General features: G+C 39.1%; 1 protein-coding gene and 1 pseudogene across 1 annotated transcript; both read right to left on the bottom strand.

Annotated features, from left to right (window-relative positions):
* Positions 1-21,920: 21,920 nt before the first annotated feature.
* Positions 21,921-39,411, bottom strand: LOC116137814 (annotated as a pseudogene).
* A 28,466-nt stretch (positions 39,412-67,877) lies between these two features.
* Positions 67,878-68,522, bottom strand: LOC116137813 (zinc finger protein 8-like). Its single transcript, XM_031423513.1, has one exon. The coding sequence runs from the start codon at positions 68,520-68,522 to the stop codon at positions 67,878-67,880; it is 645 nt and encodes a 214-aa protein (XP_031279373.1).
* Positions 68,523-72,089: the final 3,567 nt, after the last annotated feature.

Genomic DNA, 72,089 nt, shown 5'->3' with positions numbered 1-72,089 from the left:
GTGGGAGCAATTTTTTATGAAAAATAAAACAAAACTGAAATTAAACAAAGAATTAAATCTTAACTAAGAAAGCAACTTGAAACACAGAATATCAATTCAAGTAAAACGGGTAGGGTTTGATCGTTTGGACTTTAGGGAAACCTAAGAGTTACACTATTTTCACATTCATGCGCGATGGTTGTAAATCGGATCACTAATATGTTAACATACCCTCTCGGGCTATGTTTTCCTATTCATTCTATTAACAATCGCACCCAACAAATTGAAGGTTAATAATTTAAATCATTAAGCAAAGAATCCTAATGATTTCATTAATTCTTGAATTATCCTCTAGCATCCAATACTATAATGGTGATTACCCAAGAAGCCTAACATGAATTATTTCTCAATCTCATCATGTTCATCACATACAGACACTTAATTTCAGAATAACACACAACCATAGCTTATCACATGGAAATAGAACAATCAAATACTTAACCCATATAAGATCACAACTACAATCAAAACCCTAACCCATAGAAGATTAGTTCAAGCTAAATTAATACTACAAAAACGAAAAATAGAATAAACAAGTTAAACATAATAGAACTGAGATGAAAGAAAAGAGATATCCCCAAAAGATGAATCTTCTAGCAAAAATCTGAATCTTCCCTTCAACAATCCGAAAAACTACAAGCTTTTCTCCAAGAAAAGTGTAAAAACGGCTAACCCTAAAAAGCTGAAACCTGGCCAAAAGTTAAGTTTTTCTTTTTATACTTAGTCTAAAAAACCCAGCCCAAAACACGCACACACGAAACTGTGCGTTTACAAAACTGAATATTTGACTGTCGCCGCGGCGAAGAACGAAAAATTCCAAATCGTCTCTGCTACTTCGCCGCGGCAAAGAAAATTCTTGGCCGAGGCGAAGCTCCTTCAAAAGTTCTGAAATTTACAGAACTGCCACTCTGCTTGCTTCTTTGTTCGATTCTTGATTTCGGCTCTCTTCCTTGGAAACAAGCTTCATCGTGCGTTGTCCTGCTCGGAACTCTCTATCTTCTGAAATCCGCTCAATTGAGTCAAAACTATCCAATTTTTTTTCTTATTCGCTCAAAAAGTCCATTTTAACCTGAAATACGAAAAGTAAAGAATAAGCACCAATTCAGGTAAAAATGCACTAGAAAGTACTGAAATTCGACAAAAAGATCAAATAAAAACTGTATAATTTACGGATTATCAACTACCCCAAACTAAAGAGATGCTCGTCCCGAGCATACAGTACAAAACTAACGAAAACAAGGAAACAACGAAAAACAAAAACATGAAAACATGCAAACACACTGAAAAACCAAAATCAACAAAACTCAAATGCCACATGAATGCCTAGAATTGCACAAATCTCACAAATTGTTGAAAGTTTATTATCAGGAAATGTTCGACATTCCAAGAAGTTATAAGCTACAGACTGTCTTCCTCAATCGGTCCACCAAGTAGGTAATCCCCACTTCAATCCACATTCCAACTTCCGGATCATTTTATGCAAAAATTGTAAAGTTTATCAAATGGTGGCAGACTCCATAAGCCTAAATATCGAACTACTCTCACTAATGAGGATAACACAGATGAGAATCAAAAGGTCTTTAAAAGCTTGTAACGTTAGGCTCGGGTCAGGGCTCCAATAAAAGGATAGGAGAAAAGCAAGAGACTCGTTTGTCCAAAGCAAAACTAACATCACATCGAAACCCACATTTCTCAACACCAATCGACATGTCCACTAGTTCACAGCCTTCAAACGCGTATCCTTAAAACTTTTGAATACCATAAATGCAAGGGAGACTCGTTTAAGGTGTACGTGGCATTGTTAAACCCGAGGTTGCCAAATACTGCTAGGCAGTTTTTAAGGCGGGTTCTGGTTTCCAGGTATACCCTTAAACTAGGCCGCATTGTGTTCAAACAAATTTTTTTTTTTTTTTTAGAACACACAATCAATAGAATAGAATTTAGGTGATACCTCCTTTGTTTTATTCTTTTCTCTCAATCCCCACATCATTCTTTTTGGTCTCTTCTTCATTCTTCTTCTCTTAACCCCCAAACTAATTTTTACTCATTTGTACACTCGTTTCGTTCTTTGTTTTGCACTAGGACCGAATTCTCCTAAGGGTACGATACAGTGTTTAGGGCAAAAAGGAATTTACAATTCTGTTGTTTTTTTTTTTTTTTTTTTTTTTTAAGAAAAATAAAGCAAAGTTAAAATGGCTCAAATGGGTGACTAGGGACGATTTATTCATAGGTTGGATAGAAAGGCTCAAACGTTCCGAAAAATGCCTAAATCATTTCCTCAACCATATCTACTCCTAGAATTTCGCCTCAAACATTTCTCAACTAGGTTCTAGAGTCACAAATTATCAGACTTTTCCTAATCGCATAAATGAATCTAAGCATGCCGAAAAATGAAAATGTGGTGAACCACTCAACAAACCTCAATCAAAATCAGTCAATAAACGTAAACTTGAAGCACGCTTAACATTTCTCAACAATAAAATTCAACAATCTTATTCTCATCATTGATTATACAACTCATCACGGCAAAACAAAACAACTAAACGAAAAATGCAACACAAAACAACTAAACGAAAAATGCACAAAAAAATACGTTTTTTTTTTTTTTTAATCTTTTTTTTTTTTTTTTGTTTCAATTTTAGGTGTACGCGGCGTTGTTAAACCCGAGGTCGCCAAGTACTGCTAGGCAGTTTTTAAGGCAGTTACTGGTTTCCAGCCAATATACCCTTAAAATAGATTTTACAGTTTAAGGTGTACGCGGCGTTGTTAAACCCGAGGTCGCCAAGTACTGCTAGGCGTTTTTAAGGCAGTTACTGGTTTCCAGCCCATATACCCTTAAACTCAAAATCTATTCCCTCCCCCAAACTAAATATGACATTGTCCCCAATGTTCCATTATGCATAAGTAGATAGAGAAAATAAAAATAAAAGAAAAACAAAAGAACAATATTAAGGTACGAGAATGCTCCTTTATAAGTCATGAATTGTGCTCCCCAATGTTCACCCCGTTCTCGGACTTTTCATCATCAAAATCTGTCAAAACAATAAACTGTGGTGTCCCTCATGTTAGAACGAATTCACAACTAAAATTGAAAGTATTACATCCTAATCTCGCCCTTTAACAACTACTAATTAAAAACATCAACTAACAACTAACAAAATAAACAAAATCCAAAACCAAAATAAATGAGTTTAATTTCAACTGGACAGAAAATTAAATGAAAGCAATTAAACCAAACATAAACAGGTGCCGGGTTCGTCTTGTTCTTCTTCTTCTTCCTCCTCATCTTCCTCGTCTTCCTCTGATTCCGGCCAATCATCTAGTTCCAGTCAACCCAGTGGTACGCGGAAGTTGTAGTAGTGTGCCTAGAGCCAATCATTATTGTAGAATTGACTCTTTGTAATAATGTTCATTAATCAATAAAAGCATTTTATTCTATATCGCGTAAATCATTATTATTGCAATATGTATTGATATATGTCCTTAGAATGGTAGAGCCGTGATGAGGGTATCAAGTGTTTCAAATCTGATAGTGAGAAACCCTATGAGCACATATGGTGGCCATTCTAGAAACGTCCGTAGCCCCAGTATTTCTTCGAACGAAGGGCACAGATAATACGGTAAGGCTATCATAGTGTTGAACGACCCTGTCGAAAGGCAGTGACTGATCTCACTTGGTGCAACACATGGGTGTTTGTTGTAGGCGATTACACCACAGCAAGTTCACTGGACTGACCCACCAGAGGATTCCATATGGATGGTAACCCCAGTGTCTATGGAACAAATCCTCTAACGAATGGTGGTGCATGTGATCCTTAGACTTGAGATCACCGGAGCGCCTTGTGCACCGATTGGTGTAGTTTGACACTAGCCTAAGCCGGTTCTTTTCAGAGCTGTCAATACGGTGGTGATGGTGCATCAAGGAGTGTATCAAGACTTGGTGGATTGACAGAGGATTCATCACTCCCGGGTATGGGAGAAAGTTATCTCACGGCGCAATTCAGTATATGGCAATGACACTAAAACTGTGGCCACAGTGGGATTGAGTTGGTTGCTATCAGTTTATAATACGCGTCATTAGTCCAGAAACTGAATAAATAATATCGAGAGTAACCGAAGGTTGACACTATTTCTATGCCTTCGTCTCGTCGAGATAAGTATGATGAAAGGATCGAATTGCACGGTAACCATATCGTTGACAGGTAGCTACTTTGCTGAATCCGAATCTATCGGGTGGCCATGATGCCTTGCTAGGGGCCAATCTTGGTCTGTGTATTAGTGAGACGATTAATGTGTGTTAATCGCAATACTATACACTGCCGATATGATGAGGAGCCTAAGGGTCACACACATAGAAGACAATTTAAGAGCAAGAAGAAAGAAGGGCATTTTCGTCTTTTAAGGCGAAAGGGTATTTTGGTAATTTCACAGTGCAATTAATTTGCTGAGGTCGTAGCCTTTATTTAATTTGTTAGAAAAAATAAATAAGTGAAATTACGTTTAAATGTGTGTTCGCACATATTTAAATATATTATCATTATTGTTAAATGTAATATATATTTAAATATATATATTATTGATTTTAATTGAGATAATGATGGAAATTAAAATAAATCAAATTGGGAGTGTTTGGCAACATGGGGCGTTGGGTTGGAGCCCAAGCCTATTCCGTATGGGATTAGGGCAAATTGTTTTTTAAGTATAAAAGAAAAGTGTAAATGATTTTCTTTGAAAAAACCAATACACACAGCAGCCCTTTGCTTCTCCCACGCGAGCAGTAACATCTTAAGCCTAAAAATCAATTCAATTGATTTTTGTTTTCTTCTTATCTTGAAGCCAAAGAGGATCTAGCAAATCCCTCTTTGGTTCTTTTAGGATTGTCTTGTGTGGACTACGCAGGTTCGATCCTACACTTGGATCGGTAGCAAACGTTTGTCGCAAATTTGGAGGAGCCTTCAACGTGCGTTTGTTTCTCTAACTCATGTTGTAATTTATACAGATTTATTTATAATAAATTGTTAAAATCATACCCTTGATCTTGGCTCTTGTAAACGATCCTGTATTTTATTTGTTTCCGCTGCGTATACGGGACCGTTTACTAACAGTGGTATCAGAGCCTAGGGTACTGAATTTTTCAATTTTTATGTGTATGGTTGATAACATGTATTTGATGATAATATGTTGCCATATTGAATCTGTGTAAATCTGTCTTGAAATATGTTTAAGAAAACTGATTAATCGATTAATTTAATTGTTGATGATTTGCTGGTTTGGTTAATGCATGATGGATTTTTGTTGAGATCAATGTGTTTGATTGATTGCAAAATCCAGTTAGAATGTTTTTGGTTGCTGTATGAACAGATCGGAGCTACAGATTCTGTGTACGCTCGCCGCGGCGATATAATCCATCGCCGCAGCGATCGTCGTCGCCGCGGCGATATAATCCATCGCCGCGGCGATCGTCGTCGCTGCGGCGATCTAACTCATCGCTGCAGCGAGCGCATTCCAAGTGTACAGGGGTAAAATGCAAAGTTTTAAAACTTTTGGACCAAACTGTAAATCTGCAAATTATCGGGGGTAAATGTAATTAACCCACAATTTCAGAAATTGATTGTTTTTGAAATGTATGCTTTGTACTTGTTTGTATATTGCATAGTACCCGGTCACTGAACCTTAGACCTAAGGGTGAATGTTTTAATTATTTTTGGGTATGTATGGTTGTATTTATTAAATAGGGCCTGCGTGTCCTGCCTTTCTCCTCTTCTCGATGTATATTCTCTTCTCATCTAATTCCCCTCGAATGTAAATCGAGTTTCTAAATTTATTGATGTAAAGAATTTGTATAATTATTTATTGAAATTTAGAAAGATATTTTTTGTAATGTACTTGAAGTCGGAGCAAAGGACGAGGAACCACACTTGAGACTCAAGATTTTTATTACAGGACCTAGGTGACCACCGATTCCTCTAGGCTCGAGGAAATCGGTTTTAGTTAGGCCATGTACCGGCACGTTTAATTTTTGTTTAGAATGCATGCTAAGGTTGAATGTTTGATAAAATGCCAACAATGTCATTCTAACAAAGATAATAATCTGATGAGACATTAATAAACAAACCCCTCAACTGAATTATATTAAGTCACGTAAGCCTTCCATCACCATGGTTTTAATCAAACCACTGTTCGTCGAAACCTTGTTCGCCAAAGCGAGGGTACACTTCTACAGTGGGAGGTTAAAATACATTGGAGTTTTCCTTAATGGTGATGGGTCGACTTAAAATGAGGTTTTGCTGTTCGCCAAAGCGAAGGTGATAAACGCGTCATAGGCATAGTAGAGCAGTACCCATATTATGTGTACGTGGTGACATGTAGTGTCCACTCTACTGATACTGAGAATCACACTTGAGGAAAATGGTTGGAGCCATTGGATTGTGTGATTGGCTTGTGGCTTTCTCACATTTGAGGTTGATAGTGGGAGCTATCAACTGGTGTGGATTAAGTTTGTTGGCTACCTAATCAACTCATTTTGGCTTGTTCGCCAAAGCGAAGGTTTGAAATGGGAAGGATGGGCTCCGGTCCACTAGGAAAGTCAACGGGCTTTCCCGAGTTAAAGTGAGGGCTATTGGCTTGGTAAATAGTGGGAGCATCGTTTAATAAAAGACCATATTAAACAACAATGAACTTTATATTAACTTATATTTTTCTGCAATTGTAGATTCACCAAAATGAGCATTATGAACCTGCGACCGATAATCGAGAAAGAAAACAGGTTGGATGGATCCAATTTCTCAGACTGGTATCGTAATCTTCGGATTATACTCAAGTCAGAAAGAAATTTATATCCTTGAAAAGCCATACATGGCTGAGCCTGATCCTGATGCCACTCAGGAAGTAAGGATACTTATCAAAGTTCCTTGATGATGCTGATAGCGTACAATGCTTGATGTTAGCATCGATGAACCTATGCTGCAAAAGCAGCATGAGAATATGGATGCTTCTTCCATTATTCTACATCTCAAGGAGCTTTATGAAACAAATGCTCGACATGAGAGGTACAAGGTGTCGAAAGCACTGTTTGGGAGTCTTGACTGAGGGAGCCCAAGTTGGTCCTCATGTGCTCAAGATGATCGAGCACATAGAGAGGCTTGAAACTTGGGATGTGGCTTGGTGCGAATTACAAAATGGATTTAATTCTGCAATCCTTGCCTGACTCTATGCTCCGTTCATAATGAATTTCAATAGAACACGATGGAGAAAACCCTGTCAGGCTTCTGAACATGCTTAGGACTGCAGAGCAGGACTTGAAAAAGTCCAAGCCTATTTTGCTGGTTGCGCCAGTAAACCAAAGGGTTACGGCAAGGGTAAGGCCAAGGCCAAACCCAAGCCAAGCCCAAAGGACAGGTTGCTCTTGGGCCTGAGAGTGGCATAGGGAGGTAAGGTAGTCTGCTTTTTTGTGGCAAGCCTGGCCACTGGAGGAAACACTGCAAGGCTTTCCTCGCAAGCAAGGAAGTTAGAGGCTACGACTTCAGGTATTTTATGATTGAGATTAACTTCTCTCCCTCAACATCTTGGGTCATTGACACAGGATGTGGTACTCACATTTGTACTGATGTGCAGGGTCTAAGGCAGATAGAGTGCTCGCCAAGGGAGAGGTGGACTACGAGTTGGAAATGGAGCACATGTGGCTGCATTGCTGTAGGGACTTATTGTTTTCTTTGCCTACGGGCTTATTATTGGAACTACAAATTGTTATCATGGACCTTCTATTTCTAGAAATATTATTTCAGTATCGCTTGGATAATATGGGGTATCATTTTGAGATATCTAATGGATTGTTGTCCTTTAGTTTGAATGGTATTCTATTTGGAATTGCAAGGTTATATAATGGATTATATGTTCTTGATTTAAACAATAAAGATATTCTCATATTGAAACCAAGAAAGCTAAACAGATCGATCAAAACCAAACTATCTCTGGCATTGTAGATTGTGTCATGTTAATAGACTCGCATTGCAAAACTTCAAAGGGATGGAGTTTTGGCCCTTTTGACTTCCAGTCATTGAGGTATGCGAGTCAGCCTTTTAGGCAAGATGACCAAGTCTCCTTTCACAGGACAAGTGAAAGGGTACTGAACTGTTAGGCATCATCCATAGTGAGTATGTGGTCCACTAACAGTTGAAGCCAGAGGTGGATATTCATACTTCATCACATTTACTGATGATTTCAGTAGATATGGTTATGTCTACCTATGAGACATAAATCTGAAGCCTTTGATAAATTCAAGGAAATCAGGAATGAAGTACAGAATATGTTGGGCAAAAGTATTAAAGCTCTTCGGTCGGATCGAGGAGGTGAATACTTAAGCTCAGGGTTTTCAGAGTACCTGAAGGAATGTGGGATAGTATCACAACTCACCCCTCCTTATACACCCCAACACAATGGAGTGTCAGAAAGGAGGAATAGGACCTACTGACATGGTTAGGTCCATGGTGATTTTAGTGATTTACCTGCATCGGTCTGGGGTTATGCCCTGAGACTGCGACTCACGTTTTGAACCGTGTGCCGTCAAAGTCTGTAGATAAGACTCCATATGAGCTATGGAGTGGGCGAAAGCCCAACTTGTCTTATTTAAGGATTGGGGTTGCGAAGCTTATGTTAAGAAATGACTTCGAAAAAGCTGGGCCCAAAATCCTGTAAATGTATATTTGTGGGGTATCCAAAGGAGACCAAAGGATACTATTTCTACCACCAGAAGAGTGCAAAATTTTTGTTGCTCGATCTGTGTCCTAGAAAGGAATATTTTCTAAGAAGTACTAGTGGGAGAAAAGTAGAACTCGATGAAGTTCTAGAACCACAAGGCATACCAGACGAAGGACGGGATGATGTGCCACAAGAAGTGGTTGAGTCATGAGGAGGTTACTCACAACTTGTGGATCAAAGTGAACTACCTCAAGTAGCACAGGAGCTACGTAGATCTGGGAGAGTACGCCATGAGCCCGAGAGATACGGTTATCTCGTGACTCAACATGGTGAGTAATGGTCTACCAAGAAGATGAACCTAGAACCTACGAAGACGCTATATCGGATCCAGATTCGTTAAATGGCTTGAAGCCATGAAATCTGAGATGGACTCCATGTACCAGAACCAAGTGTGGTCTCTGGTGGAACCACCTGAAGGGGTAAAACCCATAGGGTGTAAAGGGTCTTCAAGAAGAAGACTGACATGGATGGCAACGTGCATACTATAAAGCACGACTGGTTGCCAAAGGTTTCAAACAAATTCATGGCATTGACTATGAAGAAACCTTTCGCCGGTTGCCATGATTAAATCCATCCGGATTATGCTTGCAATTGCTGCATATCAGACTATGAGATTTGGCAAATGGATGTCAAAACTGCTTTCCGAACGGAAACCTTGAGGAGGATGTGTATATGACACAACTGATGGTTTCGTTCTTGATAGTCAAGCTAATAAGGTATGCAAGTTGCAGGATCCATTTATGGACTCAAGCAAGCTTCAGGAGCTGGAACATCGTTTTGATGAAGCCGTAAAGAATTCGGTTTTATTAAGAACGAAGATGAGCCGTGTTTACAAGAAAGTGAGTGGGACGCAGTAGCATTCCTAGTGTTGTATGTCGATGACATACTCTGATCGGGAATGATATAACCGAACTTGCAGTCGGTAAAGACTTGGTTATCCAAGTGCTCTCCATGAAAGACTTAGGGGAAGCAGCCTACATCCTTGGTATAAAGATCTATCGTGATAGACGGTAGGTTGCTTGGTCTAAGTCAGAGTGCATATATTGACAAAGTACTGAAACGATTCAGTATGGAAGAATCCAAGAAAGGATTTCTTCCGATGTCACATGGTGTTTATCTCTCTAAGGAATTGTGTCCTAAAACACAAGATGAGAGAGATAGGATGAAGAGGATCCCATATGCATCAGCAATTGGATCCATCATGTATGCCATGCTATGTACTCGGATTGATGTCTCATGTGCTTTGAGCACTTGTAGTAGATATCAATCGGATCCAGGTGAGCGTCACTGGATGGCTGTCAAGAATATTCTTAAGTACTTGAAGAGGACTAAGGATATGTTTTGGTTTATGGAGGGGAAGATGAGCTCACTGAAGAGGATACAGTGATGCTAGTCCAAACGGAAAAAGATGATTATCGATCGCAATCAGGGTTTGTATTTTGTCTCAATGGCGGTGCAGTGAGTGGAAGAGCTCCAAGCAAAGCACTGTAGCGGATTCTACAATGGAGGCTGAGTATATTGCATTGTCGGATGCGGCCAAGGAGGCAGTCTGGATAAGAAGTTCATTACTGAACTTGGTGTGGTTCCTACGATGTTGATCTATAGACATCTATTGTGACAACAATGGAGCAATTGCTCAAGCCAGGGAAACCAAGGTCTCATCAGAAATCCAGACACATACTCAGACGATTCCATCTCATCAGGAGTAGTTGAGAGGAAAGACGTGCCGATTATTAAAGTGCATACTGACGACAATCTCGCAGATCCACTAACAAAGCCTCTGTCGCAGTAGAAGCATGACAGGCACTTGAGATCATTTGGTATAATACATGAATGATTGGATAGTGCAGTGGGAGGTGTTAGAGTAGATGCCCTAGAGCCAATCAATTATTGTAGAATTGACTCTTTGAATAATGTTCATTAATCAATAAAAGGCATTTTATTCTATATCGCGTAAATCATTATTATTGCAATATGTATGATATTAGTTTAGAATGGTAGAGCCGTGATGAGGGATCAAGTGTTTCAAATCTTGATAGTGAGAACCCATGAGCACATATGGTGGCCATTCTAGAAACGTCCGTAGCCCCAGTATTATTTGAACGAAGGGCACAGATAATACGGTAAGGCTATCATAGTGTTGAACCCTGTCGAAAGGCAGTGACTGATCTCACTTGTCAAGGTGTTGGTGACAAACTGGTGCAAAACATGGGTGTTTGTTGTAGGCGATTACACCACAGCAAGTTCACTGGACTGACCCACCAGAGGATTCCATATGGATGGTAACCCCAGTGTCTATGGAACAAATCCCTAACGAATGGTGGTGCATGTGATCCTTAGACTTGAGATCACCGGAGCGCCTTGTGCACCGATTGGTGTAGTGTTGACACTAGCCTAACGCGGTTCTTTTCAGAGCTGTCAATACGGTGGTGATTGGCTGCATCAAGGAGTGTATCAAGACTATGGTGGATTGACAGAGGATTCATCACTCCCGGGTATGGGAGAAAGTTATCTCCGGCGCAATTCAGTATATGGCAATGACACTAAAACTGTGGCCACAGTGGGATTGAGTTGTTGCTCTATCCAGTTTAATACGCGTCATTAGTCCAGAAACTGAATAAATAATATCGAGAGTAACCGAAGGTTGAAACTATTTATGCCTTCGTCTCGTCGAGATAACGTATGATGAAAGGATCGAATTGCACGGTAACCATATCGTTGACAGGTAGGTACTTTGCTGAATCCGAATCTATGGGTGGCCATGATGCCTTGCTAGGGGCCACTCTGGTCTGTGTATTAGTGAGACGATAATTGTGTTAATCGCATACATACACTGCGATATGATGAGGAGCCTAAGGGTCACACACATAGAGACAATTTAAGATGCAAGAGAAAGAAGGGCATTTTCGTCTTTTAAGGCGAAAGGGTATTTTGGTATTTCACAGTGCAATTAAATTGCTGAGGTCGTAGCCTTTATTAATTTGTTAGAAAAAATAAATAAGTGAAATTACGTTTAAATGTGTGTTCGCACATATTTAAATTATATCATTATGTTAAATGTTAATATATATTTAATATATATATAATTGATTTAATTGAGATAATGATGGAAATTAAAATAAATCAAATTGGGAGTGTTTGGCAACATGGGGCGTTTGGGTTGGAGCCCAAGCCTATTCCGTATGGGATTAGGGCAAATTGTTTTTAAGTATAAAAGGAAAAGTGTAAATGATTTTTCTTTGAAAAACCAATACACACAGCAGCCCTTTGCTTCTCCCACGGCAGTAACCTCTTAAGCCTAAAAATCAATTCAATTGTTTTGTTTTCTTTAATCTTGAAGCCAAAGAGGATCTAGCAAATCCCTCTTTGGTTCTTTTAGGATTGTCTTTGTGTGGACTACGCAGGTTCGATCCTACACTGGATCGGTAGCAAAACGTTTGTCGACAAATTTGGAGGAGCCTTCAACGTGCGTTTGTTTCTCTTAACCATGTTGTAAATTTATACAGATTTTATTTAATAAATTGTTAAAATCATACCCTTGATCTTTCGTAAACGATCCTGTTATTTATTTTTTCGTTTCCGCTGCGGTAACGGGACCGTTTACTAACAGAAGTGTCAACCTTCAGCTCCTTGAAGCTGTCTGTCAGCAATTCATGAATGCTCTGTGTCCGCTCCATATCCAATCGTGTCTTCTCTTCATGTATTTCATCATGCCCATCATTTCTTGCATCATCTCTTTTGTGACCCTGTGGAGCTGGATGATGTGGCCATGCTCGTTCTCTGCTCTCTTGCCCCCGTCTTGGTTGGGCAGCTTCCGTTCGGTCAAGGTGTTTCTTGAAATAGTTGGCCTCGAGTTGGAGCTGGATGAATACGCGCGTCATCATCTTGAACCTTGACCCGCTTTAGGCACAGGCTGTGATGAGATGCGGGAAACAGTAACTTGAGCGCCCTTTTGGGATGCTATCCTGCACTGTCATAAATGATGTCTCCCACATCCATGCTTTTCCTGCGGCAATAGAGTAGAGCAATTCCGCCTCTCATGAGTCATTGTGCTGTAGTGCGTCTCCGGCATTAGTTTAGCACAGACAAAGTACTGCCACAGCCGAGCCATTGGTGTCAACTGTGTTCCTTTTAGTGTCTTTTTCTGTTTTTTAGATACTGTGTTCCTTTGAGTGTCTTTTTCTGTTTTTTAGATACTTCCCAGCTGCCCCAGGTTTCGTAATGACCGGCAAGATAATATCATCTTTATTGGTGATCTTTTGAACTCCACATACTCATCAACGAAACTGAAATGTTCGGGGATGTTATAGAATTTGTTGATATCCCTTGCTGAGAATGCACATCCTCCCCGTACAAACACAATCCCATCTGACTTTCGGGGAAGTTGGCATAGAACTCTCTCACCAACGGTTACATACCTGCACATCAGGAGCACGCATGAACATGTTCCAACGTCTACCCCTACTCAGTCCACAGATTGTGGTGCTGTCAATCCACGTTCAGGGATGAAACCCTTATCCTTCCTTTGATCACCTCCTCATAACGTTTACGGGCGGCTCGTTTACAAACCGGTTGTCAATGTTCTTCCCTTGCTCGTATGCTTAACTTTCGGAGCCATTGATTCAATGAAATTCAATCCACTGTTAACCCCAAGGAATTAGCCCTATAAAAACAAGGCCATGTCCAACCTGCAAAAACAATCCACACTTCCAAATTCGCAATTCAACCCCCAAACTACGATTTTTTCTATTTTAGGTGTACGCGGCGTTGTTATAACAGAGGGTTGCAAATACTGCTAGGCAGTTTTTAAGAAGGGTTGGTTTCCAGCCAATATACCCTTAAAAAAAATTCCACGTCAAAATTTCAAAAACAATCCACACTTCTAAACACTTCTAAAAATTCGCAATTCAACCCCCAAACTCGATTTTTCAATTCACACAAAACACTCCAAAAATAAAAACCACACTTCTAACAATCAATTTGTTCACAAAATTCTCAAAATGAATCACAATCAACAACTCAACAAGCCCAAAATTTCTTAAGTTAAAAGTTCACATAATTTTTAGATCTACGATTATAGACTAAAAATTTCCAAAAAAGAGCTTTGGGTTTTCGAGATCTTACCAATATGAAGGTTTGCCCCACCAATTGACCCGGATTTTTTTATCCAAAAATTTTTGTGAAATTTTTGTGAAATTTGTTGTTGAAAGGGTTGTTTTGGTGTTTAGGAATGTTGTAGAGTGATTATTTTGGTTGGAAAAGCAAAATAGAAGTGAAAGATTGAAAGTTGGAAAATTTTTCTTCAACTCAGATGCAAGGCGGCGTGAAAATGAGAGAAGAAAAGTTGGATATATAAAAAGAGACTTCGCCGCGCGGCGAAGTTCATCACGCATAAACCCTAAAAATTCCCAGGTTTTGCCGCGGCGAAGAACAATTTTTCGCCGGGGCGAAAACTTCACGAGTTCAAGGCTAACTCTCTCGGGAAGAAAATTTCTTCGCCGCGGCGAAATGCCTTAGCCAATTTTTCGCAAATTCTACCTTTCTTCGCCGCGGCGACAAAAATTACTTCGCGCGCGGTGAAATCTCCCAGTAGCAACCGGTATCTTATGTCTCTTCGCCGCGGAGAAGAATGTTTCTTCGCCCTAGCGAAGTTGGAAATTTTTTATACCTTCCTTTGCTCTAGACTTCACCTGAAACAACTGAAAACAAGAAAAACATCAATTTATACAAACTCATAATGAAAAAAGAAAATTCGAACAACAAAAATTAAAATCAAAAAGTTAAAAACACTTGGGTTGCCTCCCAAGAAGCGCTTGGTTATAGTCGAAGCTTGACTCCTCTCATCATTTAGGTTGGAATTTCAAGTTGGATTGGGGTGAACTTGCAACTCATACCCCCTCAATGTATGGCTTCAACTCTGTCATTAACCGTGAAAATGCCCTTTCCTCATGTGTGACTTCACCGCTCCGGATGCATGTATCTCGTAATAATGAATGGTCCGGACCATCTAGACTTAAGTTTCGGGGAAAAGCCGAAGTCAGAGTTGAACAACAATACCTTTGTCCAACTTCAAAAACCTTGATCGGATGTGCTTGTCGTGCCACCTTTTTGTCTTTTCTTTATAGTTCCGGGCACTTCATATGCTTCGAGACGAAACTCATCAAGCTCGTTCAAAGTCAGCATTCTATCCTCCCGCGGCTTTCAAGTCCATGTTCAATTGCTTGACGGCCCAATATGCCTTATGTTCAAGTTCTACCGGCAAGTGGCACGCCTCTTCATAGACCAATCTGAACGGAGACATAACAATTGGGGTTTTGAAAGCAGTGCGATAAGCCCATAAAGCATCGTCCAGCTTCTGTGACCACCTTCCTCGAGGCATTGACTGTCTTCTCTAAAATCCCCTTCAGTTCTCTATTCGACAGTTCCACTTGTCTGCTCGTTTGTGGATGATAGGGTGTTGCACTTATGTGTCACTCCATACTTACTCACGCAAGCATCCATTTGCCATGCAAAAGTGTGATCCTCCTACTAAGATTGCTCGGGGTACACCAAACCTTGAGAAAATATTCTTCCTCACGAAAGTAATCACCACCCTAGCATCATTAGTTGGCAATGCAACTGCCTCAACCCATTTCGACACATAATCACCGCTACTAAGATATACAGTTCCCAAAAGAACTTGGAAAGGACCCATGAAATCTATCCCCCCACGTCAAAAATTTCAACACCAGGATATGTTCAACGGCATTCATCTCTTTTTGAAATATTTCCCATCCGTTGACATTGGCACACTCCTGAATCATCCGGAAGGATCCTTAAAGAGGGTTGGCCAATAAAACAGATTGTAGCACTTCGCTGTTCTGTTCTGCCCCCAAAATGGCCACCTACTTCCTTTCATGACAATGTCTTAAAATGCTCCCATTTCTTCCTCCGGGGCACATCTCGTATCATTTGATCGTACAGTGCCTGTACAAGAACGGCTCTTCCCAAAAGTAGTATTTTAAATCAGAGAAAAATTTCCTCTTCTGTTGAAATGTCATACCACTTGGGAGCACCCTTGATGATAGATAATTTGCAAAGTCCGCATACCATGGTGCTTTTCCACTCTATCAGCTTCTCATCCGGAAATGTTTCTGAAATTGGCATTTCCAACTCATTTCCCTCTATTGGTCTCTCAATTCTCGACAAATGATCAGCTACCACATTTTTCGACCCCTTCTTGTCTCGAATCTCTAACTCAAACTCTTGAAGTAGTAGAATCCATCTTATCAACGAGGTTTTGCTTCTTGCTTCGCCAGTAGGTGTCTGAGTGCTGAATGGTCCGTGTAAACGATCACCTTCGCACCTAATAAGTAAGACAAAATTTGTCAAAAGCAAACACAACAGCCAATAATTCTTTTCAGTGGTGGTGTAATTCAGTTGTGCATCAACGAGTGTCTGTAGATACTGAATTACATGCAACACTTTATTTCTTTTCTGTCCTAAAAATCCCCTAAAGCAAAGTCACTAGCATCACACATTAGTTCAAAGGGCAGTCCCAATCGGGAACTGCAATAATAGGTGCAGACTAGTAATTTTTTCAGAGTTAGGAAAGCATGCATGCAATCATCATTAAAATCAAAAACAACATCTTGTTTAATAAATTGCAAAGGGGTTTAGAGATCTTTGAAAAATCCTTGATGAAGCGTCTGTAAAACCCGCATGCCCCAAGAAACTTCGGACGGCTTTGACATTTGATGGTGGTGGTAGTTCTAATCACCTCTGTCTGCCCGATCAACTTCAATCCCCTTGGAATCCTATGTCCGAGCACTCCTGGACCATGAAGTGACATTTTTCCCAATTCAGCACCAAATTTGTTCCTTACACCGCTGCAAAACAAGAGACAAATGTTAGACAGTTATCAAATGATGATCCGAAAACTAAGAGAACATCCATGAAAACTTCTATGAATTTTTCCACCATGTCTCCAAAGATTGACATCATGCTTTGGAATGTTGCTGGTGCATTGCATAACCCAAACGGCATTCTCGATAAGCAAAGGTGCCGTAGGGGCAAGTGAAGGTCGTTTTATCTTGATCCTCCGGAGCGATGGCAATTTGGTTATTCCTGAATAGCCATCCAGGAAACAATATATGCATGTCCTGCCAACCTCTCCAACATCTGATCGATGAAGGGCAATGGAAAATGATCCTTCCTTGTCGCCTCGTTCAGTTTACGGTAATCAATGCACATCTCCAACCCGTTACCGTTCTGTTGGAATCAACTCATTACTCTCATTTCTCACAATAGTGATCCTCCTTTCTTTGGAACAACTTGTACCGGGCTCACCCATGGACTATCGAAAATCGGATAGATGACCCCGCATCTAAGAGTTTCACCACCTCCTTCCTCACCACTTCCCTCATTGAGGATTCAATCTCCGTTGTGGTTGTACCCTCGGCTTAAAGTCATCCTCCATGAGAATTTATGCATGCAAAATAAGGGTGAGATACCTCTAATGTCTGTAATGGTCCATCCAATTGCTAGTCTATGTTCCTCAACACTCTAATCAACCTCTTTTCCTCTAAGGCATTTAATTTGCAACTAATTATCACCGGAAAAGTTTCAGAGTCTCCAGATAGACATATTTGAGGTGAGGTGGTAAGGGTTTCAGTTAAGCCTTGGAGCTTCTTTAATATTTTCCTTGCCCTCTCTTTGTCAAAATCAAACTCCTCAAATTCTGCATCTTGACTCTCCTCAATCGGTGGTTGAGTGCTTCTAACTTCTAGACAATCGTTCCTTGTTGATTCTTCTACCTCTACCGTTTTAGATTTGGCTATACACGCTTCTAGAGGTAATTCTGGGATGTTTTCTCCCAGGACTCCAAACAAGTTCATCCACCACGTCCATACTAAAACATGAATCCGCTTCCGATGGAAACTTCATTGCATCAAACACATTAAACGTTACTGTTTCATCCTGAACCCTTAATAGCAACTTTCCTCCTGCACGTCAATCAGTGCTCTCCCCGTGGCCAAGAATGGTCGGCCCAAAATGAGAGGAATCTCTTATCCTTTCCATGTCCAGCAATACACAAGTCCGCGGAAAAATAATCTTCCCCACCTTCACTAATACATCCTCAACTATCCCCTCGGGTGCTTTATCGACCGATCCGCTAGTTGCAACGACATTGTCGTTGGCTTCACTTCACCAATCCCTAATCTCTTGAAAACAGAAAAGGGCATCAAATTATACTAGCTCCTAAATCACAAAGCACACGATCAAACGTAATATCCCCTATAACACAAGGAATAGTAAAAATCCCTGGATCTTTGAGCTTCGGGGGTAATTTCTTCTGGAGGATTGCACTGCACTCTTCCGTTAGCATCACCGTTTCCTCATCTTCTAATTTCCTTTGTTCGAAAGGATTCCTTCAGGAACTTCGCATAATCGGCATTTGCTGTATTGCATCTGCAAAAGGAATGTTAATATGCAATTTTTTAAAAATTTCAATGAACTTCGAAATTGCTTATCGATTCTTTTTTCAATCTCTGAGGAAAAGGCACCGGGTGGGGTGTGATGTGCTAATTCTGGTGGTATCTCAGGGAATGGCAATTTTCTCTTCTTTTTGCCTTTCATCCTCTTTTTTTCTTTTCCCCAAAGGCACTTGAATTCTCTTCACAATTAATCTCTTTATCAATCCTCTCTTCAAACTCTTCCCTTCGGGTTGTCCCACCTCTTTGGTGTGGGCCTACCTCTTCCAAAACTGCCCACTTCTCAAAATTATGGCATTTGCTTGTTCACGTGGGTTGGTCACTGTGTTGCTTGGTAGTGAACCCTGTGGTCTATCATTCAGCTTCTCGGCCAATGGCCCATCGTACTCAAGATTCCAAATGGACGCTCCCTGGTTTCTAAGTTTGTCCTCGTCTCATTCATGAACCCTGTAGTCTCTTGCATAAATTTACCAACAATCCTCCAACTTCGACACTTTGATCCCCCGGTTGATTGGTCACCCTGGCGGGTTATTTGGAACTTGCTCTGGTTCCCATTGGACCTTGTTGGTTCTGATTTCCTCATGCCAGATTCGGATGATGTCTCCACCTTGGGTTGTATGTGTTGGAGAATGGGTTGTTCGGTTGTCTTGATTTCCTGCCAAGTAGTTCACTTGGTCCGTTGATAAAGTGACGGTGCAAATGTGTTCCAACTTGGCACTCGCTGCTCACCTGGTTTCCTGCACAAAAATCACATTAATTGAGGTGCTTGTATAGAATTTACCTGCATAGTTCCCAACTGTTTTTGGAGTGCAGTGAGTTGGGCTGAGATGGCTGTGAAAGCATCTACTTCATGAAGACCGAAGATTTCCTGCTCGTCGTTACTCTCTCATGGTCTTTGATAGTTGTTGCTTGCCAAAACCTCAAGCAACTCATATGCCCTTCAGGTGTCTTATTTTGTAAAGCCCTCCTGAAGCGCATCCACCATGGTTTGACGTTACCCATCAAACCATTATAGAATGTTTAGACTTGAAGCCAAACTGGCAAACCATGATGTGGGACTTCCTCATCAATTCCTTGTATCTCTCCAAAGCCTCGTACAACGAACTCGGCATCATCTTGTAGAAATGATGTGATATCATTTCTCAACTTCGCTGGAGGAAAGAACTTGGTCAAAAATTTTTGTGCCAGATCATTCCATGTGTTATCGTGCCCGGTGGTAATGCCATAACCACCCTTTTGCTTATATCTCCAATGAGAATGGGAATAAACGCAACCTAATAGCATCATCCGACACTCCATTTGACTTGAAGGTGTGCAAATTTCCAGGAAATTTGCAATGTGCTGATCTGGATCCTCCTTCAATCACCGTTGATCAACCGACTGCTGGATCATCTGAATGATTGCCGGCTTGATCTCGAAGTTGTTAGCTTGTACGTAGGTCTAGTAATACTTGACCCACTTCCGTGCACTGTGGGAACTGAAAATTCCTCAGTGTCCTTTTCTTGTTTAGCCATTTCAACAACAACTTCCTCTGCTTCTGCAGTAAGTGTATCTCTTTCTCTTCTCTCTCTGTTTAATCTTTCTACAGTCCTCTCAAGCCAAGGTCAACAGGAACCACTGGTTGACGTCTTGCTCTTCGCATAAACTGAAAAAAAACACAAGTGAAAGAAAAGGAAATTACAACTCTAACAAAAATTAAAAACAAAAATTAACACTTCAATCTAGTTAAACTCAAGGAGACTTGATGTTAACTTAAAACTGTCCCCGGCAACGGCGCCAAAAACTTGACGCGTGTTTTCTATAACATGCAAAACTAGCAAGTGCACTAGTCGCTCAAGTAATAAAGTGATGGGTAGGATATCGTTCCCACGAGGACTGTAGCAAATCACTAAGTTTTCTAATGTTATTAGTTGAAGTAATCGAATTCTTTGGATTGGTGGGAGCAATTTTTTATGAAAAATAAACAAAACTGAATAAACAAAGAATTAAATCTTAACTAAGAAAGCAACTTGAAACAGAATATCAATTCAAGTAAAACGGGTAGGGTTTTGACTTCGTTTGGACTTTTATGGGTTAAACCTAAGAGTTACACTATTTTCACATTCATGAGCGATGGTTGTAAATCGGATTCACTAATATGTTAACATACCCTCTCGGGCTATGTTTCCTATTCATTCTTATTAACAATCCGCACCAACAATTGAAGGTTAATAATTCTAAATTCATTAAGCAAAAGAATCCTAATTGATTTCATTAATTCTTGAATCTATCTCTAGCATCCAATACTATAATGGTGATTACCCAAGAAGCTAACATGAATTATTCTCAATCATCATGTTCATCACATACAGCACTTAATTTCAGAATAACACACAACCATAGCTTATTCACATGGAAATAGAACAATCAAATACTTAACCCATATAAGATCCAAACTACAATCAAAACCCTAACCCATAGAAGATTAGTTTATAGCAAATTAATACAAAAACGAAAATAGAAATAAACAAGTTAAACATAATAGAACTAAGTGAAAGAAAATAGATATCCCCAAAAGATGAATCTTCTTGCAAAAATCTGAATCTTCCCTTCAACAATCCGAAAAACTACAAGCTTTTCTCCAAGAAAAGTGTAAAAACGGTAACCCTAAAAGCTGAACCCTGGCCAAAAGTTAAGTTTTCTTTTTATACTTAGTCTAAAAAACCCAGCCCAAAACACGCACACACGAAACTGTGCGTTTACAAAAACTGAAATATTTGACTGTCGCAGCCGAACAAGACGAAAATTCCAATCGTTCTGCCTAACTTCGCCGCGCGAAGACAAATTCGCCGAGGCGAAGTTCCTTCAAAAGTTCTGAAATTTACAGAACTGCCACCTGCTGCTTCTTGTCGATTCTCGATTTTCGGCTCTCTTCCTTGGAACAAGCTTTCATCGTGCGTTGTCCTGCTCCGGAACTCTCCTATCTTCTGAAATCCGTCAATTCTGAGTCAAAACTATCCAATTTTTCTTTATTCGCTCAAAAAGTCCATTTTAACCTGAAATACGAAAAGTAAAGAATAAGCACCGATTCAGGTAAAAATGCACTAGAAAGTACCTGGAAATCCGACAAAAGATCAAATAAAAACTGTATAATTTATGGATTATCACACAGCTACAACCAAATACCTTAAGCATTGTATAGTCTGGTTCTTTATTAAACAGACATTAAAAAGGTGAGATAAAATCAATGGCAACTGAGGGGAATCTGTTTAAGAGGTAAGCAGCTGTGCATCAAAACTTCAAGGGTATTCCAGCATGTGCTAACAGAGACAATCCAAATTCAGTGATCATCCTATGTTTTCTTTCCACACGCCCATTTTGCTGATGAATGTACGCGCAAGGATGCCTAAATAATACTCCATGTTTCCTATAGATAATTAGCAAATGACCTGTATTCTCCACCCCAGTCTGTTTGCAAGCACTTAAGCTTAGTATTGAACTGATTTTCAACAAAATAGTGGAATTGGGTAAAGACATTAAAAGGCTCAGATTTAAGCTTTAACGGATAGATCCAAACATACCTACTAAAATTATCTACAAAGATGATATAGTATCTATACCCTTCAGTAGAATTTATAGGTGCACGCCCCCACAAATCAAAGTATACTAATTCTAAAAGGTGTTTTGCTCTTGACTGAGAACTTGGAAATCGACATTGCTGCAATTTGCCAAATTGGCAGCCTTCACAAAACAGTGGATTATTATTATCAACAGAGTGTCTTACATGCATTTTATTTAGAACTACACTAAGTACTTTAGTATTGGGATGTCCCAATCTAGCATGCCATAACATAGCATTTTTGGAGACAGACTGTGACTGATTACAAGTAGCAGAAAACACTGCAGTGCTAGCTAAAGGGATATCAGAATCTAGCTTATTAAATTCAGTAGTAGCTGGAGGAGAACAATTGAATGTAGACTGAGCAGTAACATCACAGATATTGGAAAAGATGCCAGCAGTAGGAGACTTATTAAATTCAGTAGCAGCTAGAGGAGAACCACTGAATGTAGACTGAGCAGTAACATCATAAATATTAGAGGAGATACCAGCAGTAGGAGAGTAAATTGCTGAAGAAGAGACTCATTTTGGCAGTCCCATAGAGAGGCACTTCTTGGCTGATCTTATCCTTTATCAGGCAATAATCAGCATGAAATTCAACTATTACATTATTCTCCTTGGTAATTTGAGAAATACTCAATAGATTCTTAGTGATATATGGAACACACAAACTGTTATGCATTTGTAAAGCTCTACAAAGCACAGTTGAGGGTAATGAAATTATACCTGTATGTGTGATTGAAATAGATTGACCATTCCCCACTTGCACTTGTGACCCTCCTTGATAATTTGTCTTCACCATCAGGTTGTTAGAGTAGATGCCCTAGAGCCAATCAATTATTGTAGAATTGACTCTTTGTAATAATGTTCATTAATCAATAAAAGGCATTTTATTCTATATCGCGTAAATCATTATTATTGCAATATGTATTGATATATGTCCTTACAATGGTAGAGCCGTGACGAGGGTATCAAGTGTTTCAAATCTTGATAGTGAGAACCCTATGAGCACATATGGTGGCCATTCTAGAAACGTCCGTAGCCCTAGTATTATTCTGAACTAAGGGCACAGATAATACGGTAAGGCTATCATAGTGTTGAACGACCCTGTCGAAAGGCAGTGACTGATCTCACTTGTCAAGGTTGTTTGGTGACAACCTGGTGCAACACATGGGTGTTTGTTGTAGGCGATTACACCACAGCAAGTTCACTGGACTGACCCACCAGAGGATTCCATATGGATGGTAACCCCAGTGTCTATGGAACAAATCCTCTAACGAATGGTGGTGCATGTGATCCTTAGACTTGAGATCACCGGAGCGCCTTGTGCACCGATTGGTGTAGTTTGACACTAGCCTAACGCAGTTCTTTTCAGAGCTGTCAATACGGTGGTGATTGGCTGCATCAAGGAGTGTATCAAGACTATGGTGGATTGACAGAGGATTCATCACTCCCGGGTACGGGAGAAAGTTATCTCACGGCGCAATTCAGTATATGGCAATGACACTAAAACTGTGGCCACAGTGGGATTGAGTTGTTGCTCTATCCAGTTTATAATACGGGTCATTGGTCCAGAAACTGAATAAATAATATCGAGAGTAACCGAAGGTTGACACTATTTCTATGCCTTCGTCTCGTCGAGATAACGTATGATGAAAGGATCGAATTGCACGGTAACCATATCGTTGACAGGTAGCTACTTTGCTGAATCCGAATCTATCGGGTGGCCATGATGCCTTGCTAGGGGCCAATCTTGGTCTGTGTATTAGTGAGACGATTAATTGGTGTTAATCGCAATACTATACACTGCCGATATGATGAGGAGCCTATGGGTCACACACATAGAAGATAATTTAAGAGCCAAGAAGAAAGAAGGGCGTTTTCGTCTTTTTAGGCGAAAGGGTATTTTGGTAATTTCACAGTGCAATTAAATTTGCTGAGGTCGTAGCCTTTATTTAATTTGTTAGAAAAATTAAATAAGTGAAATTACGTTTAAATGTGTGTTCGCACATATTTAAATATATTATCATTATTGTTAAATGTTAATATATATTTAAATATATATATTAATTGATTTTAATTGAGATAATGATGGAAATTAAAATAAATCAAATTGGGAGTGTTTGGCAACATGGGGCGTTTGGGTTGGAGCCCAAGCCTATTCCGTATGGGATTAGGGCAAATTGTTTTTAAATATAAAAGGAAAAGTGTGTGAGTTTTTAATTAAGAGTTTTTCTTTGTAAAACCAAAATACACACAGCAGCCCCTCTTTGATAATACACTCCCACGGCAGTAACTTTTGTGTGCCAAAAATCAATTCAATTGATTTTTCTTTTCTTCTTAATCTTGAAGCCAAAGAGGATCTAGCAAATCCCTCTTTGGTTCTTTTAAGATTGTCTTCGTGTGGACTACGCAGGTTCGATCCTACACTTGGATCGGTAGCAAAACATTCGTCGACAAATTTGGAGGAGCCTTCAACGTGCGTTTGTTTCTCTTAACTCATGTTGAATATTTATGCAGATTTTATTTAATATAAATTGTAAAATCATACCCTTGATCTTGGCTCATGTAAACGATCCTGTTATATTATATTTTTTGTTTCCGCTGCGTATACGGGACCGTTTACTAACAGTGGTATCAGAGCCTAGGGTACTGAATTTTACAATTTTTATGTGTATGGTTGATAACATGTATTTGATGATAATATGTTGCCATATTGAATCTGCGTAAATCTGTCTTGAAATATGTTTTTAAGAAACTGATTAATCGATTAATTTAATTTGTTGATGATCTGCTGGTTTGGTTTAATGCATGATGGATTTTTGTTGAGATCAATGTGTTTGATTGATTGCAAAATCCGGTTAGAGTGTTTTTGGTTGCTGTATGAACAGATCCGGAGCTACAGATCTGTGTACGCTCGCCGCGGCGATATAATCCATCGCCGCAGCGATCGTCGTCGCCGCGGCGATATAATCCATCGCCGCAGCGATCGTCGTCGCCGCGGCGATATAACTCATCGCCGCGGCGATCGTCCTTTGGACGAGCGCTGTATGAAAACAGCGCTCGCCGCGGCGATATAACCCATCGCCGCGGCGATCGTCCTTCGGACGTGCGCTGTACCAAAACCAATGCACGCCGCGGCGATCTAACTCATCGCTGCAGCGAGCGCACTTCCAAGTGTGCAGGGGGTAAAATGCAAAGTTTCAAAACTTTTGGACCAAACTGTAAATCTGCAAATTATCAGGGGGTAAATTGTAATTAACCCACAAATTTCAGAAATTGATTGTTTTTGAAATGTATGCTTTGTACTTGTTTGTATATTGCATGGTGCCCGGTACATGAGCCTTAGACCTAAGGGTGAATGTTTTAATTATTTTTGGGTATGTATGGTTGTATTTTATTAAATAGGGCCTGCGTGTCCTGCCTTTCTCCTCTTCTCGATGTATATTCTCTTCTCATCTAATTCCCCTCGAATGTAAATCGAGGTTTCTAAATTTATTGATGTAAAGAATTTGTATAATTATTTATTGTAAATTTAGAACGATATTTTTTGTAATGTACTTGAAGACGGAGCAAAGGACGAGGCAACCATACTTGAAGACTCAAGATGTTTATTACAGGACCCCTAGGTGACCCACCGATTCCTCTAGGCTCGAGGAAATCGGTTTTAGTTGGGCCATGTACCGGCACGTTTAATTTTTGTTTAGAATGCATGCTAAGGTTGAATGTTTGATAACATGTCAAACAATGTCATTCTAACAAAGATAATAATCTGATGAGACATTAAATAACAAACCCCTCAACTGAATTATATTAAGTCACGTAAGCCTTCCATCACCATGGTTTTAATCAAACCACTATTCGTCGAAACCTTGTTCGCCAAAACGAAGGGTAAACTTCTACCAGTGGGAGGTTAAAATGCATTGGAGTTTTCCTTAATGGTGATGGATCAAGTTAGTTCCTTGTTCGCTCCTCTTCTTAGGTCCGCGACCTCCCCTTGCCCCATTGGTAGACCCTTAGGGGCAATGGTGACGCCGATTGCGCCCGTAGGAGGCCCCTTTGAGCGAAAAGCCTGATAAGGCTATGACCTCCCTAACTGAACGCCCAAGCCCTCTAGCTCGGACTCTGACTCCTCGACCTGAAGCTGCTTCCTTTTTTTGGACTTCTAGGCCATAGTCTTCTACTTGGGATGAGCAGCCACAGGTTGGGGAGCAGCCACAGGTTGGGGAGCACCCACTAGTCGAATCGACGCTACCGCAGGCGTCCCTCCGACGGGGGGACCGCTAGGGGCTGCTCCTGCTGGTATTGTTATGCTGACCTGAGGAAAGGTGAACTCCATCGCTCTTAGCGACCTAGGTACCCTAGATGGCATGGTCGCTGCATACGAACGTCGTTAGTAAAACAGCTCACCCCATGCAAACATCAAGGTTGGCTAAGGTTGAGGATACTTACTTGGTAAGGTTTCCAAGGTCGGTTTGGGGTTGAAAAACACATATTTTCACAGGTAAGCGATTGTCAATAGTAGCTTGCATCGCGATTTTGTTTAGGCAGAAGACCGAAAGCAGTGATCCTATCAAAATTAGAGAGAGCCAATAACCTGGTCGTCTTGTTTACTGCGAAGAAACAAAGAAAGCTCGTTAGCAAAGGTAAAAAGAAAGAAAATCCGCCAAGAAAAAGAAAGGAAAACCTACTCGGCTCCCTAAATTAGCAAATGCCGTCATAGTGAAAAAAGAAAAATTTTGTCTCATACGCCCCAACGTTGTTGGGGTAATTATGTATTCCTCCCTTGATCGTAGATCGCTTCGAGAGGTAAAAAGACTCTTTGTCTTTACTCTTATTCAAATAATACAAGCAACCGAGCTCTAGCGTGGTTAGCTCGCCTAAGCCGTTCTCGCCGCATGCGATATACATAGCCATGGCTATCATATACGCGTTTGGCGTTAGTTGTAACGGTGTGACCCCGAAGTGATCGAGGATCGACCTTATGAGAGGGTAGAAGGGAATCAACGCTCCGCACTTAAAAATTTTCTCGGAGATCACAGCCATTCCTTCTGGTGAATTCCGAGCTGTGTACGTCCTATGTTGGTAGACATCTACGCCAAGTACGTATTGGTCTACCGTTTTTTGAATCTCCTCTGTTGTGGCTATTAATAGAATCTCCTGAGAGGGACCCCCTGGGGCATCCTGCACCGTCGAGCTCATTCCCTCATCTATCCTGGTCGTTGAAGGGTCCATTTCTTCTGCGGTATGAAAAAGAGCGACCTGCAGGAATTACTCAGTCATCGTACACAGTTTCGTATGATGACATGGAAGAAAAAGGTAAACACCATCTTCCTTAAACCCTAGAAAAACCCTAAAGAATCCTTGGGGGCCAGCCCTAAAGACTCAAAGCCTAAGAGAAAGCTTATTCTTCGATCAACCACCAGCAATCGTTCACCATTATCGCATGACTATCGTCAAAAAACAAAAAAAGAAAAAGCAATAAAAGAATCATCTTTACCTCTTGAATATGAAGATTGATCATCCTGCTTTAAATATCAAGTGCGCACAATCTAAAAGGTGGAAAATCAAGTCTCGCGAAAGCTTCTTGTTATTTCTGCAAAAGTGAGTATTGTGACATTACTTGAGGTGAGCCTGGGATTTTATAGGGAAGGAAGTGGCGCTTGATTTTCCTGAAATCAAGTGACTTTTGAGCGAAAATCACCTCTCACTGTTGATCGCAACCACATGTCATCAATCAACGGGAAGGAGTAACCGTCACACTTTGAGAAATCAAATCGTCCCTTCCCTCCATTGAAATAATCGAGCGACGGCTCGTTTCCCTCCTCCATATTAAATGCGTTCTCATCAGCATTTAATGCTCTGATAAGGAATGTCGTTTCAGCATGGCTTACATTCAATGCCCATGGCTAGCACTTATTGCGCAGATGACACATCTGACAGAGCAAAATGTACTTCATTAATATATTAGCTACCAAAGCACAACGGATAACATCTGAAAAGGTCGTTCGATAAAACACTCTCATCGTATGCCTATTGTGAAGCGATATGACTCCTTGCCTCCAACTAAAAAATACGCTAAGTATAACCAGGTTGTGAACCTCAGTCAAGATAAGAGCTCCATCAATATGGCACTGAATAAAGCCTAGTCCAGGTCATAAACCTAGCAGAAGAAGGCCATTTAGGTCGCCTATATGGAAATGCCTTGCGACCTCCTCGTAGCCAGGTCAGATCGACCAGGCGTCATTCAGCACATATCAAATCAAGGCATAATTGTGTAGTTCTCAAGGTTCGATTCTCAAACCTTAAAAATTTGGGGACTTTTGTTATGCCTGGAAAAGCAATGTTGACGCAGAGTCTTGTCAGCATGAGTGGTCAGAGCTTAAGAAGATTCTACGACTGTTCAGATGCGGCCACATCGTGTGATGACGTGAGCGGCATGCTCCTAACTGTGTAGTAGGTGTACGCCAGGTTGGCGAATGGTGGGAAACGATCCACGTGTCCAATCCCTGCATGAGTCAAGGAAATCACTCGGGCAGGTGAGCAATGGGACACAGAGATGGATTTGCACGGCATCTACCCCACTCGCAGATTTGGTAATCATTACCTTGGTTCATCCCACTATAAATAGAGGAGTTTCCTCCCATTTGTGGGATTGGTTAATTTCACTCTGGAATAGCGTACTCTCTCTCTCTCTCTCTCTCATTTGTATTCTCCAAATTGTAACTCAGCTCACTAAATGCGACTTGACTTCACTCATTAATACAATATCAGTGGACGTAGGATTTGCCTTGTGAGCATTCGAACCACTTTAAACATTGTTCTTCACCCTTCAATAAACTAAACCCATCCATAATCACGCGTGACTTCTAAGCCCAATCATCATTTCTCACGTGCGAGTAGTTGGTGTCAAAATCAAGCATCAACAATATATATATAATTAGACTCATTAAAACAAAACAAAATTAAAAAAAAACAAAACAAAATATGAACAAATTTCAATAAAAAATATGGACCTTCTTTCCTTTTGCGACCCGATTCGAGATTCGAGTACGATTTCTGGCAAGATGAAGGTGAACCTAAATTGAGCCTTCTCAGGCCCAAACCAATGGAGAAAGAGTAGGAGCTCCCGTTGGGTTTCGGGAAAGTGTGGGACCTCTGTCCATTCGAGTTCGAGTAGCAATGCAAGTTGAAACGGGCCATTGTGATTTGTAAAAGTTTGGTGGGGGTTTTTGTTTAGGGTGCGAAATCATTGTTTTAAAAACCGGACCGGAGGGCAACCCGCTTTGACGGTCGGGTCACGGTTCAACCGGTCCAACCGGTTGAACCATCGGTTGGACCGGTGATGTCATCACACATCATGATATATACATTAAACAGCAAGGCTAGCTCCTAGTATCTGCAAGTTTTTCTCTTCTCTTGTTGTATATTATAGTATTTCTTTCTTCAAAAATATTTTAAGAAGTAAATCCTACCTAAAATATAGGACTGATATGTATAGTATGTATATAATTTCCATTTTTTTCCTCTCATTCATTTAGTATATAACTATATATATAAATTATAATACAGTACTAACATTATAAATACTATAGCTAACTTAAAAAGGTTTATAAGATCGCTAAGTTATAATCGAACAAATGAAACGTTTACAATATGATTAGGTTTCCAGGACTTTCAATCTAAAAAAATTACGCCATCTGTCTGAAACTTGAAAAACATGTACTAAACATGCACTAAGCAATGAAAAGTGATGAGGTGCTCATGTAAACCAGATGCTTTACTATCTTAAGAAAAGAGATCAATCTCCTAACAATTAATTGTTCATAAAGGATCTATTTCCTATTCGGCACATGTCATCTTCAACCCAACTAATCACCATTTAGACATCAATTAATTAGTAAAAATAATCAGAGATTTAGCGATTACAGTCAAAACTCAAAAGTTCCATATCCAGCCACAGCCAAGCCTACACAAAATACTACGATTACAGTCAAAAGTTCTATATCCAGCCACAGCCAAGCCTACACAGAATACTACAATTCCAGTCAAAAGTTTTATGAAGAACAAATGACTAAAGCCATGCCGCATTGATTATTGCTCCAGATTAAGTTTGCATCATTATAAACAGGTTTTATTGCATTTACCAAATGCCTATCCAAAAACCACAAGCTATGAATCACGAAATTATCCATACACAGACACAACCAAGAACCACTCACAACAATGGCCTCACTCTCTTCATCTCCTTCCTCATTTCTGTGATTCTGTCCTCTTCTAAAACCTTTAAAACCCTCTCAAAAAATTCAACTATGTGATCGAAGAATGGCTACCTGGATCGAGGAACGAAGCTATCGTTAACGATGGAGCTGTCGCCGTCGATTTCCAGCAAGGAACAGAGCTGTCGTCGTCGATTCTGGCGAGGGAGGAAGACGTTGTCGATTTCCGACGAGGGAGGAAGACATCGTTGTCGATTTCAGAGAGCTCAGATGCGATTTGGGTGGGATTTCAGAGATAAATTTTTGCAGAGAACAGACAACACACACAGACGAAGTTGATAAATTTTTGCAGAAAAGAGAGAACTGAGAAGAAGCTGAGAAAATTTCGTAAGAAACAGAGAAAATTTTCATAAGAAACTTGAGAAAATTTTCGTAAGAAGCTGAGAAGGAGTGAAAGAGAAGAACTGAATGCGATGAAAAGGGTTTTCGCATATTAGGGATTTTTAGATTTGGACCGGTTTATCCGCCGGTCCGCTTGGACAGGCGATTCGCTGCAAAAATCCGGTTTTCAAACGGTTTAAAACGGTCTATTGTATTATAACGGTTTTAATATTGAACCGAACTGGACACATGGCCGGTTCACGGTCCAACCGGTTTGGATGAACGGTCGGTCCGGCTTTTAAAACAATGTGCGAAATTCGAAAGAGGGGAAGCATTTTTATGGTAGTATTATGGTTGTTGGAAGCTTCATGGAATTCAGGAAGCGGCTTTGTTTTGAGAAAGAACAGGCAGAGTTGGTCTACGGTTATACAGCACGCTAAAATCTCATACCAATCAGTATCAGAACTTTCAAGTTTGTGTATTTGTATTTGAATACAAGGGAGGAATGATATAATGGTCATTTATTACCGGTCATGGCAGGTAATATTGATAATGAGAGCGTATTGGGTTGAGTTTATCTACGACTAAAAGAGTTTAGAGTGTATTGATTGAATTTATCAATGGACTAAAAGAATTATAGTGTTACAAACAATTTTTTTGTTGGTAACTAATGTGTGTTCAAGCGAGCTAATGTGCACCTCAACTATTTATCAAACGGTTTAAAACGGTCTATTGTATTATACGGTTTTAATATTGAACGAAAGGACACATGGCCGGTTCACGGTCCAACGCGTTGGACTGACCGGTCCGGTCCGGCTTTTAAAACAATGTGCGAAATTCGAAAGAGGGGAAGCATTTTTATGGTAGTATTATGGTTGTTGGAAGCTTCATGGAATCAGGAAGCGGCTTTGTTTTGAGAAAGAAAGAGCAGAGTTGAGTCTAGGTTATCACAGCACGGTAAATATCTATACCAATCAGTATCAGAACTTTCAAGTTTGTGTATTTGTATTTGAATACAAGGGAGAAATGATATAATGGTTCATTTTATATACCGGTCATGGCAGGTAATAATTGATACATGAGAGCGTATTGGGTTGAGTTTATCTATCGACTAAAAGAGTTAGAGTGTATTTGATTGAATTTATCAATGGACTAAAAGAATTTATTTAGTGTTACAAACAATTTTTTTGTTGGTAACTAATGTGTGTTCAAGCGAGCTAATGTGCACCTCAACTATTCACCCCCGCCCACCCCCCCCCCCTCTTTCGAGGGGAAGGGGGGTAGCAACTTACCACTGTAGCCCTCTCCAAGTAAATTGAACAAAGATACTACCTTTTCACCCCACGGAAAAAGTTACAAACAATTTTAAAATAAACACGTGTGAAATACTTTTAGAATTCTTAGATCTTTAAGAGATTTTAAACAAACTATTTTATCTCAAAATTTGGGTTTCTTATAAGTATTTTTAGCTTATTTAAAGCAATGTTTTAAAACCAACCCAGGGTGAAACCCGACAAAGTTGTCAGGTCCGGGTTGGCCCGTTTAACTAGTTTGACTGGCCGGTCAAATCGGGTGACAAAAATTTTAAAATTCAACATAACACCCCTAAAAACTACTTAAGTCTCTACAAGTTGAAATTTAGCAAACATACCCAAAATACAAATAGACGATCGACTGATTGGCAGTGACGACACCCCAAATACAATTCAATCAATCCTTGAGCCTATCCCCATAAACTTACCAAATACTAGTAGAAATTGATTCAATTTCAGCCAGATTTCATCGACGTCGACGTCGACATTCTAGGTCAACAAACCTCCCATCATCCCAAAAATAATTCCCTTTTCCTCCCAACCAAACCCACCTCACCCCACCCCACCCACCCCCGTTAGCCTCACCAATCGCAGGCAAAAGCCAACTGTTGTGCCACCTTTTTTTTTTTTTTTTTCAATTTTCGGTCAATTCACTCACCAGAAATCAATTTTATCGCCACCATTGCACTACTAGCACTTTCTCTTCAAAAGCCTCAACATCTTGGCCTTCACTTGTTTGTCAATCACCATCCCAATTTCTAAGGTTTTCAGTGAACAATGAAGGGTAACAGCTCGAGGAAAGCGCGGGTCCAGATTCAGTCAGTCGGGCTGAACTAGGTTTTAAAATAATGATTTAAAGTGTTAGAACTTCAAACAACTTATAATTTTCTAACCAATTATATTTTAAAAAATCTAATTTAATTAATTCTATTCTGTTGGTTCTATTCGGATAAATTGGTATTGGATGGACTGAATTAAAACTCTCCCACAGAGTGATTTATTATTTCATATTCCGTCCCCCTTTTTGTGTGTAGTCTTAAGGTAAAACTTGTGTGTATAGCCTTTATATATTCGAGTTACGTTGTGTTTATGAGATATTTATACTCATACTCATGTTAGTAGATAGATGGGTTATAGTATTGTTACTATGGTGTTAAGAACCGGAGTTATTTGTACTCTATGTATGCATGTTCAAATAACTAATCTTCCCAAATGCCCTAAAAGAAACATGCATCTATTGCTGATTTTACGTTTATCATAGTTCTCCTCCAAGTTCAGCTAAATGGCCTTTGGATTTGTCAATATATTTACCTACAAAAGTTGCTCTCTCAAAAATCAAGATAATCTTTGGGTTTCTCTAAAAAATCAAGGCCAGATCCACATCAGCCTGTGCAACAAAATTGTTATCATATAAGAAAAATACCTCAGCTTAAAGAGATAAAAACCTTGATTATTGTCGGAAGCCTGTGTCACATAAGAGCTAAAAATTCCAGCAGATCTTGCATTTTGTTAAGCTGCTACCAAATCTCTCCTGCTGCAACTTCGAGTGTACTTGAAGTCTTTAATAAAAAGCGGCCGTAGAATGTAAGTAACTAAGTATACCCATTAGATCTGGATACCCAACAGGGGTTACAGTGATCAGTTCGGCAAATTACATAGAAAACCTGGCCGTGCCTTTGAACAAGTTTGTATTGCATAAATCCAAGTTAAATGTAATCTACTAAGGGAAATACTTTAACAGGTGAATTAAAAACAAAACATACTACTGTGAATCTGAAATAAAATCTCAGTCATGAACCATGAACAGGAATATTGTGCTCAATTAAAGTTCTGGCATGTTAGCTAAAATTTGAAATAAAGACTTGAATGCATATATAACCTTGTGTGAAATATACTTCTGCCATTTGTTCTTCTAACAGCAAATGGATATAGACTTGACAACGTCATATTTTACAATCGTTGAATTCTGAATAACAAAGAAGAAAGAAAGAAAGAAGTTATGAACAACTCCAGATGCAACCATGTTATGCAAAACGAAAAACAAATGAGAAAAGGAAAAGTTAGCACCGGATATTAACATAGCATAATCAAGAGAATGAACCAAAATACACATGATACAAAGATGTTTGGACCGGAACAAGATAATGTACAAATATTTAAAGGTGGACAATATCAAAATAAACTTGGACGGAAATAAATATAAACATCGCTTAAAAGCAAAAATCTAAAATACCCCCGGAATACCATGTCACCCATACCACAAGCCAAAAATTAATCCCACCAATGATTTTTTTTCCCATCGATCTTTACAGTTATGTGGTTGATAGTTATTAAATTGAAAAATTATGCAGTAGGTTTGTATTGGTTGGTGATACAGCTATGTAATACGCCTGTAAGGGATACGGGAATGGTACCTCTGGATTTCTAATCGTCTTCTTCAAAATATAATGAAGAGTTACTCGCAGTTCTTTAAACAAGACAGCAGTTTGGGCCGGGGCATTAACGTTTAACCATCCATCTATATTGACCTGTCCAGTCTGTAACACGAAACACCAACACAAACTTCAAAAAGATAGAAAAGCAAATCATAATAAAAAAACAGTAATGCTAGACTTACCGATCAAACTACCGATTTGACATACTGACTCATGTGAATTGAGTTAAATTTTGAGATTTGGGTAATTGGGCAGGTGGGTCGGTATGTCAAAATCGGTAATTTGATCGGTAAGTCTAGCATTACTGATAAAAAAAATAAGATGTATATAAACATTCTCTCGTTTGCTAGGCACTATACATTTATCCGATGAAAGATTGACATCCCTAGTTGTTAAACCAGGCATCAGATACTTTATGTGGTAACATTCCTAGTTGTTAAACAATCTAAATATGTTTACAATAGATAGCATATAGCATCCAAGTACACATGCATTATATGTTGCAAAAGAGAGGAAGAATTTTTACCTGGTGCTGAACATTGATGGAGCCACCAAACAATAAAATAGAGAAGGGAGAGATGATCGTAGTATCTCGCAGAAATACTTTATTGGTTTCAACCTGAGAATATCAAGTCAATCATTAAAGGGAAACTTTCTTCAAGTGAGTCCAAATCTATCTCTTAAGCACAATGGGGTCTCTTGGCCCATGCCTGTTGTGATTGTTTGGGCAAAGCGCAGACAGTTACATCACAACGAGATCATAATACATAATGCATTAATGCTCAATCAACAAAAGGAGAAACATTAGATGACAAAAAGAGAGAGAGAGAGAGAAATTGCATCCGCAAGCTGAAAGTGCACATACCTTTTCAAGGAAGACCAAGAATGGATGCTGAAATGCTTTTAAATTATTGTTGATTGAAGAAGGAAGCATGTAAACCTCTCTTCTTCCATCATACCAGACTGGATGACCCTTTACTGAAGTACTGGACTTCCTAAGGTTATTGAGAGGTGGTCCAGCAATGTCTTGTTCAGTGGCAGCTACATTAGGATATAAATCTGCACATAATATTGCCTGCAAGAATGCCTTCAGAATCTATGTCTAGTACAAATGTCACTACCAAATTAGTCTGAAATTAGACGTAAAATACAACTTCCAACTATAAAGTTGGTGACTTTGTGAAGTATATACAACCATGGGCAGATATCCTCCAAATTGATCTTAAGCTTGGTTGAGAAATTTAAAGTTGAGTGCAATGACATATTATAATCAAAGCGTGCAATAAGAAATTAGTTCTACTCCAGTATAACATAAGAGTTGTTGTGTAACATGAACAATTTACTGTGAAAGAGAAAGAAGAGAAAGAAGACTGCAAGGAACCAAAAGCATCAAAAGCCATATGGTTCTTACCTTCACGATTGACGAATGATGAGCATACATATTGAATGGTTGTGATTTATCAGAAAACCAACTGTCAACCTTTTCTTTCTTCTTTCCCTCAGCCTGAACCAGTAAAGCATATACTTGTTAAAATCTTCAATTTCAAATAAGAAAGTGCAAATTGCTGGACAAAAATTTTGTAAAATATAAATGAACACTCAAACATGGCATCACAAACTTACATGTAAACCAATGAAACAAAAGCATGGCACCTGATATTTCTTTGGAAGATCAATGAGCCCAGTGTCTGCTAGCAATGTTCCAAACTGTATCCTCATGTCTCCGACATTCACAAAAATATCAGAAAACGCAAAAATATTAATTGAATATGCATATTGCTCAAATTACTCATGATATATTTGTCATGCTATTTGATGGGAATGCAAAATGTCATATTTAACCCCCTTAATGTTTAGTCTTTTATACGTATTTGTTTCCTAATTGTACTCATTATTACTTTATTTTGGTTTAGGAAGCAAATGGAGGTGTTAATTGAAAAACGGAATTAATTAGGAGAATTCGGACAGTTTCCCCGCTGCTTCGTAATCTGGGCATAATTCTCTCATCCGAGCTCCGATTGAGATGATTCAAAATGCTGTAGAACGCTAAGAACGAGATCTACAACTTTCATGTTTTGAGTTTGGAGAGATACTCGCTGCATCAAGGTTGTAATCGAGCTTGAAATTGATGCACCTGCATTGCCGATGTCCTGGAGCGTTCTAACTTGTCATGCAAGTCAGTCTATTATTGCACGTTTTGAAGACATACTTGCTGCACAAAAATTACAGCTGGAAACACCACTTTCCTATTATATTAGGACTCTATTTTATTTTATTTTCAATTAATCAGATTAGGATAAATGTTATTTTAGGATAGGAGAATATTTCTTTTAGGAGATTGAGTGGGATTTGAATTCTAAAAAAACTGGATTTTTGCAAAGGGATCAGATTAGGGATTTTGAGGAAGACACACCACGCCTCTCTCTCTTTTCTTCTCTGGAATTTTTCTTTCTCTTGGTTTTTGTTATGGCCATGAGCGGCTAGAACTTTTGTAACTTAGTCGAAGGAAACGAAGGCCTCAGAATCATTAAACTGTGAGATCTAATATATTTTTCTTAGTGTTCAATTTTCATGTTTGAGTATTTGATGTTTTTCTATGCCTAATTTTATGATTGTTTCGTTTAATTACTAGGGAGGCCTACTAGTTTATTAATTGTTGCAATCTACTGCTAAGTTAGATATCAAATCCGTAATTGTTTGATCCCTCTAACTTGTGAAGCAATTAGGGTTAATAATTCGCTGCGTCAGGAATTAGTAATCTTAAGAAGAACATTCAACTAAATTAAATACAACCGCTTGTGTTTATGTTGTTTAGCTTCATTGATTTCTCTAATTCTTAAGGCCGCCACTAGATTAAATCTTAAGCGCTTGTCTAGGGTTGTTTAGTGGTAAGATTAATTAAGATCGCTTGTTTCTTGATTAATTACAATTAAGGAGAGATAGGAAAATAGTTCCAACGGTGAATATTCAGGTATGGATTGATTTAATTTTACATCAATGATCAGTTGTAAGATTCCGATGGCAGACGTTGTCTGAGACCAAGTTTTGTTATATTAATTGATTTCGATTTAAATTGTTTTTCTTTTGATTTTTTGTTAAGACTGTTTTCTGTTTCACTCAAACCCCCCAGCCTTGTTCACATCATCAAAAATTCGGCTAGACATTCTTCGTAGGATCGACCCTTGCTTACCCTATTTACAGTTCAGTAGTTAGGTTAAAAAGGTTATTAATCTTGGTTGCCTACGACAGCACACCACTATTCTTAACATATTTCTGTTAACATGAATTGATAGTCATGTACACCAAATAGTATCAAGAATAATTTCCAGTGCATTAAGCTGCTTCCTTTTTTACGGTATAAACTATAAAGTATTCATATTAAAATTTTCAAACAGACAAGAAATGAAAATTACACCTGATCATGTACATGACTGAACTGCTTAAAAAGTAAGAGCTGCAAAATTGATTGGCAACTTTAGCTCCTTTGTGCAAAAATTAAGTTTCACATATAAGAGAAAAATGTATTAAGAGAAGCACCAAACAACAGATTATACTGAAAAAACATTCCATCAATATGAGTTCAGTAAACAGTCAACAACTACAGGATCTGATCCAGTAAAGCTTATTAGTAAGCAAATCACGAGTTCACGACACTGATATGAGTTCAGCATTCAGTCAAAAAGTACACTGGCTTCAATAAAGTCTATAAGTAATCTGATTATAATAAGGACCATGGTAAAATTTTTAAAGGGTTATCTGATAACTGTGACAGAGGTATATCATGACTGCAAGTAGGATAACACGATCTGAAGTCAAGAAGTCTATTCCCAGCAATATATCATTTTTTACTTGGAGAATATATCAACTTACAAAGTTCAAGCAAACCACCAACTAACCTCATGCAATATCTTCTCCCATTTCTTGTAAGCCACTATCATTAACAAGTGATCAGATTGCTGATAACTGTCATTTGAATCACTGGGTCCATCCAGCTTATCGGTCAACAGAGCCAATTTAGCTCTCTCAACATTTTGCCTCCGGAATTTATACACAAATAAAGAAATAAATCCTTAAGAAATTGATTTTCTTTTCTTTGACAGCAGAACCATCAAACTTTAGTTCAGCGTTAAATGAGAGTGAAAGTTTTAAAGAAGTTACCAGGTGATTAAAACTTTAGCGGAATGGGTTCTTTGTTCATTTTAGATCAAATGAGTTGTAAGAGACATAAAGTAAACATCCATCAAACAAGAAAAGAACATACTTATTTTTTCATGGTTAGGCAACATACCTACATCCATGAGACCAAGTCCAGAAGAAGCAAATCCACTATGAAAAACTTATGAGTCCAAATACAAAGCAAGATAAACATAATTACAAAACACTCCCTATTTTCAACATGACAATTCTATCTTCTTTGGTTGAACTTCGAGTCACCACAGCAAGCTTCACGAGCACGAAACCACCAGGTCGAACTTTAGCTCCTCTCAAGTTTCAACAACGAAGACCAATCTTTGAGACAGCAGCTTCCACACAAGCAATCATCAACATGGAATCAAGTTCCAAAGTTGTCACACAAGGACAAGAAGAAATGGTAATTTCAAGCCTACCAAAACATAAGAGAAACCTTAACAAAAACAAATACCTTAGAGTATAGTCAATGAAGAAACAGAGGTAATCAAATTTCTTGAAGAAGATGCTAGAAAAGTATGAATATATAGAGAACAAGGCCCAAGGGTTAGGAGACAATAAAGTTAAAGTTAATTTTTGTATTTTGCTTTCTGTAAAAGAAAACTTTTGGACCACAACAAAAGCAAAAAAAAATTTCTTGACAATGAACAATAATGTGACAAATGGACAAGTACCACAACAAAATATCAAGAATGAGATATTTTTGTCCCAAATCAAAACAGGAGCGATTTGTGCATTTGTGGAAAAAAACATTTGCCAAATATATTGTGACCACACAAACTTTAAAGCGCCCACACAGATGAAGGTAGTCACATTTACAGAGAGTGGTCACACTGGCAGACAAACCTGAAGATTGTGCAAGACAACAAACAGGACACAAGATCATAAGATGACAAAACACTTACAGAGAGACCTCATCTTTCGGATAAACAAATGGTGATTTGTAGCTAAGAAATGCTGACATTGAGAGAATGGGGGATAAGCAGCCAAACATTCCACCATACAGCAGCATCTGCATTTTGAAAGGGGAAAAAAAATTATTGAATGAATTAAGTCCTCCGTATATTTTTAAATCAGACAAGCAATCAGTCCAAGGGAAAAATATAAAGTAATCTTTTTTTAGATGGTATGCATGACTACTGCAATTAAAAAACAAGAAGGAAAAAACATATAAAGAATTAGATATCATGGGGATATATCAACAGATTTTCATCACCCTCCTTGTCCGCATCCTTATTATTACCACTATAATTAAGTTAACATGTTGATGTGCTGTTACCAATTGTGTGCATGTCCCATATCTGTTTTCGTACTAGAATGCAGCGATTTTACAATTAAAAAAAAAAAAATTGTTAAAGCTACTCAAATCAAATAGAGAGAGAAAAAAGGAGGAATTGCTTCCCTCACAAGATGGAGGATGAATTTGCATATCACACTATTGCCCTTGGAGTTTCAAGTAATCTATGTCCCACAAAATACGATGTTTTGAAACTCTATGTCCCACCAAATACGACGTTAAGTGAAAATATAAAAATAATTTGCTCCTAAGAATTATAAAGTTTTCTTATTTTGACATGTAAATGAGGACTAGTAGTCGACTCTCAACTCAGAATTTGAGGCAAGTAGAAATAAAAACTTTAACATAGCACAGAAAACAAAAAGAAAAAGTAATCAACATTCATACGATGACTAAGATGCCACAAAATTATTGTACAAGCATTCAAATCCCTAGTCCTTTAAAATGTTACATTTAGAATATAAAGGACTAAATTAATATGTAATGCACACGTTTCCGACCAATACATCAACAGGGAGTTTTGCCAGATGGTGTCCAAGAGGTGTCAACTCCTCATCCCCTTCAACAGCACCGACCTAAACAAATAACCGAGTAGCAAGGTATAACTTTACACGGCAAGCTAGATGAAACAATTAAATGAACACAATTGAAACATTTTTTGACATCACAAAAAGGGGTTCTTTTGTTAACAGGAAAATCTGAAACACAGAAGTACTTGTTTCATGAAGCATCTGACAACATTATGCTAAGCATTCATTGCTTCTGCAAGTTAGAGAGAGTAATGCTAAGCTAAAAGCAATTTTGCATATATCCAATGGTAAAACTGCACCAGAGCTTTAGTAACGATGATAGTAAGCCTACCTCATACAACAATGAAATTGCTGAGTTCACAGCTTCTTCCCTGGGAGGTTTTAAAGCCTGAAAACAGAAAGGTTAACAAATCAAGTCAGCCTACTGACAGAGTACCTCAGACGAAAAATATACAAACCCGGAAACAGTATTACTTGCCTTGGATAGAAATTCCTTTATGCAACTCCACTCACGAACCTTTGAATTGTGGAGAGAAAGAAATAAGAAGTGGGTCATAAATGAAGACATCAACAGTTAAGGTATCATTATTTTCTTTTTGGGTGAAATCTGAATCGAATGGAACTTTGAATGGGTCTAAACGAACAGATTTTAATGATATGTTTATTTTTATTTTCAATATTTAAAGATAAATCTTAAGTTATTTGAATTTGCAGATTAGAAACATCTAAAAATCAGATAAATACTAAGGGTCACATATATTTGTGTTTCACATGCAATGAAAAATAAAATTATTTTAATAGGCAGATTATTTTATTAAAAAAAATCTATAATGTTGAATTAAACTATATTTATATATACTTTGTTCAATCTTATCAGCCAATCTTTAAGTGCTTGACTAAAGAACACCTCATTATTAAGTATTTTTGGGAGTAGAAAGTACCTGATAAGGACGCATGAGTTTTTCATATCTATGACGTGTATACGAACAAAAGCAAATTCCAGGTTTTACACGTCCTGCTCTTACTCTTCGTTGTCTTGCATTTGCTTGGGATATCCAGTCTTCAACCATGCTTGATAATTTCTAAAAAAACCAATCACTGCACTTAGAGCACTGCATCAATTGTGGGATACAACAAAATTAAACTTTAAACTTCAAGTTCTGGTTTTATCTGTAACTACGGTTACAGTTTCTAACATCAGTAAGATCCCGCTACTTGGTATTTTGGTATGACCACTTATACTCTAATTGGGCCCTCTGGCCTCCATCAAATAGTTAATTTTTTATTAGATTTTCTAACGTTGTATTAGAGCTAAGTTTTGCTTTGTTTTAGTGTTTGCATAACCCTGTTTGTTTTAGTTTATAGATGTTATGCCCAAGAACCAGGGCTAGCGTAAGCATACGTCAGCAAGAACCAATTAGAATTCAGGAAGGTTTTCTACCGCCTGAAAGCAGCCACGTCCCACAAGGACAAGAGGGGTAAGGCCATTGTCAATAAGGCAAGTGAACGCCAAGCCTATGAGGGGCTAGGAAGTGTCCACCTGCTGAAGCTATACGCGATTTAAGGATACCTCTCGTGTAGGCAACCAATGGGAAACGGGTTAGGAATTGTACCACACCTACCCGCACGCAGAATCATGATTGCCAGCTTGGATCCTCCCACTATAAATAGAGGGCTCTCCTCCATTTTACAGGATTGGCTCATTCACCATCTAAGCTCTCTCTCTCTCTCTCTCTCCCTCTCTTTCCATTTATTTTCCCTGTTGTAATTCAGCTCATCGAGTACAACCTGATTGTAACCCACTTTCAATATAATCACAGTGGACGTAAGATTCGCCGTAGAGCATCCGAACCACTTTAAAAATTGTTACCCGCTCCGTCTCTCTTTCTGCATTTCCATATCATGTGTAATTTCTAAGTCCTCTTAGCACTTCACACGTGCGAATAGTTGGTGTCAAAATCAAGCACCAACAGTTTGGCGCTAGAAGGAGGGCGTGATTTAGTATCTGCTCTTCATCAGAAACCTTTGACCATCGACAATGAGGAAGTCCCCCAGGTACAGAATGACACTTCTCTTGAAGTGCTGCCAACCCAGCAGAGTATCATGGCAGATATTCCTTTGAGCTCAAAACTCGACACAATCATGATGAATTATCTGGAGAGGTTCAACAATACTCTCAAAACGGTTAGCCTAAGTCTGGACCATTTGGACTAGGTCGTGCAACCAGAGTTTAACGAGGCGGTGCCACCGCCAAAGACGCCTGTAGGTCACGCGAAGGAGTGGAAAAGGGGAAAGGCCCGAACCGCGTGCACTGCAGCAAGTAAAAGTAAGGGGAAACAAGTGGCGACCAGTGAATCAGAAAGCTCCGATGGGCCAGCAAACACAGGTCGCGCAGCGGGTAGAATACCCATGGCATTGCGACTTGGTGACATGTCGCAGCCTAAGCCGTCCCACGCCACGTCGTATAGGCACACCCGTGAAAGTGGAGGCCAGGGAATGGTCCCGACCATCGTCGCTGGGGGAACCCCCACCATCCGCGGGTCAATTCTGACCACCGCGGGGGTCGGGAAAATTCCTCGAGCCATTCGCTACCCTCACACGACTCTAGCCAGTGTGTGCCAAGGCGTGTCAGAGCTTTCGACCAAGCAGCGGAAGGGCCCGACCTTCGGTCCTTCCTTAATAGCAACCGTGAGGGTTGAACCCATGTTGCAGAAAGTAACCCCTCGATAGCTCCGCTATCTTAGATTGAGGAGTTGCAGCGACAATTGGATCAGCTCAAGGCTCAACAAAGCGAACATGGTAAGGTCGCTGAAGCGTCCCGTTTCTCTCCTGCAGTACTAGTTGCTCCTCTCCAGTCGAGATTCAGGATGCCCGACATGCGAGCATTTAACGGAAATTATGATTCGCAGGACCACCTCTACGAGTTCAATGATTATGGAACTCCACCAAGTCTCCGACTTAGCCAAATGTCGCTGTTTAGCAGTGACATTAACCGCTCATGTCAAGCCCTGGTTCAGGTCGCTCCCCACGGGGACAATAAGCTCATGTCAAAAAATGAGCTCATTATTCTTAAGGCACTTCCAGGCAACCAGGAAATTCTCAATGCCACTGAGCTATCTGAGCAATATACAACAGGAAAGGGATGAGTCCTTCTAATCTTATATAGGCAGGTTTCACCGCGAACTCCGTAAAGTGGCTCACACTCGTGAAGAGTCCGTTCGGACTCTCATTATCGCAGAGGTTCGCCTGCAGACTGACTTATGGAAAGAACTATAGTCAGAGGACAACGTTTCCCTCACTCGTTTCTACGACCTCATCGAAAAGTATCTCCGAATAGAAAATTATGTGGCTACTCTCAATCGCCACAACCTCGATTCGTCAACAAGTGCTCCCGACCGGGGGGAAAACAGTAGAAGGGCTGATCGCGGTTGGGCTAATGACAATCAGCGAAAAGGGAAGAAACAGCGATTCAAGCCCAAAAAGTCTTATGCCCCAGTTCCTTGTCGCAATCATGACAAAAATCAATACACTCCTTTAAATGCCTCAGTATCGACAATTCTAGATAAATCAGAGGAGGCCAGCCTACTTGGAGAACCGAAGCCCATGAAGAATCCCCATTCAGCCAGGAACAACAAAAAGTACTACCGCTATCACTGGGATAATGGGCGTCACACTGATGAGTGTCAGGCTCTAAAGCAAGCAATCGAAGACCTCATCAAACAGGGGCACTTCAAGGAGTATGTCGACGGTCCGACCCCCGTTCGGGAAAAAGATCAAGAGGAACAGGGGAAAAGGCATTGTGGTCGCAAGGGGCTCTACTGTGTAGGAATCATTTTTGGGGGGCCCCACCTCGTAGGGAACTCTCGAGGTGTCCAGGAAACGTATGCCCAGGAAGCTTGCCATGACCTTTTGAGTGTAATGAGCATGGAGTCACGACCTACTAAGATCCGCGGGGAAGAAGAAATTACCTTCTCTGAAAAAGACGCAAAACAACTGCATCACCCCTACGACGATGCACTCGTCATCGCGCCTGAAATAGGCCGGTGTGAGGTCTATAGAATGCTAGTCGACAATGGGAGTGCCGTGAATATCTTATTGCAGTAACCCTTCGAAAGAATGCAATTGGACAAGGCAGACCTAAAGCCTGCCTCCTTCCCCCTCTACGGTTTTACCAGGGATCACTTGATTCCCAAGGGAAGGATTGCACTCCCTGTCACGTTGGGAGAAACCAATGAAGTGACAAAGGTGACGGAGTTTTTGGTGGTAGATTGTCCGTCCGCCTTCAACGGCATCTTTGGATGACTTCTACTATGGAATTTTAAGGTTGTCACCTCTATCTACCATCTGAAGATAAAGTTCTCCACCCCGACGGGGATCGGTGAAGTGCAAGGATCCCAATGTGAATCTCGCAACTGCTACATAAGGGCAGTCCAGATGGCGTGCAAGGGAAAAGGGATGCTAGTGGGCTCTCCTGAACACGCCATGGCAATCAACAAGATTGAGCCACGACCCGGACCAGCAGAGGATATCATGGATCCTCACATCTAGGAGTGTCCTCATAGCGAGCTAGTTTAGGACCTGTCTGAGGTGTTGGTTGATGAAAGCGAGCAAACCAGAGTATTAAGGATCGGGAGTAATCTCAACTCCCAGCTTGCCGAAAGCCTGACGAGCTTCCTCAGAAAAAATGTTGACGTTTTTGCGTGGGCTCACGCCGATATGGTCAAGATCAGCCCGAGCATAATATGTCATGCTTTAAACATTGACAGTGCAGTCAAGCCGATCCGCCAGAAGAGAAGAGCAATGGACCCTGAACGCTATACCGCCTTGAAAAGTGAGGTAGATAAGCTCCTCTTGAACATGTCTATTCGAAAGGCACTTTACCTGAGCTAGGTTGCCAACCCGGTCTTAGTAAAGAAACCTAACGGTAAATGACGAACCTGCGTTGACTTCACCGACCTCAATAAAGCTTGCCTGAAGGATAGCTTTTCTTTGCCAAAGATCGACCAACTCGTTGATGGCACTTCTAGGCATGAGCTGCTGAGCTTTATGGATGCCTACTCGGGATATAATCAGATCCTAATGTACGCATCAGATGAAGAGCATACCTCATTCATTACAGATCGGGGACTATATTGTTACAAGGTTATGCCCTTCAGCTTGAAGAACGCTGGGGTAACTTACCAACAGTTGGTTAACCGTACGTTTTTTGAACAGATCGGCAAAACAATGGAAGTCGATGTTGATGACATGCTAGTTAAGTCGTATGTCTCTTCAGATCACATAGTGCATCTCGTCAAAATGTTCGACGTTCTCTGAAGGTATAGAATGAAACTCAACCCTCTCAAGTGCTCATTCAGGGTATCCTCGGGAAAGTTCCCAGGGTACTTGGTTAACCAATGGGAAATCAAAATCAACCCCAAAAAGATCCAAGCTCTCCTCGATATGAAAAGCCCCATTACCAAAAAACAGGTTCAAAGCCTGAACGGCAGGATAACAGCTCTAAGTCGCTTCATATCGAGAGCAACATATCGTTGCTTGCCATTTTTTAATGTGCTTAGGGCCAACAAGAAGTTCGAATGGACTCTAGAGTGCAAACAAGCCTTTCAGAGTATAAAAGAATACCTCTCCTATCCAAGCCTCTTCCCAATGAAGTTTTACTTTTGTACCTGTTCGGTTCCCAGCATGCGATCAACGCCGCCCTTATTCGAGAAGAAGGCAGAGTTTTATGGCCAGTATATTATGCAAGCAAGCAACTGCTGGACGACGAAATACAATACCCAAAAATAGAGCGATTAGCTTAAGCCCTATTGTTTGCCTCCAGAAAGCTGCGACCTTACTTCCATGCCCACTCAATCCATGTTCTGACCAACTACCCGCTCAGACAAGTTCTTCAGAAGCCGGAGGCTTCGGGTAAGTTGCTTAAGTGGGCAACGAAACTGAGTCAGTTTGATCTACATTACAGACCGAAAACGGCCATCAAAGGGTAGGTTGTTGCCGATTTCATTTCAGTGCCAGCCTGATCGAGGACCTGAGCAACCAACCGGCGAGGTCGTCCAAGAGACCGCTAAAAAATAATCAACCTCGAGCTTCTATGTTGATGGTTCCTCAAATAGAAAAAGGGTCGGGGCAGGTCTTTTCCTCCTCAGTCCCGAAGGGATGCGCATTCATGGAATCCTCCAGTTTGGGTTTCAGGCTACTAACAATAAGGTTGAGTATGAAGCGCTGCTCACTAAACTGCGATTAGCGAGAGAAATGGGATCCGAGGCGATCAACATTCACAGTGACTCCCAGTTGGTCGTTAATCAGATCTCTGGAGAATACCAAGCCGAGGAAGAGAACATGATCAGCTACCTAAAGAAAGCAAAGGCCGCACTCAAGCCTTTCAAACACTTTACGATCACACAAATCCCGAGAGATGGTAACTCTATAGCAGACGTCTTGGCAAAGATATCCTCATCGCTAGACTCGAATGTGTCGGACAATATCCCAGTCCGGTACATAGGAATCCCGAGCATTAGCTCGCCTAAACCAACAGTAGCCACAACCGAATCAGTCTCTTGGATAACCCCAATCATTCTGTATCTCCGAGATAGGACCCTATCCAGCGACAAAACTGAGGCAAAAATCCTATGTACTAGAGCTGTTCATTACACCCTCGTTGGGGATCAGTTGTACAAGCGAGGGTTTAGCACCCTTTTCTCTGATGTGTGACCGACGAGAAGCAGATTATATTATAAGGGAGATATATGAAGGGATCTGTGGTAATCACACTGTCGCTCGATCACTCGTCAATAAGATTGTCAGCCAAGGATATTATTAGCCCCTACTTCAGGAAGACACTTCCAACTTTGTAAAAAAGTGCGACAAGTGCTAGTAGTTCGCAAACATCCCGCGAGCTCCTTCTCACCAGCTGACTACAATGACCAACCCCTGACCATTCTCTATATGGGGAATTGACTTTATTGGGCCTATGCCCACTGGGAAAGGGGGCGTCAAGGATGCTGTGGTCGCAATAGATTATTTCACAAACTGGGCAGAAGCTGAGCCCCTGGTTGCGATCACTACTAAGAAGCTCAATGACTTTGTCTTCAAGAGCATAGTGTGTCGATATAGAATTCCTCATACTCTCATCCCTAGAAACGGTAAGCAATTCGATAGCGAGGAATTCAAACAGTTTTGCGACGAGTTGGGGATCCATAAAAAGTTCGCCTCAGTCGCTAGACCACAAGCCAACGGTCAGGTTGAAGTTGTTAACAAAACCATCAAGCACACCTTGAAGGCCAAGCTTGGCGCTGCCAAGGGTAATTGGGTTGATGACTTCCCTGAAGTTCTGTGGGCATACAGAATGACTCCGAGAACCTCCACTTTGGAAATACCCTTCTCGCTAGCATATGGCTGCGAGGCAATGATCCCGATAGAAGTGGGAACCGGTTCACTTTGGAGAGACTTGTTCAACGAAACAGACAATGAAGCGCTTCTGCGCGTAAGCCTAGACTTAGTCGAAGAACATCGAGACAAGGCTCGGTTAAGAATAGCATCTTACCAACAACGTGCAAAAATGTTCTTCGACTCTAAGGTCAGAAGAAAAGACTTCCAGGTCGGCAACTTGGTGCTAAAAGAAGTCATTCTCGGTACAAGGAAACCAAGCGCGGGGGTATTAGGACCCAACTGGGAAGGTCTGTACTCATCGCCAAAGTGATACGACCACGGACGTATCACCTCAAGAGGCTTAACGGTTCCACAGTACTGCGAGCTTGGAACGCCGAGCATTTTCGCCCCTATTATCAATAATTTCAGGCTCGCTCTCAGTCTTCCATCTCTTTTACTTATAAAGTTTTCCTTGTAACCTTTATGAATGAGATCGTTCTTCTTCACCTTGAATAAATGTCTTACATGATCTTGTTTGTTGTAATATTTTTACAAATTTCTCGATAAGATGTAATATTAGTTTTGTAAAGCACTCGAAATTGTAAATGTCTAAAGAAACTCTTTTCATTCATGATTTACAAAATTACAATGGATAGCCAAAAAAGAAAAGAGTCAAAAAAGCTGAAAAAGATAAACAAATCATTGGCCTTCATATCCAGAATCTGCAGGCGCGACCTCGTTGTCCCCCAGTTGGTCGCCGGCTGTTAGGTCAACCACTGGATCCTCAGGAACATATTGATCTGGCTGATCATCCTCCGGAGTGGGCTCCTGTTCCCCAACCTTGTCGTCAGCTCGAGCCATGAAAGCAAGGATGTCTTGATAATAAGGTGGGAGGTCGGAGAGATCCATTCCTAGGTTCCTTGGCCACAAAGTATAAATGGCTTGAATTGCCCAGTCGACGGCTTTTCTTTCAAGCTCAAGATTCTGTCCCTTGATCTGGTCAATCAGCAAAGCAACCCGCCCTTGGGAAAGTTCGAGGTCCGTTTCCAGCGCTCTCCTCTGCTTCTCGGAGGTCTCCCACAATCGAGCTCTCTCTTCTTCTGCCTTCGCGAGACGCTCCGAGTTCGCCTTCAGCTCTTTCTCTTTCTTGATATCCTCTTTGGTGAGTCTAGCTACTATTCTCTAGAGCTGTTTGACCTCTTCGCCTCTCCTTTTGAGCTCAGCCTTATGGAAATCCACGGTGCTAAAGGTGAGTTTTTCTCCACCAGGTATTGATTTGCCTGGAGGTTGAGCGACCATACCTTATTTCATAAACACACAAAATAGGGGAAACTAGCTATATTAATTGTTTATGTAGATGACATAATCCTGACAGGTGATGATGATGTTGAACTTGTCAAACTAAAGGGTTTCTTGGCAAAAGAAATTGAAATTAAAGACCTGGGCACACTCAAGTACTTCCTAGGGATGGAGTTTGCAAGGTCGAGAAAGGGTATCTCGATTTCACAATGCAAATATACACTTGAACTTCTTAATGAAACAGGTCTGCTAGGATGTAAGGTAGCTTAGACTCCTATAGAGCCAAATTTGAAGCTACAACCTGCTAAACCTAAGGATGTTGTTGACCGAGAATGGTACCAGCGACTGGTGGACAAATTGATCTATCTCTCTCACACAAGGCCAGATATCACTTTTTCTGTAAGTGTTGTCAGTCAATTTATGCACTCACCAAGACTTGAGCACTTTGAAGCTGTCTAAAGGATTCTTAGATGCCAAAAGGGCACACCAGGAAAGGGCTTGCTATTCAGAAATAATGGTCATCTACAAGTGGAGATTTATACAGATGCGGATTGGGCCGGTAGCATTATGGATAGACGCTCAACATCTGGATATTGTGCATTTATTGGAGGAAACTTAGTCATGTGGAAGATCAAAAAACAAAATGTGGTGGCTCGGAGTAGTGCAGAAGCTGAGTTTAGAGCTGCTACACTTGGGATTTGTGAGATTCTATGGATTAAACGATTCCTAGAGAATCTAAAGGTAATTAGTGCTCTACCAATGAGACTATATTGTGACAACAAGTCTGCTATATCTATTGCTCATAATCCTGTGCTCCATGACAGAACGAAGCATGTTGAAATTGATAAGCACTTTATAAAGGAAAAAATAGAAGATGGACTAATATGTATGCCTTATGTACCAACTACTAAACAAATTGCAGATTTTTTGACAAAAGGGCTGCCCAGACAACAGTTTGAGTTGATTAGCAAGCTGGACATGGAAGATATTTTTAGTCCAGCTTGAGGGGAAGTGTTAAGAATCCTGACATGATTCACAGAAATCAGGAAATAATCTTTCTGATTAATTGACCAAATCTCCTTGATTTGGTTGAGATCTGTACAAAATTAGTTTAGTCAATATATATATATATATATANACTAATAGAACTTGATAAAGCTTTAACAAGTTGACCATCCTCTTTCATGTTCATCTCCTAGTTTGTGACAATATAATACTTTTGGAAGACGCAAGTTCAATTTATGTACTAAGAATTATATAATCTTTTTTCACTTATGGAAAGAAATCTCATTTTATAGTTATTTGGCTAGGATTAAAGTAATTTTTTATATGATAAGGCTTGCCTATAATTATTCCAAAAATGTGATTATTCAAAGTACAACGTGAACATGTTAAATAAATACTCGTTTATATAAGGAATCTATAATTATTTGCTTGATTTCATAAATGGAAGCATGATTAATTATTTAATGATATATGAAAAATTAAAAATTAAATATATTGGTGAAGTCCTTGTTCTTCTTTCACTTACAGAAATAATATTTAAGTTTCTAACAACCTAATACAAGACATAAACAATTGATATGCTTACCATCAGTTGTCTGTCATTTATGTTCTAAATTTATGCATTGATCTTCCATTCTTAAAGGAGAAATTTTTGGTGTATCCCATGTGTTGTTTATGGATTTATATTTGTTTCTATAAGGGAGAAAGTCTTTTGTGTATCCAATGATGAAAGTGTTACTATAAAGAATGAAAATTAATGATGGTGTAATTGTTAAATAAAACATAAAAAAGGAATTGTTTTATAGATAGAAGGTTGGTTTTAAGGAATTTTCTAAACATGCCAAGTGTTGTTTATGTTATTGAAATAAAATAAAGCATCATTAAAAAAAGATATTAAATGTTTGATAAATTAAGGAGGCAATTTAAAAGATTTTACATCAAATTACATGTGAATGATATATGAACTATTATTTTAAAACTTCAAAATCTACATGATGAATTAATGATAAACATTTTCCAGTTATACTGACTTTGGAATTTAATTAATAATATAGTTTAAGTAAATTAAATATTCAAAACTTTGTAGCTACCATGTAAAGCATAAATTTTTTTGATATTCCATATCTTCTAAATGAAAAATGCAAAGTAAATCCAACCAACCAAATTACCAAAATTAAAAAAAAATACAATTATTTAAAGATTATATGGCTTGCTTTTCTTTAATAGACAAATATAGTGTAATTTAAAGTTGTCATGTATAGACATAAAACCACAAAATAAGAAGTAATTTGATTGATTTCAATTAGTGGATGCATGTTAAATAATATTATGAGTTGGCATTTTTAAGTTTTGCATTGGCAATCCATTTAATAGATATAATTTAATTAATTTCTGAGATAAAGTTTAAATATATACTTTGAATCTTTAACTAATTTTAAATACTTTGCATTATAAATCTCTTAAAATTTGCATGTATGAACAAAAGATAGAAAATTAGTAGAATATCTTCAATTAAGATACAAATTATGCATACATGTTAAATCCTGACCATACATATAAATTTGATAAGTTGGCATTTTGTAGTTTTATGATTATTTTTCGTTATGCCCAAAAACCAGGGCTGGCGTAGGCATGCATCAGCAGAAACCAATCAGAGTTCAGGAAGGTTTTCTGCCGTCTGGATGCAGCCAAGTACAGCAAGGACGTGAGGGGTAAGGCCATCGTAAGTAAGGAAGGTGAACGAAAGACCTACGAGTGGCTGTGAATTGTTCACTTGCTGAAGCCCTACGCGATTTAAGGAAATCTTTCGTGTAGATAACCAATGGGAAGCGGGTTAGGAATTGTACCACACCTGCCCGCACACAGAATCATGATTACCAGCTTGAATCCTCCAACTATAAATAGAGAGATCTCCTCTATTTTACAGGATTGGCTCATCCACCACTTAAAACATATACTCTCTCTCTCTCTCTTTCTCTCTATCTCTGTCTTTACATTTATTTTATTTTCTCTATTGTAATTCAGCTCGCCGAGTGCGACTTGATTGTAATCAACCATTAATATAACCATAGTTGATGTAGGATTTGCCTTAGAGCATCTGAACCACTTTAAAGATTGTTACCCGCTCCATATCTCCTTTTTGTACTTCCATATCACGTGTGATTTCTAAGTCCGCTTAGCACTTCACACGTGCGAATAGTTGGTGTTAAAATCAAACATCAACAGTTTGGCGCTAGAGGAAGGGCCTGATTTAGTATCCGCTCTTCATCAAAAACCTCTGAGTGATCCTGTCCACCAGCTAATGGCTCGTGGTTTCGAAACTGAGCGAACCAATATCGACAATGAGAAAGTCCCCTAGGAACAGACTGACATTTCTCTTGAAGTGTCGCTAGTCCAGCAGAGTATCATGGCGGATATTCCTTCGAGCTCACAACTCGACCCAACCGTGATGAATTACCTGGAGAGGTTCAACAATACTCTCCAAACGGTTAGCCGGAGGCTGGAGCGTTTGGACTGGGTCGTGCCACCGAAGTCTAATGAGGCGTTGCCACCACCAAAGACGCTTGCAGGTCACGCGAAAGTGTGGAAAAGGGCAAAGGCCCGAACCGCACTCACTGCAGCGTGTAAAAGTAAGGGGAAACAAGTGGTGAGCAGTGGACCAGAAGGCTCTGAGGGGCTAGCGAACACCAGTCACGCAGTGGGTAGAATACCTGTGGCTTTGCGACTTGGTAACATGTCACAGCATGAGCCGTCCTGCGCCACATCGTATGGGCACACCCGTAAAAGTGCAGGCTGGGGAGATTCCTAGCCTCATCAAAATAATGGTCCTGACCATCGCAGCTGGGGTAACCCTCGCCATCCGCGGGTCGGTTTTGACCATTGCGGTGGTCGGGAAAATTCCCCAAGCCATTCGCTACCCTCACACGACTCTAGCCAGCGTGTGTCAGGGTGCGTTGGAGCTTTCGACCGAGTAGCAGAAGGGCCCGACCTTCGGTCCGTCCTCAATCGCAACCGTAAGGGTCGAACCCACATTGCGAAAAGTAACCCTCCGATAGCTCTATTATCTCAGATTGAAGAGCTACGATGACAATTGGATCAGCTCAAGGCTCAGCAAAACGAATAGGGCAAGGTCGCTGTGGCGCCCCTCTTCTCTCCAGCAATACTAGCTGCTCCTCTCCCATCGAGATTCAGGATGCTCAACGTGCAGGCATTCGATGAAAATTCTGATCCGCAGGACCACCTCTACGAGTTCAATGACCTTATGGAACTCCACCAAGTCTCCAACTTAGCCAAATGCCGCTGCTTAGCAGTGACATTAGTCGCCCATGCCAAGCGCTGGTTCAAGTCACTCCCCGCAAGATCAATAAGCTCATGGTAACAAATGAGATCGTTATTCTTAAGGCACTTCTAGGCAAATAGGAAGTTCTCAATGCCGTTGAGCTACCTGAGCAATATACGACAGGAGAGTGATGAGTCTCTCTAATCTTATATAGACAAGTTTCACCGCGAACTCCACAAAGTGGCTCACACTCCTGAAGAGTCTGTTCGAACTCTCATTATTGCAGGGGTTTGCTCGCAGACTAACTTATGGAAAGAGCTACAATCCGAGGACGATGTTTCCCTCACTCGTTTTTACAATCTCACCAAGAAGTTTCTCCGAATAGAAAATTATGTGGTTGCTCTCAATCACCACAACCTCGATCCTTCAACTAGTGTTCCCGATCGAGGGGAGAACAGTAGAAGGGATAATCGCGGTTGGGCTAATGACGATCAGCGAAAAGGGAAGAAGCAGCGATTCGAGCCCAAAAAGTTTTATGCCCCAGTTCCTCGTCGCGGTCGTGACAAGAATCAGTACACTCATTTGAATGCCTCAGTATCGATAATTCTGGATAAGTCAGATGAGGCCAGCCTGAACCGGAGCCCATGAAGAATCATTTCTCAGCTAGGAATAGCAAAAAGTACTACCGTTATCATCGAGACAATGTGCATTACACTAATGAGTGTTGGACTCTCAAGCAAGTAATTGAAGACCTCATCAAATAGGGGCACTTCAAGGAGTATGTTGACGGTTTGACTCCCGTTCGGGAAAAAGACCAAGAGGAACAGGGGAAGAGACACCGTGGTTGCAAGGGGCTCTACTGTGTAAGGATCATTTTCGGGAGGCCACACCTCACGGGGAACTCTCAAGGTGCCCAAAAAAGGTATACCTGGGAAGCTCGCCATGACCCCTTGAGTGTAATGAGCAGGGCTCCGCGACCGCTAAGATCCGTAGGGAAGAAGAAATTACCTTCTTCAAAAAAGATGCAATACGACTGCATCACCCCTAAGACGATGCACTAGTCATCGCGCTTGAAATAGGCCAGTGCGAAGTCCACAGAATGTTGGTCGACAATAGAAGTGTCGTGAATATCCTGTTTCAGCAAGCCTTCGAAAGAATGCAAGTAGACGAGGCAGACCTGAAGCCTGCCTCCTTCCCCCTCTACGGTTTTGCCAGGGATCACCTAATTCCTAAAGGAACAATTGCATTCCCCGTCACGTTGGGTGAAACCAATGAAATGACCAAGGTGACAAATTTCTTGGTGGCAGACTATCCATTTGCCTTCGATGGCATCCTAGGACGACCTCTACTACGGAATTTCAAGGCTGTCACCTCTATCTACCATCTGAAGATAAAGTTTCCCACCTCGACGGGGATCGGGGAAGTGTAAGGATCCTAACATGAATCTCACAACTGTTAGAGTAGGTGCCCTAGAGCCAATCAATTATTGTAAAATTGACTCTATAATAAATGTTTATTTATCAATAAAAGGCATATTCTACTATATCACGTAAATCATATTATATGTATTGATATATGTCCTTAGAATGGTAAAATTGTGACGAGGATATCAAGTGTTTCAAATCTTGATAGTGAGAACTCTATAATCACATATGGTGGCCATTCTAGAAACGTCCACAGTCCCAGTATTATTCTGACCAAGGACATAGATAATACGGTAACACTATCATAGTGTTGAACGACCCTGTCGAAAGGCAGTGACTGATCTCACTTGTCAAGGTTGTTTGCCAACAACCTGATGCAACGCATCAGTACTTGCTATAGGCAAGTTCACTGGACAGACCCACCAGAGGATTCCATATGGATGGTAACCCCAGTGTCTATGGAATAAATCCTCTAACGGATGGTGGTGCATGTGATCCTTAGACTTGAGATCACAGGAGTGCCTTGTGCACCAATTGGTGTAGTTTGACACTAGGCCAATGTAGTTCTATTCAGAGCTATCAATACGGTAGTGATTGGCTACATTGAGAAGTGTATCGAGACTATGGTGGATCGACAAAGGATTCATCACTCTTGAGTACGAGAGAAGTTATCTCACTGGGTAATTCAGTAAATGACAATGACACTAAATCTGTGGCCACAGTGGGATTGAGTTGATGCTCAATCCAATTTAATATTCCTGTCATTGGTCCAGTAATTGAATACAAACATGTCGAGAATATCTAAGGTTGACACTATTTCTATACCTCAGTTTCTATGAGATAACAGTTGATGAAAAGATTTGATTGCACGATAATCATACCGTTGACAGGCTGCGGTTTCACTGAATCCGAATCTATCGGGTGGCCATGATGCCTTGCTAGGGGCCAATCTTGGTATGTGTGTAGTGAGACGATTAACTGGTGTTAATCGCGATACTACTCACTCTCGATATGATAAGGAGCCTACGGGTCACACACTTAGAAGATAATTTAAGAATCAATTTGTGAGAAGGGTATTTTCGTCTTTTAGGATGAAAGGGTATTTTGGTAATCTCACAGTGCAATTAAATTTGCTGAGGTTGTTGCATGTATTTAATTTTAATATTAAAATTAAATTAGTGAAATTATATTTAAATATATATCTCTGTATATATTTAAATGAATTATTATTATTAATTAAATGTTAATATATTATTATATATTAATTGATTTTAATTATAATAATAATTAATTAATTAAAATACCATAAAGGGTGTGTTTGGTTGCAAGGGTGATATTACAGGGGTGGTGAGCCATGGGTAGCGGGTTGACACGGAACCGGGGGGTACGAACGGAACTCGGAACACCCCAGAACTGCCACGTGCGGGGTAGGTTCGGTTCCAATTTTTTGGAACCGCTACTGTGCGGTTCCGGTTCCAGTTCTTGCATGTGGAGGAACCGGAACCGGAACCTATAAAAAGGTACCCTGTTTGGACCTGTAGGGGGTACCGGTTGTGGAACCTGTTTTGGAACCTGTTTTAGAACCTGTTTGTAACCTGTTTTGGAAATCTATTGGAACCTGCTTTGAACCTGTTTGGAACCTCTTTGGAACTGTTTTGGAACCTATTTGGAATCTGCTTTGGAACCTGTTTTAGAACCTGTTTGGAACTGTTTTGGACCTGTTTTTGGAACCTGTTTGAACCTATTTGAACCTGAACTATAATGAAATATTTGTGAAATGTAATAAGGGGAAGTTTCTATATTTTACATATAAAAAAATTTAAAATAGAAAAGTAAATTTTTAGAATAACCTAATTAAATAATATCGAAATACAATTATACTTATTACATTAAATTACACCATATTAAAAGCGTATATATATATATAAATATATTAAAGTTTTGATCAATTAAGGAATAATGGAATTATGATCCAATTAAAGTGTGTTTAATTTTAAGTGTATGTAAAAGAATTATTTTTGAATAAAATAGTATATTGATTGATAGTAATATATATTGTTATTTTACTTAAAGTATCAAGTCTGAGTATATCTATAATAACATTAGTAATTAAATTAATTATATATGATAAATTGATGAACATATAAATTTAATTACTAGTTAATCATCATACTTATATCAATTATACATTACATTAGATTAAATGATTACTAATTAATTATAATTTTATAACATTACTTAATTGCTTTATAGATAGTAGTTATAGCATTACTAATAATTAATTGACTTAAAGTTATAACATAATTAAAAGTTAATAATGTTAATTAGAAAATTAATAATATGCATTACGTTATAGATTATTAAGTTAATTTATTAGCAATTATAACATTTTATTATAAACATTAGTACAAACTTAATTAAATGATTAAAAATTTAATCAATTATAATATTTATATTAAAAATTTATAGTATGATTACTTAAGTAGTAATTCACTATACATTACATATAGTATAATTATATATTAATTTAACTACATAATTAATAATTCTTAATTGATTATGTCATATATTATAAATATTAGTAATTACTAATTACTACATAAAATTAGGCATAATACTTAATTAAATGATAAGAAATTAATTAATTATAACATTACCTTATAAACACATTTCATTATAAAAACATTAGAGAAGCATTACTTAAGTTAAATAATTACTCAATTAAATTATATATTATTATATTACATTACTATATATGATCATTACTTATATAGCGAATTACTATTAAAGATACTATTACATAATTAGTTATGAATTTATAACATACATTATAAAACATTAATAATTTACTAATTTACTATATTATTACATTACTAATTAAAAGATTAAAAATTTAATTAATTATAACATTACTTATATATTTATAATATGATTACTTAATCAATTATAAACATTCCATATAAACATAGTATATAATCAATGATTTGAATTATGTTAGTATTATATAATTAAATTATAGATTATTAGTAGATTACTTAATTTATTATAACATTACATTATACTATTATAGTATGATCATATAATTATATAACATACATAATAAATGATTACTAATTGATTATGAGTTATGGTATTATGTTTTAACATTAGTAATTACTAATTTACACATAAACATTAGCACAATACTTATCATAATGATAAGAAATTAATTAATTATAACTTACTTATAAACATTAATTAAGCATTACATTATAGTTAAATAATTACTCAAATAAATAATCTTATTTATTACATTTATATGATAATCATTACTTAATTTAAGCATTATATAGTTAAATGATCACATAATTACTTAATTAGTTATGATTTATAACATACATTATAACATTAGTAATTTTACTATACTATTCATATTAATTAAACGATTAAAAATTTAATTAATTATAACATTACTTTTATATTTATAAATAATTACTTAACAATGTATAACATCCATTATAACATGTATAATTAATTAAATGATTTGAAATTAATTATATAATATTAAATTATAGATTTTAATATGATTACTATATTTATTATAATATTACTGTATACTTTTAGTATGATCATTATAATATAAATTACATAATAAATGATTACTTATTGATATGAATTATATTATAAACATTAGGTAATTTACTAATTATATACTTAATCAAATTATTATAATTTTATTAATTACAACATTATATTAAAGTTATGGTATGATTATTTAATTAATTATAACGTGATATTATAAACATATACTACTAATAATGATTAACAATTTAACTTAATTAGAATATTACATTATAATTAAATAGTATATTACTTAATTAATTATAACATTACAGTTTCATTGTAGTATGATCACTTAATTAATTATAAAATTATAATTTACATTGTAGTATAATCACATTTAATTATAACATTTACTAGTTTCTAATATTAAATTACTAAATTATATTTGGTATATTATAAATACCAATTGACAATTATAACATTAACTAAAAATATTAATATTTATTTATGTGAATTGTGAGTGATAATTGTTTGTGTTTTGGTTGAGTGACGAATTTTATGTGAATTGTGATGAATCGATTGAATTCAAGTGTTGCTTAGAGATTACAGGTTATGAGTTACATTGGACACAAATGAATGAATAATAAAAATTTGTTAGGGGTGTATTTGTAAACTTATACGGTGTTTTTGTTATTTTTTAAACTAATAGGGGGGTAATTGATTTTTTACAGGGTACCCTGGAAAGGAACCGGAACCTGCATTTTAGGTTTCGGTTCCTTGAATTGAAGAACCTGCACTGTGCGGTTCCGATTCCGGTTCCTTTTTTTGGGAACCTGCACTGTGCGGTTCCGGTTCCGGTTCCGGTTCCCTCGGAAAATGCAGGGTACCCGGAACCGCTCACCCTTATGAATTAGGGTTGGAGCCCATGACTATTCCTAAGTAGAATAGGGTTTTAATTGTTGCACTATATAAGTGCAACTTAAAATTAAAACATATGGAATTATTCATTCAATTAAAACCCTAGCCACCCTATCTCTCTCTCTCTCTCTCTCAAGAAGAAAACTTTTTTTGTTCTTCTTTCTTGATTCTTGAAGCTCTTAATTGTTCTAGCAAAATAATCAAGAGTTCTACGGATTATCTTCGTGTGGACTTCCGTGAGTGCGATCTTACTTTGGATCGATTGGTGAAAAATCATGTGAATAGTAGATAGTAAACAGTAACTGTGAATAGTGTTCCTATCAGAAATCAGAGATATTCGAAGGAGCCTCCAAACGTACGTAAGTATTCTAATCCTTGAATGGATTTACTTTATACAATTTTTTTGTTTATAAACATGTAAACGGTATAATCTATACTCGGATCTAAGCAAAGAAAGGTAATTGATTTACAGATTGAATTTTTGTTTTCCGCTGCTTATGGTAGATCAATTACTTATAACAACTACTACATAAGGGCAGCCCAGATGGCGTGCAAGGGAAAGGGAAAGCCAATGGTCACCCCCAAGCACGTCATGGCAATCAGCAGGATTGAGCCACGACCTGGACCATCAGAGGACAACATGGATCCTCCCATCCAGGAGTGCCCTCACAGCGGGCTAGTTGAGGACCTATCTAAGGTATCGGTCGATGAAAGCGAGCCGACGAGAGTATTAAGAATTGGGAGTAATCTCAACCCCCAGCTTGCCGAAAGCCTGACGAGCTTCCTCAGAGAAAATGTCGATGTTTTTGCATGGACTCATGCCGACATAGGACATGGTCGGGATCAGTTCGAACATAATATGTCATGCTCTAAACATTGACAGTGCAGTCAAGCTAGTCTACCAGAAGAGAAGAGCAATGGCTGAACGCTATGTCGCCTTGAAAAGTGAGGTTGATAAGCTCCTCTTGAACATGTCTTTCGAGAGGCACTTTACCCGAGCTAGGTTGTCAACCCAATCTTGGTAAAGAAGCCCAATGGCAAATGACAAACCTGTGTCAACTTCATCAACCTCAACAAAGCTTGTCCGAAGGATGGCTTTCCTCTACCAAGGATCGACTAGCTCATTGACGCTACTTCTAGGCATGAGCTACTGAGCTTTATGGATGCCTACTTGGGATATAATCAGATCCTGATGTACGCGTCAGACGAAGAGCATATCTCATTCATTACAGATCGGGGACTGTATTGTTACAAGGTCATGCCCTTCGGCTTAAAGAACGTTGGGGCAACTTACTAGCAGCTGGTAAACCGTATGTTTTCTGAACAGATCGATAAAACAATGAAAGTCTATGTTGATGACATGCTAGTTAAGTCACATGTCACTTCAGATCACATAGCGCATCTCGTTGAAATGTTCAACGTACTCCGGAAGTACAGGATAAAACTCAACCCTCTCAAGTGCTCATTCGGGGTATCCTCAAGAAGGTTCCTCGGGTACATGGTTAACCAGCAGGGAATCGAAATCAACCCCAAAAAGATCCAAGCTCTCCTCAATATGGAAAGCCCCACCAGCAAAAAACAAGTTCAAAGCCTGAATGGTAGGATATCAGCTCTAAGTTGCTTCATATCGAGAGCAACATACCATTGCTTGCCATTTTTTAATGTGCTTAAGGCCAACAAGAAGTTCGAGTGGACTCCAAAGTGCGAACAGACCTTTTAGAGTATAAAAGACCACCTCGAAAGACCACCTCTCCTATCCGAGCCCCTTCCCAAGAAAATTTTACTTCTGTACCTGTCCGTCTCCCAGCATGCAGGCGAGTTCAATGCCCAATGTATTACGCGAGCAAGCGACTGCCGGACTCTAAGATACGATACCAAAAAATGAAACGATTAGCTTATGCCTTGTTGATCGCCTCTAAAAAGCTGCGACCCTATTTCCATGCCCACACAATCCATGTTCTAACCTACTACCTGCTCAGGCAAGTTCTTCAGAAGCCAGAGGCTTCGGGTAAGTTACTTAAATGGGCAATGGAATTGAGTCAGTTTAATCTACATTACAGACCGAAAACAACCATCAAAGGACAGGTTGTTGCCAATTTCATTTCGAAATTCTCATACCAGCCCAATCAAAGACCCAAGCAATCAACCGGTGAGGTCGTCCAAGAGACCATTCAGAACCTGTCGGCCTAGAGCCTCTATGTCGATGGTTCCTCAAACAAGAAAAGAGCCGGGGCAGGTCTCCTGCTCCTCAGTCCCGAAGGGACGCGCATTCATGGAATCCTCCGGTTCGGGTTCCAGGCTACTAACAATGAGGTTGAGTATGAAGCGCTGCTTGGTGGTCTGTGACTAGTGAGAGAAATGGGATCCGACGCGATCAATATTCACAGCGACTCTTAGTTGGTCGTAAATCAGATCTTGGGAGAATACCAAGTCAAGGAAGAGAACATGATCAACTACCTAAAGAAAGCAAGGGTCGCACTCAAGCCTTTTAAGCACTTCACGATCACGCAAATCCCAAGAGATAGTAACTCTGTCGCGGACGCCTTGGCAAAGATAGCCTCATCGCTAGAATCGGATATGCGGGACAATATTCCAGTTCGATACATAGAAATCCAGAGCATTAGCTCACCTGAACCAACAATAGCCACAACTGAATCAATCTCTTGGATGACCCCAATCATTCTGTATCTCTAAGATGGGACTCTACCTAGCGACAAGATTGAGGCAAAAATCCTGCGCACTAGAGTTGTTCGTTACACACTCGTCGAGGATCAGTTGTACAAACGAGGGTTTAGCGCCCCTCTCCTCCGATGTGTAACCGATGAGGAAGCAGATTATATTATGAGGGAGATACATGAAAGGTTTTGTGGTAATCACACTGCCGCTCGATCCCTCACCAATAAGATTTTCTGCCAAGGATACTATTGGCCCCTGCTTTAGGAAGACACTTTCAACTTTGTAAAAAAGTATGACAAGTGCCAACGGTTCGCGAACATCCCACGAGCTCCTTCTCACCAGCTGACTAATGACCAGCCCCTGACCATTCTCTATGTAGGGAATTTACCTTATTAGGCTTATGCCCACCGAGAAGAGGGGCGTCAAGTATGTTGTGGTTGCAGTAGATTATTTCACAAAATCGGCTGAAGCCGAGCCCCTGGCCGCGATCACTACCAAGAAGCTCAAAGACTTCATCTTCAAGAGCATAGTGTGTCGATATGGGATTCCTCATACTTTCATCTCTGATAACGGTAAGCAATTTGATAATGAGGAATTCAAACAGTTTTGCGATGAGTGGGGATCCATAAAAAGTTCGCCTCAGTCGCTAGACCGCAAGCCAATGGTCAGGTTGAAGCTGTCAACAAAACCATCAAGCACACCTTGAGGGCCAAGCTTGGCGCTGCCAAGGGTAATTGGGTCGATGACCTCCCTGAAGTTATGTGGGTATACAGAATGACTCTGAGAACCTCCACTTCGAAAACACCCTTCTCGCTAGCATATGGCTGCGAGGCAATGATCCCAGTAGAAGTGGGGACCGGTTCACTTCAGAGAGACTTATTCAATGAAACAGACAACAATGCGCTTCTATGTGCAAGCCTAGACCTAGTCGAAGAACATCGTGACAAGGCTCGGTTAAGAATAGCATCTTACCAGCAACGTGCAAAAAGGTTCTTCGACTCCAAGGTCAAAAAGAGAGGCTTCTAGGTCGACGACCTAGTTTTGAAAGAAGTCCTTCTCGGTACAAGAAAACCAAGCGCGGGGGTATTAAGACCCAACTGGGAAGGTCCATACCGCATCGCCAAAGTGATACGACCAAGAACGTATCACCTCAAGAGGCTTAACGGTTCTAGTATACCACGAGCTTGGAAGACTGAACATCTTCGCCCCTATTATCAGTAATTTCGGGCTCGCTCTCAGTTTTCCATCTCTTTTACTTGTAAAGTTTTCCTTGTAACCTTTATGAATAAGGTCGTTCTTCTTCACCTTGAATAAATGTCTTACATGATCTTGTTCGTTGTAATATTTTTACAAGTTTCTTGATGAGATGTAATATTAGTTTTGTAAAGCACTCAAGATTGTAACAGGCTAAAGAAAACTCTTTTCATATATGATTTACAGAAGTACAGTGGACAGCCAAAAAGAAAAGAGTCAAAAGAAAAGGCAGAAAAAGAAAATGATCACTGGCCTCCACCTCTAGAATCTTCGGGCGCGACCTCGTCATCCCTCGGATGGTCGCCTGATGTCAAGTCAATCGTTGATCCTTAGGAACATATTCCTCCGGCTGATCATCCTCCGGAAGGGGCTCTTATTCCTCCTCCTCCCGGCCTCGTCATCAGCTCGGGCCATGGAAGCAAGGATGTCTTGATAATCAGGCGAGAGGTCGAAGAGATCCATTCCCGGGTTCTTTGGTCGCAAGCTATAAATGGCCTGAATTGCCCAACCAGCAGCTTTCCTTTCAAGCTCAAGACTTTGTTGCTTCATCTAGTCAGTCAATGAAGTGAACCACCCTCAGGAAAGCTTGAGGTCCATTTCCAGCGCTCTCTTCTGCTTCTCGGAGTTCTACCACAATCTAGCTCTCTCTTCCTCCGCCTTCACAAGACGCTTCGAGTTCGCCTTTAGCTCATTCTCTTTCTCGCAATTCTCTTTGGTAAGTTTGGCTACTGTTCTCTGGAGTTGTTTGACCTATTCGCCTCTCCTTTTGAGCTCAGCCTTCTGGAAATCCACGGTGCTAAGGGCAGAGTTTTTCTCCGCCAGGTATTGATTCGTTGGAGGTTGAACAACTTTGCCTCTACAGCTCGATCTTCGAGGTCTTTCTTTAGTTTGGCATTCTTCTCTTTTGGGTCTTGGATCCCTCCGACATAGTCTAGGTTGTCCTTCTACTAGGCCATGTGCAAAACGAGCAAGGTCTGCAAAAGAAAGGAAACAAGAGTTAACTCCCATTTTTCTAAAAATTATTAAGGCCAAAAAATTTGAAGTCCTCGATGAGGACGAATTGCCCTACCTGGCTTTGCAACTAAGAGCAGTGGTCATCAAGTCTGTGGGCTGGGAAGCCACGAACTCCTCAAAGGCCGAAGCCAGTTGGCACTCCAATAGGGTATACACCACCGGCTGCAAGTGCTCTGGGAGTTGCCCGATGAAATCCAACACTGGCGTGCCTGCCTCCGCAGGAACTGGCAACTTGTCGACCCGCTGCTTGCCTACTCTTCTGTGGGTAACTATGGTTTCCCCCTCTCTTTGGCCTGAGCTCTCGAGGATCGCTGAGACACCTGGTGCGTACCTCGAGCGAAAAGCCTAGTATGACTGTGAATTCTTGGGCTACACCCTAGCGCCCTCGGACTCCAATTCCTCGGCCTGCAGCTGTTTTCTTTTGTTTTCTGCTTAGGGGCGTGAGTAGCCACAGACCGAGGAGCTTCCTCATGTCACTCCAGGGGTGTTCGCCCTTCGGCGCAAATTTGTATCCCTCCTATGGGGATATCACCAGGGACCGCCTCAACTGGCTTAGTCGGAGCGACTCGACGAAACACGAACTTTCTCGGCACCTTGGGCGGTATGATCGTTGCGCACCATAGAAATATGTTAGTAAGACAGGTCGCCACAGGCAACTAAAAAGCATTCTAAGTATGGGGATACTCACAGTCTGACTCTAAGGACGCTTCCGGATTAAAGAAGCCGTACTTTTTCAAGTTGGCAGTGGTCACGAGCAGTCTTGTGTCACGACAATGGTCTGGAAGATGGCCGAACGCAACGATTTGGTTGTAATCTGTTAGATTTGCCAACCTGGTCGTCTTATTTCTTGCAAAGAGACGAAAAAGTTTTGTTAGATACAAAAACCAAAGGTGGAACAGTTCGCAAATGGAAAGGAAATACCTACTTGGTTCTCTAAACTGGTAGACACCATCGTATTCATAAAAGAAAAATTTAGTTTCATAAGCCCCGACGTTGCTGGGATAATTGAATATTCCTCCCTCGATCGTAGATCGTTTCGAGAGGTAGAAAGAATATTTGTCTTTGCTCTTCTTCAGATAGTAAGAGCAAGCGAGCTCCAGTGCCATCAACTCGCCAAGGTCGTTTTCGCCACATGCAATATATATATCACTAGCTATCATATACGCATTAGGCATTAACTGCATTGGTGCGACCTCGAAATGGTTAAAGATTGACCTAACGAAAGGATGAAAAGGTATCAGCGCCCCATACTTAAAGATCGTCTCTAAGATCACGGCCTTTCCCTTTGGGGGATCCCAAGCCGTACGGGTTATGTGTTGATAGGCATTCACATTAAGCGTGTATTGGTCCACTGCCTTTTGTATCTCCTCTCGGGTGATCATTGACCAGGTCTCTAGCACGAGACCCGCTTGGGTGGCTGGCGCCTACGAGCTCGTGCCTTCAGCTACCTTGGTCGCTGAGGCGTCCATTGTTCCTAAGGTCTGAAAAAGGAGCGACGTAAAATATACATAAAAATAATATAAAAAGAAAAAAGGCTCAATCCTCGTACGATGTTCCATACGGTGACGTAGAAGGACAAAGGAAACCCAAATGCATCCTTCTAAAACCCTAGTAAAACCCTCAAAAACTTTTTTGGGCGTGAACCCCCAAGGATCTGTGCCCAAAACTTCTCATCTTTAAGAAAAACTAAACCCCTTTCCTCACCACTATCCGAGGATACACACTGCAAAAGCCCACCGGATAGCCCACACCTGCCATTACCAAGCAAGTCGAACATAACTGTCAAATAATGGAAGAAAGCGAGAGAGAAACTCTTCTTGCCTCTTGGCGGCATGGGAAGAGTTTTATGTCGTAACGGATGGTGCGCATCAACGGAAGAAGGCAGGTTGACTTTTGTGAGAGTTTTGTTCTTCTTTCTGAGAATGTGAATTCTGTGGCAACAATCTGAAGCAAATTTGGGTTTTATAAGGGAAAAGAGACGGTTGGTTTCCTGAGCAAGCGATGTTTGGGCGGGACACGTTTCTCGCCATTGATTATGACCACATGTCATTAATCCGTGAGAAGAGTAACCCCCACGTTTCGTAAACACCAATCGATGTTTCCCTCCATTGGAATAACCAAACGATGGCACGATTACCCTCTTCCACATTAAATGTGCCCCTATCCGCATTTAATGCCCTGAAGGAGAATGTTGTTTCAGCATGGCTCGCATTAAATGCGCAGGGCTGGCACTTATTTTTGTAATAGACAAGCCTATCAGAATAAAGGATATTTTATTGGTTACGTGAACCGTTACGTGTAACGGATAACATCTGAAGAGGTCATTCGAATTAACACTCTTCGTCGCGCGTCAATTTCAAAGCAATGCGACTCCTCGCCTTTGATAAGAGATGTGATGAGACTTTTTCAGGTAGCGAGTTAGGGTCGAGACTCAGGGCCTGTTGATATGACACTGATTGTGATATGAATCAGGTCGCTGAACCAGCCATAAAAAACATTAGGTCGCTAATACAGTTCTCAGGGATCCATACAGCTTGATCGGTTTGATCAAGCGTCATCCAGGACAAACAAAGTCGCGGCCTAATCATGAAGTTCTCAAGGTTCAATCCTTAAACCTTGAAAACTGGGGGCTTCTGTTATGCTCAAAAACCAAGGTTGGCGTAGGCATGCATCAACAGAAACCAATCAAAGTTCATGAAGGTTTTCTGCCGTCTGGATGCAGCCATGTCCCGCAAGGACGTGAGGGGTAAGGCCATCGTCAGTAAGGCAGGTGAACGCCAAACCTACGAGTGGCTAGGAATTGTCCACCTGCTGAAGCCCTACGCAATTTAAGGAAATCTTTCGTGCAGATAACCAATGGGAAACGGGTTAGGAATTGTACCACACCTGCCCGCTCGCAAAATCATGATTACCAGCTTGAATCCTCCAACTATAAATAGAGGGCTCTCCTCTATTTTACAGGATTGACTCATCCACCACTTAAAAACATATACTCTCTCTCTCTACATTTATTTTATTTTCTATATAGTAACTTAGCTCACCGAGTGCGACCTGATTGTAATCAACCATTAATATAACCACAGTGGATGTAGGATTTGCCTTAGAGCATCCGAACCACTTTAAAGATTGCTACTCGCTCCATATTTCCTTTTTGCACTTCCATATCACATGTGATTTCTAAATCCGTTTAGCATTTCACACGTGCGAATAGTTGGTGTCAAAATCAAGCATCAACATTTTTAAACATACAAACTCTTCATTTATCATAGGCTATATATATTAGCTGTAATCAAGGACGGTATAGCACTATAGTTATTGCTTTCTTATTTTTTCATAAGAAACTATTCTGTCATTGCCACTGTTTGTTTCATGATATGCAGGAAGAGAATGCGCATCCCAGATTAATTGCTTTATGTGTGGCCTGTACATTTCATAAAATACTGACTGCTTTAAAAATATCCTGAATAATATAATAGCGCGGATACAATGTCGATGAATCCAGCAAAGTCAATTATGTCAAGATGTACTTGATTCCTTTAACTGTGGTTCATCAATCATGTTATTTATTCCTAGAGTTTAGGCTAAGATTAATATATATATAGTATATTCTTCTTGAGGACAAAAATAAAAACACTTCTAGAAATTAGATTGTAATATATAATGGTATCTAAAAAAAAAGCAAAGGGCAACCAATAACTCAATCTCTCTTTTTTTTTTTTTTTTCTTTTGTGATTTATATTTTAATATAATAATACTCGAACTCATATAAAGTTACCTCATCAAAGAAAATAAAGACGACAAATTTAATGCACTATATGTGTGTGACATGAACTCTTAAATATAAAATGAAACAATTAATAAATAAATTAAAGCTTAAGGGACAAATCAAGTGCTGATGAATCCTCGTTGTCACAACTCTTTGATGTTGAAGGATCACCTTGTCGATGATAATCACCATTTTTAGACCAATTTAGAGCTTGAAATTTTGTTGAACCACCACTAAATCTTGGAAATGGCGGCCTAGAATTAATACCAATTAATCCACCATTATTATTCATCATCCTTAGCCTTTCAATGGATGATTGTGGAGTATTATTATTGGTCATGCCAAGGCCAAACCGATTATATCCTGATGACAATGAAGACGGCCATGGAAATGCAGGTTTATTGATCAATGAAGCATAAAATGGATGTGGAGAAACAGTTGGATAATAAGGATAAGAGAATAATTTTGGAGATCCAAAAGTACCCAGTTGATGATGATGCTCTTCATTGATTTCTTTTTGTTTTTTCGCCAATGCTCGCTCTTGCTTGTGTGCATTTTGATGCCCTCCCAGAGCTTGTGACGTTGAGAACTCTCTTTCGCAGAAATTGCATGAGAAAACCTTAGTTTCTGATTGCTCATTTTCTTGCTTATAATCACTCTCATGATTTGAAAGCTTCAAGTCTAGCAAAACACTATTAGAACTTGATAAAGCTTTAACAAGTTGATGATCTTCTTTCATGTTCATCTTCTTAGATTAAACCTGGTTTGTGACTTTGTGTTTTGGGAGAATATAATAATTTTGGAGATGCAGGTTCAATTTATATACTAAGAATTATATAACTTTTTCCACTTATGGAAAGAAATCTCATTTTATAGTTATTGTATGCATCAAATTTGGCTAGGATTAAAGTGATGATGACTAAGGTTTAACTTGTTCTAGAATTTTTTATATGATAAGGCTTGCCTTTGGCTAGGATTAAAGTGATGATGACTAAGGTTTAATTTGTTCTAGAATTTTTTATATGATAAGGCTTGCCCTATTGTTTTTCCAAAAATGTATTATTCAAAGTACAATATGAACATGTTAAATAAATACTCATATATATAAAGAATCTATAATTATTTGCTGCCAATTTACTTGATTTCATAAATGGAAGCATGATTAATTATTTAATGATTTATGAAAATTAAAAATTATATGTATTCAACATCTAATGATTTATTGGTGAAGCCTTTGTTCTTCTTTCATTCATAGAAATAATATTTAAGTTACTAACAACCTAATACAAGACATAAACAATTGGTATGCTTAACATCAATTGTCTGTCATTTCTATTCTGAATTTATGCATTGATCTTTGATTCTTAAAGGAGAAAGTTTTTGGTGTATCCGATGTGTTGTTTATAGATTTATATTTGTTTCTATAAAGGAAAGAGTCTTTTGTGTATCCGATGATGATAGTGTTACTGTAAATAATAGAACTTAATGATGGTGTAATTGTTAAATAAAACATATAAAAGGAATTGTTTTACAGATAGAAGGTTGATTTTAAGGAATTTTCTGAACATGCCTAGAGTTGTGATATGATTAGTTTTAACATTAAGATATTTTGTTGAAATAAAATAAAGCATCACTAAAAAAGATATTAAATGTTTGATAAATTAAGGAAGCAATTTAAAGAATTATATCAAATTACATGTGAATAATATATCAATTATTCTTTTTAAAAACTTCAAAATCTACATAATGAATTAATGATAAACATGTTCCAATAATATTGACTTTGGAATTTAATTAATAATATAGTTAAGTAAATTACATGTCATTATTTTGAACAAAAACATATTCCAAACTTTGTAGCTACCATGTAAAGCATAAAAATTCTTGATATTCCATATCTTCTAAATGGAAAATGCAAAGTAAACCCAACCAACAAAATTACCAAAACAAAAACAAATATAATTATTTAAAGACTATATAGCTTGCTTTCTTTAATAGACAAATATAGTTTAATTTAAAGTTTTCATGTATAGACATAAAACCACAAAATTTGATTGATTTCAATTAGTGGATGCATGTTAATTAATATTATGAGCTGGCATTTTTAAGTTGTGCATTGGCAATATATTTAACAGATATAATTTAATTATTCTAAAAAAAGTTTAAACATACTTTGAATCTTTTAACTAATTTTAAATACTTTGCATTACAGATCTCTTAAAATTTGCATGTATGGTCAAGATTTAATATGTATACATTAACTGATCTAAAATTGAATTACTTCTTAATTTTTAGCTTAATTGAAGATATTCTATATGTATACATTAATTGATCTAAAATTGAATTACTTCTTAATTTTTATCTTAATTGAAGATATTCTACTAGTTTTATATCTTCTGTTCATACATATAAATTTGATGAGTTGGCCTTTTGTCGTTTTGTACAATGTTTTTAAAACAACCCGGGTCTTGACTCGGTCAAGGGGTCGGTCCCTGACAGGTTATTCGCAAGTATACGAAATCGCGCAAGTAATAAAGCTCGAGTAAACGAATGTTGAATCCCAAGGAAACTACCTACCAAGTACTAAACTAGTTTATTTTGTTCTATTTGACGAAACAAAATTTTAAGAATGAATTTAATGAAAAAGATAACAAACTAAAAATTAAAATAAAGCAGAATTTTATGAATAATTTGGTAAATAGACTAATATAACTAAATCTAGGGCACATATTTCATACCAATTTAATCATATGCATTGACAATTATTGCTAACCTAATTAAGTTTATGCTAAAGGTCAAACTCCCTGATATTCCACTAACTTTCTCTCAAACAATTAGCGAATTAACACTTAAGCATGCAACAACCCAAAATATCTTTAAGTTGAATTTAGGAGCTAAGAGATCATTAAGTTCTTTGAAATTTACCAGAGCCTCATAGATCGCGTTAACCTATCTCTAGCATTCACTCAATCTATGGTTTTATTACCTTAGACAAATCAGGTCTCATCTCTCGATCTTAACGCAACCCATGATTTCTTTTCGACAGTCATATAATCCCATTTGCATAATTCCAAATCTTCACAATGCTTTTCAATGCCCACTTTTCTTTTCTTTTCTTTCTCCTTTTTTTTTTTTTTTTCTCACAACCCCCAACCAGCTTTTTGCTAGTCTCTAGCAAACTAAGTGATAAAATAAGTCTCTAAGCTTGAAAATAAACCAACCAATTAAAACCTATATCTAAACTATCCTAAATCACTTTCGTAAATTGATACAATTGCATTTAGCGTGTGCAACAAGCCTTTAAACCCCTAGGCGGCCCTAGTTGGACGAGTTGTAGTCTCGTGAGGGTTTCCAGCGATGATGCCCACAAACATCCACACCAGACTTAACCTGAACTCCAAAAATAGAAATAAACATAAAAAGAACTAAAACTAACAAAAAATCTTGGATCAACTCATAAAGGTGTCTCAAAAATAGCATATACACAAAACAAATAGAATAATTAAAAATCACCTAAACTCACAGACAATGCAAACATCAATTCCATTTTCGTTATCGACCCTAGAACATCCATACAACCACAAACCATTAGTCTACAAACACGGATGGTATTATGCAAAACATTCATGAACAAAATTTTGATCTCAGTATTCAGGTTATGACTTATATGTGAATCATGGAATCAAACTCCATAGGCTCACTTTTCAAACCACTCTCCACTAATGTAGAATTTCACATTACCTTGAATCAATAGGTCTTTGTAAAGGTTGTAACGTTAGGCTAGGGTATGAGTTCATGAAGGAACAAAAAGGGAAACTAACAAAAATCAAATTAAGAGACTTAATTTTCATTCATTCCTATTACTATCATACAAAAAACACTTCCCTTTTTCACTTAGTAGCTTCCCAACCTTTATCGAGCTATTTCTTTTCAATAGTCATAGAATCCCATTTGCATAATTCCAAATCTTCACAATGCATTTCAATGCCCACTTTTCTTTTCTTTCCCTTTTTCTTTCTTTTTTTTTTTTTTTTTTTAACAACAATAAAAAGAAGAAAGTAGAAAACACACACTCATAGCCCCACTGATCTTACAAACACTCCACAACCCCCAACCAATTTCTTCGCAAAATCTGGGTTGTGGCAAAACTACACTTCATCACCAATACTCGTACTAAGCTTAAATAACAATTAAGTCTCTTAATGATAAAATGGGTAGGATTTTGTTTTAGGCTCATAATCAGGGTAGGGTAAAAATTAAGTTCAAAGAAAGAAAAACAAGGCTAAATTATGTTTAAAAGGCTCAAAGGGTT

Source organism: Pistacia vera, unplaced genomic scaffold (genome assembly GCF_008641045.1).
Source record: "Pistacia vera cultivar Batoury unplaced genomic scaffold, PisVer_v2 Contig334, whole genome shotgun sequence".
NCBI lineage: Eukaryota > Viridiplantae > Streptophyta > Magnoliopsida > Sapindales > Anacardiaceae > Pistacia > Pistacia vera.
Note: the sequence above shows the minus strand (reverse complement) of the source record. Positions and strands in the feature narration are given on the sequence as shown.

Bases quoted from the DNA above. Each gene is read 5' to 3' on its own strand.
- LOC116137813 (XM_031423513.1), bottom strand. From the start codon at position 68,522: ATGAACATGAAAGAAGATCATCAACTTGTTAAAGCTTTATCAAGTTCT.